This window comes from Homarus americanus, unplaced genomic scaffold, assembly GCF_018991925.1.
Source record: "Homarus americanus isolate GMGI-L3 unplaced genomic scaffold, GMGI_Hamer_2.0 scaffold50564, whole genome shotgun sequence".
NCBI classification, from domain to species: Eukaryota; Metazoa; Arthropoda; class Malacostraca; order Decapoda; family Nephropidae; genus Homarus; species Homarus americanus.
The window spans coordinates 4,484,885-4,546,878 of NW_024715014.1; the positions used below are offsets into that span (position 1 = coordinate 4,484,885).

A 61,994-nucleotide genomic window follows, 5' to 3' on the forward strand; every position below is an offset into this window, starting at 1 on the left:
TAATTCGTAACCCATTCCCCAAATATGTAACTGTATATTTCCAGCCTTCTGGCTGCCAAGCTCTTTCAATAAACCGTTAATTATTATTATTATTATTATTACGTCATCACTACAATATCGTTAAGCAAATCTTATTCAAAGGTTAGGTTAGGTTAGGGCACATTAGGGATGTGACCCCAATTATGTGAGACGCGTATTTGTGTTTGTCGTCCCTCGTGGCTTACTCTAATCTTAGTATCGACGAACATACTTAAATTAGTACTGAGAAAAAGAGAGAACCAAAACATCACTTTAATCAAAACTTGCTGTAACTTATGATTTAAAAAGACCACATTAAAAAAGTATCCAAAAGAGTTATTCTAATCACATTACGGTTGATGGTCCACACCGCAGTCAGATCAACGACACACGAGAATAGACGATCCTTCCTCCTACTGATCCAATTACCTGGAGTTTACATTGAACTGACTCCCCCAAGCTCTCCTCCTCGTCCTCCTGTTTCTTAGCTCTGTCTGAGAACGAGCTTTCCCTGAATCTCTTTAACAACCAGGTAACTCTTGATTTCAGCTGTTCTGGTATAATTCACCTACTGACTAAGCTCCGCCCACCTTTATAAATGTTGACGGGTTGTTCAGTCCCGACGTAGGGTGAGTTGGGGTGGGGTGGGGTGGAGTGGGCTGGGGGGTGAAAGCACGGCAACCGCCAACCAATGAACCTCTATGATTAAAAACACGTTTACAATGGACGTCCACAATAATAATACAAAACAAAACAAAACAATAACTGAATAAAAATATTAAGTAAAATATAATAACGACATCACCAATAATAACCTCAACAATAATTACAACAATAATAATAATAATAATAATAATAATAATAATAATAATAATAATAATAATAATAATGATCTTTGACCAACATCACATATACAGTATACTGTATATTTCTAAGCCAACGGGTAAGCAAGGTCCATCTACCTTCCATCATCACTCAAGGTTTAATTCCTTCGGCCAAAAATAACACGCCCCCCCCCCCCATTATGTATACACTGCTCTGCTGTAAATAGAAACTTTCCAGGAAACCGCAGGCAGGGAAGGTCATCACCGCAGGCGGCCGAGTGAGCGACTCGTGGTGGTGTTGTTCTCTGCAGGTTCTTCCTGAGATTTGATCCAAAGCCGTTTGGTGTAAACAGGTAATGGACGAACGATAGTGAACGTAGTACATATAGGGCGTTCAATCGATTAAGACGCGTTCAGGGGTGTAACTGAAGGGAAGGAACGTAACTTGACCAAAGGAAAACTTACGCTCCTGAACGCACAAATAACTCTACAATGACATCAACCCGCTGACCACGGGATCCAATCAGTGCTCTCGTGACGTAGGTGTTAAATGGACCCCTGATGACGTAAGGCTAGGTGACAGTGGCTCTAGTACACACACACACACACACACACGAAGAAACGGGTGTCGAAGGCTGGCTGAGGGTACCTGTAAGTGTATGCACCTCTCCTTTCCTTCACCCCGGGTACACTCTTAGTCAGGTCTGCCCCAGGGATATAACAGTTAGCATTAACAGTTAGCAGTAACAGTCACCAGTAACAGTCACCAGTAACAGTCAGCAGTAACTGTCAGCAACAACAGTTAGCAGCAACAGTCACCAGTAACAGTCACCAGTAACAGTCAGCAGCAACAGTTAGCAGCAAGAGTCACCAGTAACAGTCAGCGTCAAGAGTGAGCGTCAAAAGTCAGCAGCAAGAGTCACCAGTAACAGTCCGCAGGAACAGTCAGCAGCAACATACGATCCATTACACGGTTTCGCATCTCCACATATAGGGTACTTGATGAGCCCCACCTAACCTAACCTAACCTACCATCCCGGTCTCAATGATGTTCAACAGATTCAGAGAGAACACAATCATCTACGAAGCCTTGATCCTCACACGGTACAGTACAACCCGTGTGACAGAACAGCAAGACAGATTTGACAGGTTTGATGACGGTAATAGCGAGGGAGACAGTTGGACTAAAAGAGACATAACACAGTACATCATTAGAAACAGCTTAATGGTTGATGAAAGTCACTATAGCTCCTTAAATGTAGTATAATTGCCTCATTAATTGGTTCCATATACAAGAGGTGATATATCTTGCCACTGGGACCAACACACATCATTAGGAAGGAGACTGGGGAAGGGGGGGGGGGTGCTCGACCTTCACTAATTGTTTACCTTAACTAAACACACACAATGGTTTTTTTCCTCAGGTACACGTCACACACACACACATATATATATATACACACACACACACACACACATATACACACACACATATACACACACATTGTTTAGTCATATATATTTGTGGCCTGAAAAGTGTACAGCATCGTCCTACAAGATTGGTATTATTTGTCAATTGTGTAACCAACTCGGCGCAGTCACCACAACCCGACCACTGACTGTGCTTGTTGTATTCTAGTGTAGTGAAGAGCGATATTACTGTTGTCAAATGAAACACTGAATTCTATAAAATACCACAAGTTAATTCTACGTCTACATGGATAATAACATAACATTTAAATAACTTAACTAAAAAATAATAATATTTAACATCTCTTGGCAGCGCTCAACCCTCATCCACCACACGTATTTGATATTAATTAAAAAAAAAATACCATCTCTACAGTAAAGTCAAAACTATTAATTCTTATTTTCGCATAAAGTTAAAACATATACACATCAAGTCACCATTACCAGTTAAGACAAGGTATGAGAGGGGAAGTGGTAGCGGCGTCAAGGTGGGCGAGCTATTGATCTGGGCCCACAACCACGGCCTTACCGACTCCCTCCATCATCAATCGCCGCCACCCGACAACTTTTTTCTCAAGTACACAATACACGAAAAATGAAAAGTAACAAATTGACTTCACTGCCAGATGATGGGCACGGCCTTCCTGCCTCAATAACTCGTTGTATAGAATTGTATGCAACACGACAATATTGGAGAGTATGGTATTGCGACGAAACTTACCAGAAAAATGTCCCTGCCTGCTCCCTGCCTCCAACTCAATGTCTCAGCGAGCAGGGTGTAGGCAGGGAGAGGGGGCAGGGAGCAGGCAGGCAGGGAGGGAGGCAGGAACATTTTACTGGAATACCCTACTATAATTCTAACTTACTATCACTTGATATTATTACAGTAATGTCCTCGGCAGAACACAACTCTGATACTGCATCACCTTTATTCCGAAATATAACCCAGGTCAATAACCCCCACGCCGAGGAAACATGATTCAACAGCTTACACAGTCATGCGTCTCTTGTTTATATATTAAAGCTGTTAAAAAATCTGGATATTTGAGTATCATGCAGGAAGTCTTGGCATGTACACACACACACACACACACACACACACACGTACTCTGATTGTCTAGGTAATATTGGAGACTAAATCTGTCCCTTGAGCTAGATAGTTAGATAAGATATTTATTCAGTAAAATAGACGGTACAGGTATACAAAACACCTAGACGGTACAGGTAAACAGTCGACTCATCAAGGATAACCAAGATAATCATTTATTATATATTACCAGACAAGAACATACCTTGAGAATGTCACTGAATAGTATCATGTTTTGGTATCATCTTCACTACAGGCAAGGGCGGGACACAAGGACAAATACCACCATCATGATAGTTTGATATGGTATTATTTATTAAGAGGCAATTATGAGACTTCGTGTGTGTGTGTGTGTATGTGTGTGTGTGATGTCCTAAGTGGAATAATTCACCCCCTTACTCCCACTGTTACCTCCCCCCCTCACCACCCTTACCTCCATCCACCACCTCCACCCCAACAAGACACCACTCAAACAAGGATCACGTATGTTAGGATATAAAACAAAACAAAAAGAAATCTTACCATGATCTGATACAAGATGTCTCAAACAGGTAAAACATCCATCATCGGTCAGAAAAGGCTGTAACTGTAGAGGCTAACTAAAAGGTAATAAAAATACCTGTAAACATGAGATAATTATGTTGTTGTAGATTATAAACTTTTCATTTAATTTCCTTATTGTGTTGTGAAAAGGAGAGAGAGAGAGAGAGAGAGAGAGAGAGAGAGAGAGAGAGAGAGAGAGAGAGAGACATCCTTATTATGTTGAGGGAGACTGAGAGAGAAACATTCCGTATTGTGAGGAAGACTGAGGCATACACAAACCTTCCTCATTCTTTATGTTTCTGAGAGAAGTATTCTATCACCTGAACACCATCAAGAAGTTCAGGGGATCGCTTCACCTATGATAAGCGAGGGGGATATTTTTCACCGCTTTAAAATTGTATAATGAATGTGGATTATATACAACACCACTCATGTCGGGGATGTGGATCAATACGAGACACAGCAGCAGCGGACACCATACCACACTGGCAAGTCTCAAACACTGGATCAATACCTCCACACACACACACCACCTATAACTATACTTGTACGACTCTTAACTCTTTACCTCTCAAGGACGTTTAGGAGAGCCAGCAACTACAGAGAAAAGATAAACCTAATTTTAATCCAATCTAGGTTAGGTTAGGTTATAAAGGTGATAAAAACAAAATAGTGTAGATCAGTGATGTGACAGGAAAATAAAGCCACACGTTGGACAATCTTCATCGACTCCCTTAAGACAGATTAGCTTTATAAATCGTCTTCCAGGCCACGTTTTCTGAGGACCACCGCTGCCAAGAGTTTAACATCAACACTACGACGACAATGATGAACGAGACTGACAAGTAAATGAAAAGACTACACATCTTCAAGACTGTGATGTGTCCTTTCTATTGATTTACCAGAAACAGAGAGATCGAGGTACTGAATGGTAGTGATGAAGAGAAGGAAGGAAGGAGGGAGGCAATGACAAGGAGGGAGGGAAGGAGGGAAGGAAGGAAGGAAGGAAGGAAGGAAGGAAGGAAGGAAGGAAGGAAGGAAGGAAGGAAGGAAGGAAGGAAGGAAGGAAGGAAGGAAGGAAGGAAGGAAGGAAGGAAGGAAAAAGGGAAGGAAGGAAGGAGGAAGGAAAGGAAGGGAGGGAAAAGAAGGAAGAAGGAGGGAAGGAAGGAAGGAAGGAAAAGGAGAGGAAGGAAGGAAGGAAGGAAGGAAGGAAGGAGGGAAGGAAGGAAGGAAGGAAGGAAGGAAGGAGGGAAGGAGGGAAGGAAGGAAGGAAGGAAGGAAGGAAGGAGGAAGGAAAGGAAGGGAAGGAAAGGAAAGGAAGGAAGGAAAGGAAGGAAAGGAATGATTACTAAAGTTATTGGTGGTACAGGGACACAACACCGCTAAAGTAAATTCCTGGAGACAATTTTCCTACAGCACAAAATCCCACAACCACATCAAAACACGGTCTTCTCTTCCCCGCCTAACCTAACCTAATCTTCTCCCGCCACAATATTGAAATTGGAGTAACTTTTTTTTTCATTTCCATTTAAGTACTAAAAAAATATTAAGTTTTGCTCCCGAATCGATGTTCGGACGGACCTACGGGTTGACAAACTGTTATTCTATTGTTCTCGTAGGATTGTTATTCTCTGCGTTATAATTACATTCAGTACAGCTCTCGCTCCTCCCCAGTTACCAGTGTTTACCACGTGAAAAACAGCCAATGTTTGCCACGTGAAGAACACCGAATGTTTACCACGTGAAGAACAGCTAATGTTTACCACGTGAAGGACAGCTAATGTATACCACGTGAAGAACAGCTAATGTTTACCACGTGAAGGACAGAGCCCAGAGCCTGCTGAATGGTCGACACACATAACACTATTACACATCTGTTGACTGAGCATTTCAATGGCCTCTTAGTAGTTGATCTGCCTGATGTCTGCCGCACACTATCGTTACACATTTGTCACCTAACCTAACCAAACCTAACCTCCATTAACATAAATATGCTCATTATCCACTTTTAAAGGCTAATAATAAGGGAGTTAGTTATCCACCTAACCTCCACCATCCCAGTCACCAATACCTTTTTAATCTGCTACAGAAGGAGAAGAATGCCTCCATCTTATGTTCCTCCTTATCGTCTCATTAACGTCTCTCACAACGCTAATTGAAGACTGTTTCCCTGCTTAAAATTCAATCTCTCAACACACACACACACACACCAAAATACAAATGTTCTGGGGGAGGTAGGAATGAAGGTTGAGAATGTCATTGTTGGATCAATAGTGTAATAGGTATGTAGGAACCGCGTCAAAAAACACCTTTAATACACCTTGTACCTGTACCCCATCTATTACCGTATATCACCTGAAGATTACCCCGTCCTGGCGTTTCTCACCTGAAGATTACCCACCCCTGGCTTTTCTCACCTGAAGATTACCCACCCCTGGCTTTTCTCACCTGAAGATTACCCACCCCTGGCTTTTCTCACCTAAAGATTAATTACCCAAACAAAAACAAACTCGCGTGGGCCTTATACATGCAGTAGAAGACGGAGCAAAGATTCCTATTGTAAATAAGTTGGAGATAAAGATGACAACATTCCTATTTTAATTCAATCACCGATGGAAAGTTCAAGCTCACTCTCAAATAACCCTCGAGTGAAGAGATGAAAAGGGACCAAAGTGGAATGAGTGAATGTCTAGTAACGAGATGAGAGTGAATACGAGTGAATAGTCATTGATTTTTTACTGCCATAACTTTACTCTGGCTTCGGTGAATGAGTTACGTGGTCAAGGAAACACGTAAATGAATATTGACTCATAAGAAGTACGTACCTTTTGGGAAATAGGTTAAGGACGCCCATAAAAATCGTGTCATGGTGTCATAGTGCCATCGTGTCATAGTGTCATTATGTCTTAGTGTCATAGTTTCCTTTGTGTCATGGTGTCATAGTGTCTTTGTATTATAGTGTTATAGTGTCATAGTGTTACAGTGTCAGTGTCATGGTGTCTTAATGTTACAGTGTCATAGTGTCATCGTGTCATCGTGCTATAGTGTTATAGTGTCATCGTGCTATAGTGTCATCGTGTTATAGTGTTATAGTGTTATAGTATCATCGTGTCATAGTGTCATCGTGTCATAGTGTCTTAGTGTTACAGTGTCGTGTCATAGTCATCATGCCATAGTGTCATAATGTCATACATAAAACTCTCCCCTAACCTAACCTAACCTAACCTAAAAACACGTTCACTGTTACATTTATTATATTGGCGTTGCACTAAAACAATTAACAAATAATTGTAATCAACAAAAATGCATTGTAATGGAACCCAATCTCACTTGTGTATTATTTCCCTATTGTTTCTCACTCTAGGGGAACCCACAACCAAATTCCCCTATTGTTTCTCACTCTAGGGGAACACACAACCAAATTCCCCTATTGTTTCTCACTCTAGGCGTCTAGGGGAACGCACAACAAAATTCCCCTATTGTTTCTCACTCTAGGGGAACACACAACCAAATTCCCCTATTGTTTCTCACTCTGGGGGAACACACAACCAAATTCCCCTATTGTTTCTCACTCTAGGCGTCTAGGGGAACGCACAACAAAATTCCCCTATTGTTTCTCACTCTAGGGGAACACACAACCAAGTTCCCAATAGAGATCTCTCAAGACTCTTCCTATAATAAAGGAAATGGGTCAAACTCTCCTATTACCTGAGCTTGTAACGTAACCAGCAACCAACCCCCCCCCCCACACACACACATACACACACCATCCTGAACTGTGGGAGTAATCAAGTCCAAAGTGACCTGACTGACTGACACTGGCCAGGTGAGGTTACAAATTAAGTTAACGTGAGGGAGCGGGAGGAGTCGAGATTCATCAGTGTTGGCAGGTAATGAACCACCACATCATGGCCCAGGTGTGTGTGTGTGTGTGTGTAAATGTATTGTGTGTGTGGGGGCGTTATTTTGTAAGTGGGTGTAGTGGGTGTAGTGTGTGTAAAAAGTGTGTGTGTGGGAGGGGGTTGTCACGGTAGGTGGAACCAGCCAAGGAACAGCGTCTACAGTATATCAATATCAACCTGGGTCACCGCGCCAAGGAACATAAGCCTACACTCCTACACTGTTAACTGGCTTAGATCATTGATGGCCTTCCCACACTGTTGCTGTTGTTGTCATATGTGTCATCAGCCTGAATAATGAGCTTAACCTAGCCTAACATGACCTGACCTGACCTAACCTAATCTCAGACGTTCAATAGTTTGCAGGCTTTAAAGAGTGATGCGGTACACAGTGGCGTTCCAGTCAACAAACTACGAGTCGCTTGAACAATACTAATATTGGTTTGGCATTCACAAATTCTCATTATCTATTCCAGAATTTCTTTTTAGGTCAGATGAAACCATTGAAGCTAAATCCTTTACACTCATTCTTGTCTTTGTTTACATTATAAGACTTGTTTTACGTTCTTCGTTTTTTCATATAACAAGTGAAAGTAGTATCTCCTATAAGACCCCACGGTGATGGTGGTATCGTCAATAAAGAATGATGCCTGGCTGTATTGTGCTTGCTAACACTGTCTCACATGAGAGAGCTAGCGGACCAGCTTCGTGCCCAGGAGAGCCGTATTTTTACTGCACTGACTCACCTTTCCACTTGCCTTTTGCAGTTACCTGGCGTCCTATACCATAAAACCCACCAAGCATAACATCTGCTGAATGATGCACCGGGATATTGTTGTTAATTCATCCCATTACATTAATCAACACACCTCCACAGCAGTGAGAGTTATAACGAGGATTTTACACCATGTTAGCATCAGGCAGCCCAAGGTGAGCTCAGCTTGAATACAGGTAGTGCCGATAAGATATGCCATGCTAGTGTCCCATATATCGTTTCTTATATCCTCCCATGAAAGAAAACTGTCCTCGACGTAACACACCTATGATACCAGACATAAATCTGAAGCATTGTTCCTAAGACGAAAACCCTAACACTAACTTATAATAACAATATCCGGGTCGTAAAGGAAAAATACTTATGATCATCTTTGGTGTTAGGAAACGTCCACTATATTGTATGTAACGGGGAGAACCTCTATAAGCCAAGAAATCATTTATAATCAGCAGCTAGAAGAAACTAAACCATCCACTTACCCCTGATCAAGATTCGGACTGCCAACGTATTGTACCTACACATTGACTCAGTTACTTGTTATTTACACTCTACAGGAGCCGTTAAGGTGCCTATCAGGTAAAATACGCGCCCTGTCTACCACGAACCTTTCAGGTAACCCTCAATAATGCACAAATCAATCCAGGTGGGTTTAGGAGGGACACGCCTCCCTAACAAACTTTATTCTTAGTTACATTGACCATCTTAAATATTGACTTTTGACACAATAAAAAATCCCCAATAAACAAATTATTAACGTCTGAACACCCACGAGGCTCAAGAGACTGGTGCCGTATCCCCCGTGAACTCCTTGGAATGACCGCCTCAGTACTTCAATATTTCTGGTAAGTGAAGAGATCCTTATACTAGGAGTATAGGATGACCCTAACACGTACGATGACATGTATAGGGTGTCCCAGAAAAATGTCCCTGCCTCCCCCCCCCCCCCTTCCTCCAACTCACAATGTCTCAGGGAGCAGGCAGGCAGGGAGGGAGGAAGGCTGGGACACATTTCTGAGACACTATATATAATGACATAGAAGTGGAGAAATCTTTACCACTAACGGGTGTAAACAACGATAACATTATGGAAAGAGTGAAGTTTACACTGTTGACTTTTGGAGTAAACTGTATACTCGTGTTATACAAGGGTGGGTAGTTTAGTGGTGTTAATGCGGTTAATGTTAACAAGGAAGTGGAATGATGTCTATATAAGTGAAATAAACTGCGGTTAACAATACCATGATACATAACCAGGGCGAGTGGACAATGTTACAACGAGTGGGGTAAATTTAACATGAAGAGTAGCTAAATTTAACTTCGTGGGGCTGAGTTTTAACAACCAAGATATATAACAGAAGCATCTTTGGTGTTTAATGGAGCAACTACTGTAAGGTCTTTAAGCAGAGTTCATGCCAATTAGATTCTACACCAGACAACAAGTGGTAAAAATTATGAGAAATGATACATACCTAATGATGATGACGCATCCTGGACACTAATGATATAAATTATGTCAATGTTATTCCTACCGGAGAAGCTTTTATTAAATAATGTGTGTGAACATTTGTCAGGAACATACGGATAGCGGTAAGACAATAAACACGCCTCCAACCCTCACAGAACAAGGCGAGATAGTTTTAAATTAGCAAGGTCTTCTGCTGCCGATCCCCATATATCTCAGACTGTACGCAGACAAGTATTTTAAACAATATTACATTTACAGTATAATCACAACAATACTGAAGTGTAATTAATTAAATTTATTTATACTACCAATGAGCGTCTATAAATTACTAATTAATTAATCTCTGTGACCGTCATTCATTGCTGTAAAATGCGTTTACTGTGTCCCCGCAGATCAACACAGCCATCGTCCGCATTGTTGTGTTGCGCTCCCAAGTATACGACAAACCTCACCGTGTCTGACAGTCCAAACAGGTTATTTAGACTAAAAAAAAAAAAAATTCAAGTTGGTGATATTCTATGAACCTGTCTGTGTGATAATAGTACTCTAGGTTTACCAGTAATATCCGATAAACTTGTATACCTGCAGCGTGTAATAAAGCGGAGGACACACACATCCACAACAATGCATTTAATTACTCTGTCGTAACAATGCTTGTGTCCAGTGTCAGGCTCTTCTCCTATCTTAATGAGAAGTAGGAATTCCAACCAGTGAACTTTTACACCTAAAATGTCTTCGTCTTCTCGCTAAAAACACAATAAGTAAAATGAACTCAATAGTTGTAATACGGTTCTTAACCATCACGTCTAGGACAAATTTACGGACACAAGACCCACCAATAATTAGTTGTATCGCGTACATTAAAGGACTCTTAATCTACCAGCAATACCACGGCCCTCGAGAAAAAAGCTGCTGAAAGGCTTTATATGACAAAGACTGATGCAGTGCCGGATTTAGACGTGTGGAGGCCCATGGGCAGCCTCTTTGTGGAGGCCCCCCTCATTATAACTACCCAAGAGGGTGGGGTGGCGAGTGAAGCGAGCCTAAACATCTGGGAGTTCCGGGGGGCGCTGTAAGCCCCCCGGGAAAATTTTGAAATTTTAACACTTCTCTGGAGAATTTTGAAGCCATATGCAGTTATATTGAGAAAATTAGAACATTGGGAAATTTTTAATTAACTGTATATTTATTGATAGTGTACAAATTCCCAACACACACACACACAAAAGTGAGACATGATTGGAGTCATTCATGTGGTTTCAAGTCGACCAGCCCTGATATAGTTACTACCGCACATGTCAAAAAATTTCAAGAGACTTCACAGAAAAGAATTTATTATTATTGCTGAACATAGTTTTACGTGATGGAATAGATAAACATGAATTTTAAAGAATGAAAATAAAAATAATCCAAATGAATAAACAAATAAATTAAATATTGTAATATGTGGAGGCCCCCAGATTGTGGAGGCCCCTGGGCAGCTGCCTACTTTGCCCACTCCTGAATCCGGCCCTGGACTGATGTATGGGTCAGGAGCGTGGACACTTTCAGCAGACACCAGAAAGTGGTTGGAGGAGGCCTTTGTAATGTGGTGTTACAGGCGAATGCTAAGAATAAGCTATAACAGGATAAAAGATGAAAAAATACTAAAATCAGCAAGCACTTCAAGAGAAATACTGGAAATGTACATAAAAATAAAAATGAGATACTTTGGTCATATATAATTAGTAATGAGAGGATAATAACAAATATTAATGGACAAAGTTGAGGGTAGGAGGGCCAGGGGAAGGCAGAGACTGGGATGGATGAATGATATTAAAAACTGGGTCCCCCCTCTGTTGACTCAAAGCACGCCCATAATACACTGTGCTGCTGCTCCCAGATTTGCTCCATTATGCCATCCTGCTCGGCTAATGGGTGTATCCACAGGAACAAGAAAGATTCTATAAGATTCCATCGTAAGTGTTGAAGTTGAAATTAAGTTACAGTATATCAAGCAGAAGTGGATTAAATTAGGAAATGGAAATGGTGGAAATTTACCTGCCTGTTGTTTGTCTGTACACTGACACCGATCGTCGGAAAATGACCGGAGACTGACGGAACAGCTAGTAATTCGACGACACGTGTGATATATCTACTGCTTCCGTATATATGACCTGGCCGCTAGTAACCAGAGTTGGAGGCTGGGAAGCGGCGAAAGGGTTCGTAACAATACAGTATACTGTATATGTCTTTGGGGTTTTTCCCACACTGGATGAATCGATTTTTTTTTAAATTCTGTATGTTGAGTGTCTGAAAGGGAAGGGAAGGGAGGGGGGGGGTCGAGTTGGGTGGTCTACTGCCACGTAGCCAATTACTAGAAGAAAGTTAAGCTTTTACTGACCTATCTTCATCTTTGTATAACATTACAATTTCTTCTGATTATTTCATCACTTTTGGTTGCGTTCCATAGGAGCACCAGGCCATGTAATTGTCTTCAGTGAAGTTAAATATCATGATTTAATATATCGAACCGGTGCTATGAAATAAATCTATGCTCTTGCTTATATTTAATATTTATAACCCAAGTTCAACTGATATCTAATGTTATAAGAAATGCTTTATATTTATAAATTAGCATTAATAAACATGATAACCAGGAAGCGCCGACCCACAGCAACAAGTTTTCACATAAATATCTTGTAATATCAAAATATCTATGATATAAAATGACAATGTGGTTCGAACACCTAGAAGAATGAAAACAACCTTAATATGGCAAATAAAATTGAAAGAGAGGTTCTACCACAGATGGTAATTTATCACTAACTATCAATTCTCAGTCGTTAATTCACAGCGAGAACCTCAGTAGTCACAGGTTGGATTTTGATGGTAATCATTAAAGAAGATATCTTTCGTAATTTCATAAATTACTGTACCCAAATACAGCACTTATGAGAGAACGTCAAACCTTAAATCCTTAATTAAAGAGAAATGTAACTGCATCGGTGTACATAAAAGGTCTTACCTGAATTCCAAGCTGCAGAACCAACGACGTTTGCAACAGACTTTCAACTCACATAAACTTTTGTTTACAATACCAGTTATTATGTGTATAAGCACTAATGTTTCTATTTGATCCTGTTCACGTTCTTAAACACTGTACACTGAACTATAACTTTTGCACTCGGATATAATAGTAGCCACTGATGAAAGACGAACTCCCCGCTCACTGACCCACCACACCTGTCGTCTGCTACCACATCCCTGCCATCTATTGTCACGCTACACAACTATTTCATAAAGCTTCTAAATGTCTAAGACTCAGATATTTGGTTTTAATATTAAGAAATTATTCATATTTTGCACCGTTTATACCCAGGTTCATCCCAGTGACAATTTACTTCATTGAAAATATTGTAAACAACACTGTGTCCGATTTTGTCAACTTTGTCTAGGTTCAGTATAGAAATCTATGTATATTCACGAAATTTTAATAAATACACTCAAATTATAAATATTATATAAAATATTTGCCTTTTAAATAAAATATAGACTGAATTCTGCGTGTTTTTACATACTTTAAAGACCTTTTGGAATTTGTTTTTACTCTGGTGTTCGAACAAGTAGTGTACGCCTCCTTTGGATGCTCTCAACACCACGTCAACTTCTCATGGATTTGTCTTTGAAAATTTCCTCTGCCTTGCGACTGCTTGGTGATAACTCTAAAACTGAATATGCCACTTACCAGGAGGTTCTTCGAAAAGTATCTGAAGACCTTAAAAAGGACTGTAAATCGAGCACTTTAATCCCTGAAATTAATGTCAGAGATGGTGGTGAGCCCTTGGCTGTGTTGTTACTTTACAGAATTTATACTTTCTCTGATGTTCCTTCATTATCGGGTATATATGTTCTTGTTTCGCAACTAGAATAGTAAATACAGTTTCAAACTATCATTTGTTGAACAACCAGAAGCTTGTATCTAGCAAGCGTATCATCTGATCAGTCGTGGTTATGCTTTCAGTATATGTAATGCTCCAGGTTTTAATATTCATCAGCCAAAGGTGGAAAGATACTGTACATGTAAATTACCAATAAGTCTTTGCCCAGAATTTTCCAATTCTAATTTGATAATCCAACTGTTTGTTTATGAAATACTGTACCACAAATTTACACTAACTCCAGTAAGAACCCTCTTATTGTAAATCACTCATAATTCGTATTTGCTGTTACTAAATACATTTAAAAAAATTTATAATACCATACTTGGTAAAATTAAAAAATGAGACATTTTGAAATGTTACATCATATGCTGGTGCTGTACCGTGGACCAAACACCGAAATCTGGTACATAGGTACTGTACTGAACTTAGAAATATTTCAATTAGGGCAGAGATAACTGAAAGGTACCACTGTTGTTATTTTTTTCCCTTGGTGGAAGGTGTCCCTCATATTTCAGAAAATCTCATAATTCGTAAGGGCTAGAGCTCCTGTTATTTCGAGTTATGGGGTTTTTACTGTACACCTGTATGGAAGTCATGAATTGCATTAGAAAAAATATGTATCAATCTATATTTTATAATTAGTTTTCTTTGAAATACAATTTTTTTAAGAAAAACAAATCTTACACTGCACCTTTCCTTCTCTGCTTTTGAAGTTGACAAACAAGCTACATATAACACACTGGTAATTGTTATCTAATATATAATATGTCTTACAGGTGTGGTGACCCACTGCCATGCTGCTCTGGCAACTCTCTTCATTGAGTCTGTACGTGGAGGTCATAATGCATCGGTTGTCACCTCTGCTCTGGAGGATCTCAACTGGCCAGCTGGTAATAGATATGTCGATTTAATTGACACAAACGCTTTTTCAAGTTTGACTTTGTCCTTGAACCTGTATTAAAGCATTAGCATATATAAATACTATATTAGCTCACATATGGAAAGCTGTCCTATAAAGGTAGGTAATGCTATTATGGGATATACTTTTAACAGTTATCCGTCCTGTTCCTAAAGGTAGTTCTTCCATTTTATAACCCAAGAAAACAGGTTCAGTCCAGGAGGTGGACCGATCAGACAGGGTGTAGCAAAAGATATAATACTCAGGGCTTGTAAATCATCATTCTGAGTTGTGGATTAGTATAATAGTATAAGTTAATGCCTGTATTCATTAGGAGATGACAGAGCAGGGGCAGATTCAGTAATTTTTCAAGGGGGGGGGGGGATTCACTGCTGCCATTAGTAATACAGATCACAAGATCCATGACCAAACCTGTAGCAATGTTTTTTTATTATTTGCAAAGTTTTGAAACAAACTGCAGCCCTGTTATTAACGAGAATATATGTTATTAAAGGTAAATAATACACACTCAGATATCAGGAACAAATCTCAGATTCTGTATTATAAAATAAGTGGAGTATAACAGTCTTGATTCTTTGTTGACTATAAACATCACAACATCTCAGTCTCACACATAACAATGCCATTATTCCATCTTGTGCAGTATCTAGCACATATTCAGCTTGTCTCTAACATTTATTCAACAAGTACCTAACATATTCAGCTTGTATTTGGCACATATACAAATTATTTCTTTACATGATATTAAAATAATTTTTCAGATCGTTTAACTGAAACAGTCCAGGAGCTAGAATCAAACCGGCAGTTAATACAGTCAAGACTTGCATCCCTCGGGACGTATCCTCCTCATATAGTTGATGTTGACTGGAAGTTGAATTACCGAGTTAGAGTAAGTTTTAATGTTAATGCTCAAGTTTTCTTCATAAATGTTTAAAACAAATTATAGTATTCATTCTTAGTTTATTATTCTGTTAATTTTTCTTTCCAGAAGGGTAACAACCCACTCCAAGTTTAACATTAAACTGTAGTGCAGTACAGGCATCCCATGGGTTACAGAATTTCTGGCACCTGAAGATTCATCCCACACTACCTGGAGGTATTCCTAAGGCGACAGTGGACCTCAGTAGTCCTGTAAAGATTTTCCCATCCCACCGTATTATCACCTGGTGGTCGTTGTACATTTTTAACTAAAGTATGCAAATACTGTGTGCATTACAGTACTTGACCTGAAAAGTACAAATTCCACAATCATTATTTTCACTAAAGCATACAAATACCAAGAACGTTATTTGGACTAATGTATATACTCACGGCCAATTTTGTGTGACAGCCAAGGCATGAGAAGTTAGTTTGTTTGTTGGTTGAGATAATGAAGAAAAATCTTCAGATTCATCTGAATAAGGTGTAAAGACTGAACAGAAAACGAGCGAATAATCAAACACAAAAAATCGGACATTTTCGAATACTGTACGTAATGTCAAAATATTCCGAACTCAGTTCATCCTTTGTTTTTGTTATTCGAGTGACCCAGAGCCACTGCGATATTGAACTAGTGATGGTTCAGTGTACAGTGTTTCCAAGTTAGCTGTAACTTCCAGCATAACAGCTTTGTGTTCAAGTCATCATCACTACACAAGTCATCACACCTAATCTTGCATCATTTTATTGACAGATGGCGTTATCTCTAGAAGTATTACTCCTGCTACCTCTCATTCAGTTTTATATTTTTAACAATATGAAACTCCCTTTCAGCAAATCAGGTCCACAAACTGATAATTTGTACACCCTTGCATTTTAATAATAAAATGGTCACCAAAAATAATAGTTTCCTTTTGATTGAAATACTGTAACAGAAAAAATATAGGTCACAATGTGTTATGCAACATTCTTATTATGTATTATCTAATTCTGTATCTAGTAGCCAAGAGAAATTAATTCACTGTGACCTACTGTCTGGGTTTTATACTAAAGCAATGGGTTACAACAACCAGACTTCATGGACTTTTCTCCTGCAATAGTACTGGAGATAAACTTGTGTACAGTTGTGCACAGAAATTCATGGTTCACACGAGGTGGAGCGTATGGAGCCCGTCCCACCCTTAGTGGACTGCAAGTTGATGTCTAGGCGACTCAGAGCCTAACTCACTAACTAGCACCGGTGTTGGGGGTTGTCTAGACAGTGACTTGCAGTCAAGTAAGGGTGGGACGGGCTCCATACCCTTCTTCTTGGGTGAACCATGAATTTCTGTGTACAATTGTACATAAGTGTATCTTCATCTTCTTGCCAATATTTCCATAAATAAAACAGTTGCATTTGCTTAAATTGTGTGGCCAATTGTACGTTTACTGACAAATACTTTAATTAATTTTGTGATATTAAAGAAACTTTTTTTACAGAGTAGTGCTGGTGAGGAAGGCGGTGGAGCTATGTACTTGGTGACACTTCACACACAAGAGATGGAGGGAAAGAGAGGGAAGGTCACATTTTCATGTTCTCTAGCTGAACTCACACATCTCGTTACACGCCTCAGGCAAGCCACTCGCTGCATTCAGAAATATGCTAATAACAGCTGATTGAATAGGGCACATAGGTTTTGTAGTTTCAATTTAATTATCAAACTTGCTCAGAATGAACCATTTATGGTGCTAGGGTCTTTTGCCTTGTACTCTTTATTCAGGTTTTCTATTAAGTATTTATGACAGTTCATTAGAAAAAGGTTTTTGTGGGACTGTCTATAGAACATTGATTATTTACACTGTACTGTTATTATTATGCAAGATACAACAGTAAAGTTTGTGAGCTGCAATTATTGATTTTATTGGTCAAACTTAAGTAGCTGCCTTATAACGTTCAGTAAACTGTTGCCATACCTTCTTGAGTGTATAAGATTCCAATTTATTTCATACTCATTTCCTGTACAGTACATTTATGCAGTGCAAGAAGTTAAAGAAAAGCATTCTGCATCCAATTAAACCTACAGATGAATAGTTGTTTAGTGAAAAGTGCTTTGCTTTATTAGCACTTGTGCAAGTTGGGCTTATTTATTTTAGTAAAGGCATATTAAAGTTCTTATCATCAAAAAAGGGATCGGGGCAGGTGAAAGTCATTTATCTATTAAAGCAACTGTTTTGGTATGGATTCTCCACTTACATATAACTTTTGATATTCTTGCTTCACTCTCTTAAGAAATGGATAGCAAAGGGCAGTTAATGTTTTCTTTGTGCTCTTTGTATGCATTAAGGAAAATCATATGTAATGGCAAATTTCACATTAAAAGTAAGCTGTGTTATAAGATATATTTTCACATAACTTACAATATTACCATTGGTCAATTTTCTTGTTGAAAATGTTAAAACAGACAGTGGTTTTGTTGAAGTGTACATTTCAGATCACTTCAACCTGTCAACCAAGGCTACATTAAACAATCATACAACGGCAGCTGTTTGTTGCTTGCTTTGAATTTTTCATCCAAACATGGCTCAGGAACAGTTGATTCCCTGTGTATATATATGAACTTGACAATACTGTAATTATAGGCCTTCACAATTAAAGAACAAATTTACAATCCTCTTAGATAATCTCAAGGAAAATGCAGTAGTAAAGTTACTGGACATGTACAGTTGTGGACAAAAAAAAAGTGTCAGGGAGAGAGTGTAAGCTTTACCTGCCTCATAATTAAACTAAAAACAGAAAAAAAATGTGGTGTGAAAAATAAAATCGCAGAACTTTTAATTGCCACCTCTATGCACCGTGCCAAGTCTCCACCTCCCTCCTTAATTCTTTGTGTCCACAACTATACATCTGGATCATCATATAACACAATGGGTTTTCCAGGGATTATATTCTGACAAAAGTAACTCTGGAATAACACCAATGAAGTGAACATACACATAATCAGTGATGACGTTGCACAGCTTTGACAACAGTTACTTAAATATGTATTCCGGTCTGAGTTGGCGGGGTTTACTGTACTTTGAAGTGGAATTACCACTGTTCCAAACCATTATAATACTGTACTTTATTTAATAATCAGAAGTGTTTTTCACTTTTATGAATGAACTTGGTCTACAAGTAAAAATTGATCCAGGGAAAGAATAAATGTTCAGGTGAACTAGACCCATCATTCCTGAAAAGGGGATGACTCTCGCACTGGAACCTCAAGCTGAGCTAGTATATTACAATCAACAAATTAATAACATTGTTACCAGTGAACATGTTCATATAGTTTGTGAAATTGCTGTTTTACATTTTATAAATGCAAGTAAAAAGATCTTTCCTGTTAGTAGTGCAGTGATTGCACCTCGCAGAAGCCATACTGGTGTCTTGATTTTTTTATGTGGTTTGAGAAGCTTAAATTATCCAAGGTATATGAAATCACACTGGGGTTCACAGTTCCTAGGCCATCTCCCGATAGTGTGACAAAGTAATTGTCATACGAGAGAGTAGTTCAATGTCCTGCTTTATTGTGACTTATCCTTTCATTATTGATGGGTCTTAGCCTTTATATAATTCAATAGTTCCTTTATAACAGTTGTATAAATGAAGTGATTTAGAATACAGTAATTGTAAAGAATTACAAACAGATGTTAAAAGATGTTGAGTGTTTTCACATTTTCTCAAAATATGAAAAAGTTGTTCGATATTTGTATCATTAAAATACAATCTCCACCTTAGCATATAAGAAATAACTTCTAATTAGGATTAGAATATACTGTCAGAAGCTGTAAAAAAAAAAACAATTTTGTTTGTTTGTACTAGTTTGAAGCACTTAACCTTTTCTAGAATTTACATTGTTTAGACTAAAATAATATTGAGAAGGAGCTTTATCATCTATAGAGCAAGGTATAACTGTGTGACTTGGGGTTAAAGAAAAGAACCAATAATTCAGGAGAGGCAGTACAGTATTTGGGTTGTGTGTGAGTGAGAGAATGAAGAGAAGCAAATTATCAAGAGCACAATTTCATTATTTTAACAGAATGAAGGTGGAGAATGATGAAGTACAGTAAGAATGAAGGTGGAGAATGATGAAGTACAGTGAAAATGAAGGTGGAGAATGATGAAGTACAGTGAAAATGAAGGTGGAGAATGATGAAGTACAGTAAGAATGAAGGTGGAGAATGATGAAGTACAGTAAGAATGAAGGTGTAGAATGATGAAGTACAGTGAAAATGAAGGTGGAGAATGATGAAATACAGTGAGAATGAAGGTGGAGAATGATGAAGTACAGTGAAAATGAAGGTGGAGAATGATGAAGTACAGTGAAAATGAAGGTGGAGAATGATGAAGTACAGTAAGAATGAAGGTGGAGAATGATGAAGTACAGTAAGAATGAAGGTGGAGAATGATGAAGTACAGTGAGAATGAAGATAGAGAATAATGAAATACAGTGAGAATGATGGAGTACAGTATGACCATAAAGTAGCAGCAACACAGGAATTGTTAAATATGTACCGTAATTCAAGTGTGAAGCCATGTTTTGTACGGACCACAGCTTGTGAGTGTTAGAGTGTCTTGGTAGATTTAAATACATAAATACAACATTATTTCTGTGCAATGCAATAATGTTTATCACTGTGATAATTGTGATATTTTACAACTTTTCACTGTCATCGAGTCATTCAATCAATTGGAAGTACGGTACTGTAGTGTTTGCTGTAATATTTTTCGGATTATTAGAAATTCTATCTCTTTGCAAGTGCCAAATTTTATCCTAATCATTTATAAATAGGGTAATGTATTTTAATGCCATATCTTTGATCTAACACAAAGCACATATCTTCTTTTTTTACAAGAATCCACAACTGTTATTCCCATTGTAAGAAGTAGTTTATTATAACCAATTGTTGTAGAATGAGATGTCATGTACAGTATAATATTTTTAATTGAAATTTAAGATATTTATTTCATTCCTGTTTATTTTGTTTTGGTGCAGTTGTGTATGTGGGAATGATTTCCTTTAACTCAACATGAGTTGATCATAATGTATTTATATTAATTTTTAAATCTTTATGCATGTTTTCCACTTCAATTAGCCAATGAGTGTGTGACAGATGGAAGCCTGTGTCATATATGGTGGCTATAAAAGCTCCATTGAATACTCATGCTTGTAGCCATGGAAATGATTCTGTATATCACCATTTAGAAGTCTTTGTACTGTTCTAGGAATTTCATATAATGTTGTTTTTGTTGAGTTTTCAAGCCATAGAAGATTTTTGGGCCAGTGTCTTTTTGCTAGACTAAAATCAGTTAAGTTATCTCAAGCAGGCGTACTGACATTTCATTGGGGCATGTGTTATCCTTCAGTAATTTATTAAAACTACAGTAAAATATCTGTTAACTGAAAATCTATTTTATGAAAATTTTTATCATTCTAAATATAAAATTTAAGAATAAACAGTAGAATAATTGTCTTACATTTCATTTTCCATTATATTAATGAGGATAAATTGGACAATCAGGCTCAGCGACTGTGCATGTTGGTGTTAGTGACAAATTTACTTGCTTTCACGTGAGTTTGAGGTATGAGGTAAATGGTGATTATAGAAGATTGATGACACTTTGAAAGCTTATTTCTAGACTAAATAACATTGAGAGAGTTGTAGAATACTGAAGTAAGTTAGTGTACTCTTATAGTATTTACCAGATACTGTACTGCTGAGGGATACACTTTTTTATGATAGCCCACCCAGGCACAGGTCACCAACCCACAATGGAACCTGTGGGGTGAAAAAAAGCAAAACCAAATAAATTAGAGGAAATAAAAGGGTACAGGTAAACCAGGACTACAATGGGGTTACGTTACTGAAAATCCCTCGCAAACTGCAATATCATAAATCGAGTTCACTACAAAGCCACTGTTGGAAAGCTCATAAAATTCTGCTTATAAACATAATAATACCTTGTGTGGTAGGTATTATGCTGGGAACACATGTATTTCTTAGTCCTTTATTCAGAGTGAAAAAAATACAATCATGTTTATTTTTTTGTTCTTATGTTAAAGCCAAAACAATAACGAAGGCAATGATGTACAAGGCAAAAAAAAAATAATAATAATAATTTCTTGAGGTAAATTGGCTACAGAACAGAGATGACCAAACCTCACGTGAATGGTCCCATATGACTTTTGTTGTGGTCATGGAAACTTACTCACTTATTGCATGCGTAAGAGAGTTAATATGCCGTTACCTGAACTGACACACTTATAACTGTGCACCTCAACATAAAACCCCCATGTGCAGAGTTGAGAGACAGATATGATGGAGTATGGTGGCTGGGAGTGAGGGTGGTTCAGATCCTGTATTCCAGTTTGTAAGTAAGCCTGAACAAATGAAAAGCAGGTTGTGCATGTGCTGTATGACTACCATGTCTCATAAGTTTCAAGTTTTTTAGTAACTTGGGGCTTCTTCATATCTCTTTTCATGGGCTACAGTTGTTGCAGGAAAGATGGCTGGTCTTCAGATTAGCCAAAAGTAAAAAAAGTTTCTAAAGGTTCCTAGAGTCATAGCCTTTAATGGGCATGTTTACAACTCGGTCTTGATAGGTATAAGTTATCAAATGACTCCAATGCAAAATAATTACAATGAAGGAAGTGACTAAGTTCCAGACTTGATTATAAACATATCTATCTCAAAGCTCTTGTATACTGTGCTACATAATGTCTGCCAAAGTGGTTATTTACCTTACGTTATAATTAGCAAAAACTTGTACAAAATACATCAATGCAAGTAAGTGGTTGTTGGTTATGATGTGGTTAAAGGTCTATAATTTGTGCCTGACCTTCATGAAAGTATACATGAAAAAGCATCAAGCCAGACCTATCTTTATGCAGTTTAACAAGTAAGATTGGACCCTGCTACTTACTGCCACAGAAAATTGTACATAAACCTTGATAATCCAGTATACTAGGGGCTTTGGCTCTGCCAAAATACTGAAATTGCCAAGTTAACAATTTCAGATTTAAAGTGTGAACGTAGTACTGTATTAAGGCTTGAGCATGCATCTGCAAGATTTTGCATTGTATAGTGGTATTTATTTTCATTTATATATATAATATTTAATTTATTTATTCTTGTAACATATCTCTGGTTGCATAGTGATCAGGTATGTGTGCGGTGTGTTACCGAGTCAAGCTTACTATCAAGCAATGCATAATGGCAACGTAGTGGTGACATGCGAATACATATAAAACTATTTTGCAAACAAAATATAATGTATGCAAAACCAAAATCTAGGCTCCATACACCACCAAATGATAAATACAATAATGACAATATAGCAGTGACACCTATAAGCTGATGCTGCATAATATAGCACTCATCATTATTTCTCATATTTCAATTATGTATATCCACTCATTTACTTCTGTATCTTTATATTCGTTTCATACAGAAACCATTTAAAAGCACTCGTCACTTATGCTTGCTTTAGCACTCATGATTGTAAGAGGTGCCATAGATAAATAATAAAGATGATGATAAAAAATAAAATAAGGGGACAAAGTTTAGCAAGCCAATACAAACTGCATGGTATAAATGGTTGCCTTGGCAGAACTGAGCACTATACAGGCATCCCCGGGGTTACAGAAGAGTTCCATCCTGAAAATTTTTCCGTTGAATGAAATTCTGTAACACGGGACCACTTTTCCCATTGCCTCCCAATATAAAATGAGATGCATTCCGAAGGAAATTTTTGGGCCAAAAAACATAATGAACATATATGAACAAAAATAAAAAGTTTTAAACACATACATTGATTCATTTATCATGTAACATGACAATAAATGCACACAACACTTGAATTTAACTCCAGCTAACACAATTAATGTTTGCCTTTTCTTTTCGACATCAAATTCCAACTCTATAAATTATTCCTGAAAGATTTGAGCGATAATTTGGCATGTCCTATTTTGTTTCAAAATACAGTACAGTATACTAAAATGTTAACTACATGATTTGTTTACAAAATTTTTATGAAAAACTGCTTAGCATTTATCAATTTGTTACCATTTCACAAAATTGTGTTACCGGTACTTACTTTTAACCTCTTCGCCACAACTCTGCTTGTTAGTCACTTGGTCAGTCATTCACGTCCCTGTGACTCATTGTTGGCAAGTACTGTACTGGGCATGCACCGTCTCCTGAATGTATCTGAACCTGCTCCAGTGTTGGTCACGTCTGGTCTTGAAGCAGCTCGCAATCAGTGCCATCACAACACTCTGGCAGGTTGTTCCTCGAGTTCACAACTCTCACTCGAAAAAAGTTTGTCCTCACATTTTTCTGGACTTGTGGTTTCTTCAATCAAGAACTGTAACCCCTTGTGGAGCAGGCATCCAGTAGCTCCAGGTATAGACACTCGACTGAGTAGTGCTCTCCGAGATGTTAATACTGTACACCTCAATTAGGTCACCTCTTGCCTGTCTGTAGTATTAAGCTAGGCAGGCGCTCTAATCTCTCTGGATAACTGAGGTGCCAAAGTGCAGGCACCTGTCCTTTGGACATTTTCAATCAACTGACAGTCCCTAGCATATCTCAGGGACCAGAAGGGGAAGCACATCACTCTTGAAGATCGTTATGAGGGACAGACCATCTAGATATCTGAACGACCTTATAAGATCTACTAGTTAGTTAGTCAATTCACCTTCTCACAATGGCCCCGAGAACTTCAGTTCATTGTCAACACACACACACCCCAGATCGTTTTTGCATTCAGTCTCTATTAATGCAGTTTCTTCGTCCCATTGGGACATGGGATAGGCCTCCTTACCGTAGGTAGGACTACCCCAAAAAACTAAAACTAAAAATAAAGTGAATCTGGTGGTTGCCAGATACCATTTTGACTGAAAGTTTTTGGAAATTGTGACCTCATTCATTTGGGCAATTTGTACATCATATACTATTAGTCACTAGACTAACATCTCTCTTTAATGTCAGTTACTTTCAAATTGCTTACTATATCATTATAAAAAAAAAAGCTTCCCTTTTGTCAAAAAACTCTGGACATCATTCAAAAGTTCCCCATTAACTCCATACATCTTCAACATTTCCTACGTCACTTTTCTATCTACTCTATCATGATTTTCCTAAATTCATAAATATTTCATTAATGTACTTTTATGCAAACTCTTGATCCCCTCACACTGTCTTTCCTGAACCCACAAACACACTCTTTTTTTTGCTACAACACTCTCAGTAACAGCTCGTACTATACTTCTTTTCCTGATATACTTGACAGAATTAACCCTCAAAATATATACAGGTACTGTATTGTTATTGTTTTTATACAGGAAAAAAATTCACACTACAGATTTTGGCAACATTGTAAACTAAAGTTTAAAGTACAATATTTTCCCCTAAATTGTACTTAAGTTGGAATAAAAGTGCACTGTACTTCAAAATATTGTAAATATAATGTTTAAAAAGTAATTTCTCAAGAGACCTATTTAAGTAAAAGCAGAGTACTTAAATAAGAGTTACTTCACGACTCCAAACCTCTGGATGTCAGCAACACCAAAACCTGCCAATTTGCATCAAATCTAAATAAATAAATGCTGAATTAATGGGGGTTCAGTGTAATGATACTTGATTAATACAAATGTCATGAAATTGCTTTGATTTAATACCTTTAATACTGGGCAGGCTAGTTATTTTAATCCACCTAAACCTCACAAACCAACTAAACCTTTGCAAATATATTAATAAATTACCATTTATTAAAACAAAAAAGAAAAATAGTTTGTTTTATACATAAGAAGGCACAAACCATAAAATTACAAATAACACTTAAGTTCCTGATAGTCGAGAGATACATTGGAACTCATCAACAATAGAATCTTATGTCCTATGTACAAAGTATTATGCAGGATCTCTTTCCTAATCACACCAAGTAAATCATCAAATATGACGGCCAATATTCATTTACTTAGTATAATTTTGGAACTGCACAATGTCTTATATGAATCAATGTAGTCTTTAAAAAATCTGCTGAAATAAGGCTAACTTGTACCTTTACAAGACAAATTACCTGTTTTAAGCATTCTATATAAATTCTGTACAGTACTGTACTCAGTTTATCAAAGTTGGAGAGCTGTAGGAGTTAAGTTTAAATATAATATTTTTGGGGGAAACTATATGATCACAGTACTATCCATATGACCAACATTGGTAAGTCTTACATTATATTACTTTTATCTATAAGAAGAGGACAATTGATTTATGAAGTTAACAATTTCCCCCCTTTTTCTTAATTCAGCCTGTGGACTTAACATTAAATGAATAGCAAGACACAAAATTTATTTCCTTTAATAATCAAACTTTTATATTGTGACAGGTACAAATCATTTTCGTATTTTATTTTCTATTTTCTTAAAATTTTCAAGACTTCCAAATACTTGAGTGATGTACAGAACTATAAACTGAGATTACAATAAATTTTAGAACACATCAGAGGATTAGTTCCTCTAAGTCCTTCATTAACTTTTCTTCTGTAGCAATCTTGTCCAGTTGATTTTTCTCTAAGGCTTTTCCATTCTCCTGCTCTCCCTTTAGTTTTGCAATGGCATCAAGTTTCTGAAAAAAGATGAAATAATGTAATAGGCAATTCATGATTTTTCCATGAAAATTATCAAAATGTATGTTTTAAAATGACATATCCAAGCACAAACCTGGACATTCCTGTATACCTGAGCCCTCGTCATACATACTATAACCCCTGCTTGGGCCGTATATTATACTGTACTTTGTGTCTCTCCTGCACTTAATCCAACATCTTAGTTTAAAAAAATATTCTCAGCCATCAATGTAAGACCTAAACTTGGCTTGTGTTACAAAGACTTCAAATTTTTTTTCATTATCACTGCATAGTTTTGTAACACTCAATATTTTCTTTAATTCCATACATACAGAACTAGTCACCACAGGTGGTTGAAGGATTGGCCATGGTTATTAATGTAAATATGTACTGAACTACACTAATTACCACCATTGGCTGTAGCGAATGGTCAGTCAGCTGATCTCTGACATACATAAATAAACATGATGACCAAAGGTGAATATAACTTGTTCAGTAACTGCTGGTGTTTCATTCTCCCACTGATTGGTCTTTTATTATTATTACCTCAAATTGCAGCTTACTAGCCATTCAGGTGGTTAGTCCATTCTTTAATTCCTTATGAACTTTATTTCTCCAGTGTTAGTACAGGAAGAAACCAGAGTACAGTGGTCCCTCGGTTAACGAACGGTTCGGTTAACGCATTGCCTCCCATAAGGATCTTCTATTCGGTTAACGAACAAAACTTCAATTAACGAAATCCTTACAACAAACATGTTTTGTTGTAAGCATCAGCTGATGGGCTAGCCTGCCAATTCAGTACGGTAATCTGTTCTATATTTACATTCATTTCCAGTGGAGTAAATATCAAGAAAGTTGTGCTCTTTAATATTTTTGCATTTTTTTATATTAAAATTATTAGTCATTTTAAAATTTAGTTAACACATTCATAATATATGCAGTACAGGGAACTAGTTTTTTGTGCACCCATCAGCTGCTTGACTCACCCACCAGGCGTCAGTTTGGCTTTGTTTATAATGGAATGAACATCGATTTTGTTGGCGTCTTGAATATTTTTGCATTTTTACATCAAAATTATTGGTCATTCTGAAATTTAGTTAACATATTGATAATATATAGCACAGTGCAGTGTCGATTTAAATAAAATAATCTTGAATTAGTACCAGGGTTGTTATGATTTAAATCAAATGATTTAAATCGATTTAAATCAGATTAAAAAAATCATGATTTAAATCAAAATGATTTTTTTACTAATAACTGTTTTCTCTTTTTATTCTACATGATTGTAAAGTATATGCAATGCAGCAGGCTAATAACATTAAGATGATTAAAATGCTAAGATTAGGATATGTTCCACCTAAAAGACATCAAATTGGAGGGTCTCTTTTGGATCAAGCCTACGATTCAGTGATTAAGAATTATTCAGAAGAACTTAGTGGGAAAACAGTTTGCATGGCCATGGATGGATGGAGTAATGTCCACAATGAGCCTATAGTATGTATAACTTTAACAGCGGACAACCGTATTTATCTTGTTGACTCTATAGACACAGAATCAAGACACACAGCTGAATATTTGTTGAAATTAGCTGAATGTGCTACAAAAAAGTGTGAAGACAAATTTGGATGCACAGTAAGAAGCTGTGTAACAGATAATGCTGCTAATATGGCAAAAATGAAATGTGAATTCGGACAAGATAAATCCATTATAACATATGGTTGCTCTGCACACCTGTTAAATTTGCTTTCACAAGACCTGCAAATCAAGAACATTAAGGAGCACATTACTGAAATCATTAAGTACTTCAGAAATCATCACATCCCAGGATCTTTGTATGGAAGAGCAAGAAGAACAATGCTAGAAATACCATCAGACACACGATGGAACACAGTGACAGATTCTATTGAATCTTATTTAAAGAACTGGGAGACCCTTGTCAAAGTGTGCAAAGAAAATAGTGAAGACATTGATAAGAAAATTGAAAGGAAAGTTAATGATAAGGCATTAAAAAGAACTGCAGAAGACTATTTAGAGAGACTTAAGCCTATTGCTGTGGCATTGGACTGTGTCCAGAGAGAACATACCCTATTAAGTGATGCTGTAGAAATCTGGGTAAGACTGAAAACTGATATTAAGGAGTATTTAACAGATAAGAAGGATATGGATAATTTTGAAAAAAGAATCAAAGTAGCATTGACACCTGCCCATTTTCTAGCTAATGTGATAGATCCAAGGTATCAGGGCAGACATCTGACTCCTGAGCAGCGAGACATTGCAGAACAGTATGTGTGCGAGTCTCTTCCACATTTCCTTTCAACATTAATGTCCTTCCATGGAAGAAGTGCACCATTTAAAGAGGTCTATTTTGGTAAAGATGTTGTAAAATCTCTCTCACCCCTTGCTTGGTGGCAGTATTTTGCCAATGATATGACAGAAAATGTAATGGATGTTCCTAGGCAATTATTTACAGCTGTTGCATCATCAGCAGGGGTTGAGAGAATTTTTTCCACATATGGATTTGTACACTCAAAGGTAAGAAATTGCCTAGGACAGGAAAAGGCATCTGAGCTTGTCACAGTACATAAGCATTTCAATGTTCAACTAAGCTAATTTAAATGTTTTGAACTATTTTTGTTGTTTACAGAATGAGAATATTGTGTTGACTTGAAGTTATTACCGGTAATTCTTAATACACTATAATCCTACAAATGTAAGAAAATATACTTGTTACCATCATTATTTTTTTTTACAAAATGAGAATATTATTCTGTTGACTTGAAGAAGTTAAATTATTAATTTTTGAAACACTGTAATCCTATAAGAGCATTTATGTTAAATTTCGTTATTAAGTTTGGATTTGTGCACTCAAATGTAAGATAAGTTACCAGTTTTCTTTTATTTTACAAAAAGAATATTATTGCGTTAAATTCCATTGGTACATCTACTGCATAAATATCTTAATGCCAATTTTCTGTTTATTATCCTGAATAAGCTTTGGTTGAAAAATACTGTTTTTATGGTTTAAAAATATGATTTCAATGCAATTAGTAAAAAAATAAAAAAATCGATTTATATAAAAAATCCGATTTAAATCAAATAAATCGATTTTTTTTTTTTTAAATCACGATTTTTTCCAACCCTGTCAGAATTACTCCAAGTGAACTTAAAATTTTATTGGTGAAATTACTGCATCAAGCATGGGTACCCTGAAAGGTGATTTCTCCTCCATCCCCACTTCCTTCTCTTCTCCCTTCTCCTCCACCCCAACTTCTAATTCCCATCATCATCATTAACCAGGAACCTTCTACATACACACCTCAAAGTAAGTGTACTTTACTGCAATTTTTTTTTTACTTTGTATGTACTTTTCTGTGAGCCGGAACCAATTACCCAATATCCCATTGAAACAATGGGTTCGGTTAACGAACGACTCTGTGGAACGAATTGTGTTCGTTAACCGAGGGACCACTGTACATGGAGACACACCTGTGATGTTTGGCAGGGCAACACATGTGTGTCTGGGCCAAAGACTTGAACCCATAACACGGTTGCAAGAGAAATGTGCATTACCACTGTACCAACCCCAATATCATAGTATTTTCAATGGGATGAAACACCACAGCTAATTAGTTGTTTCTACAAAAACTGCCACAATTTATAACAATCATATGAAAAAAAAAAAAAAGAGATTTACAGAACAAGATTTATCATGCTTTATAGTGGCAACTGGTGAACTGTAGTGGGGATTGTTCTGTAGAGCATTACTAGTATTGTCTTGACCAAACTGCCCTTAATTTGAATAAAAAGTTTGTGATTATATTTTTTTATAATTTTTTTTTACCCCAAATATGAACTGGTGATCTGGTTCACAGGACTGTAGGAACCACATAAACTAATTTATTTGGCAGCAAAATGGAGAATTGACCTGTTTGTAAGTCACAACACTCAAATCACTAATCAGCTGTGTGGACGCCTTATCGCTTGGAGGGTCACGATGCTTAAGGGCTTCTCAAAAATTCCCTGCAGCTTGTTTGCAAGGTTGTTCCTATAGCTCATGTTCCAAGGCATATGTTCTATAGAGATTCCCCTGGCAATATGTTGAAGCAATATTCTTGCTTTTCTATGGTTAGTCAACAAGTCGCTGTTCTACCTAGAGCCTCATATTAAGGAATACAGGTATGTATAAGGAATGAATAAACACCTCTTTCAGTCTCCTTCACTTCCAAACAAATTTCTACCATCTCTACTGTTGGATGAGAACAATATTCTCAACTGAAATGTTCTTTCAATGTATGTTTTCCTTCCATTCTCATGTTATTCACAACTCTCCTGAGCACACAATAAAACCCATGAAGTACATTTATCTCACCAGTCATCCTTTTCTAACCTTTTTAATGTTTTTAATCTTCTTGTCTTTTTCAGGATTTCCAGTTAGTTCAATGCTTGCAGCAAGTGATTTAGATGGTGCAACTTCTGGAGGAGGAGCTTCTCTCCAGTTATTTCCACCCTTTTCTTCTTTTCCTGATTCCCCCTCTTCACGTTTCTTCTTAGCTGCCTCTCTTTTCTTCTTATTCTTCAAAGCTGACTTTGACAGCTGGGGTGGTGCTACAAATACCAAAAACACGTTGCATTATTGTAAAGATCTATCATATGCTCCTGTAGTTAATAAATTGAATACACAAATACTTCATATGTTAATGACAAAAGCCTGGAGCACAGAGGAAGAAATCTTACTGAAGAAGTTCCAATTTATCAAAACCAAAAGGACTGATATAGTAAACAATTAAGAAATATAACACTACCTTCGTTCTTAAGGGGGTCATCCACTTCACTGAGGAACTTTTTCTCAGTATTTGTAACACCAACAGGACCTTTTGCTCCCCTCTGAGATGGAGGAATGTACCTTTCTTTTGATGCTGTTGAGAAAATAATAATACAGTCTATTGGTTACATGATTTATAATAGGGAATAAATTATCAAATACTGGTAAATAACTGATATTTTGAGAGAGAGAGATCCTATCACCCCCCCTTCCAACCGGTTTGTTACTATGAAAAATATGTGAATTAATTGCAATATGATTTTTTTTCCTACTGTAATAGTCTTTGAATCCCTTGAGTACGATGTAAGCTCCCTTGAGTACGATGACATCCCCCTGAGTACGATGGTGTTGTATTGGGGGGGGGAAGTGATTATACTCATGGAATTGTACTCAAGGGGGGATAAATCATCGTACTCAGGGGGGGAATAAGTCATCGTACTCAAGGCCCATCAAGGAGTAATGTCTCTTGATTTGTAGGTCTTGAGAGAGAGAGAGAGAGAGAGTATATCAATAACAGTTCGTTTACAGTTTATTTAGTGTGTAAGGTGATAAATACAAATACATGTACTCCATTTACACAATCTAATACCAACTCACCAGCAACTATGGAGGATTCTATACCAGTGACAGGCTTAGTAGAAATAACGAAGGGCTTAGCAGCCTCAGGGTCTGGGATCCACTGGGCAGCATACAGCTCATCCATGAAGTTTTCATGTTGCAACACAGCAGTGTAGTGCCACACTTTATATCTGAAAATATATAATGTTACTGAAATAATCCATAATTAAAAGGCTAAAAAGAAAATGGATCAATATCTAATGATCATTAAAGAAAGAAATAGCGCTTTCCCAGGAGTAATGGGGTAAAACTTTTATCTTTTGGTTGCAATACTTTACCACTGTTGAGTTTATTTTTTTTTAAATCAAATGTGGTACTGTACAGTAATACTTGACCTTTGTCAACAGCCTTCAAAAAAAGCTCCACTTCACTGGAGAGCCTCAACTCTACCTCTACTACAGGGCAGATGACATAGCTATGTAAACACAGGCAACTCTCCCGCCATTGTCGTCAGCCCCACTACTCCCATATATACAGAGCAAGCTCATCTTTCTCAATCATCTCACGAATGTTTAAGTTATAAACACACCACCACCACAATATGAAGTAGTCATGTTTTTTAAAGAATAAAGCAAAATCAATAAAAGATTGATGGTGCTTTTCTTACACATCAGTAAGGGTTCCATAAAAGTTTACACTCATCCCTTTTATCAGGATTTTTTGTTCGTCCCTTTAATAATTTTTTATCCTTTTAACCCTTACAATTTCTGCCTCTTTTTGAATGAGTACCGGTAAGAAGAGAAGTAGACCAGCGACACCTTCTGGCCTCACACTCAGAGGAGGACGACTCTGTCTGGAGTGAGGATGAAAGTTGCCAGTTCCTTCACCACCAAAGCATGTAAAGTAGCACCTTTGTATGAAATTTAAACAAAATCTATTTTTTTACCCCAAGTGCCGACAACTAAGGTATTAGGTCAGGCGCATTTTGGGGGAAGGTGAAAACTAAAGAGTTTTTATTGTAAAGTAGTTAGTGATAGGTTCTTCAAGAGCCTAACCCTATCATTTATAGAGGTTTACCTGTACTTAAAAACACTTCCACAACAAACAGAACGCTCTGACAAGCTATTTAAACCAAAACCCAACCAATTTGACCATTATTTTTTATTTGGGCCAAATTTTTAAACTGGATGGCAAAATATTCGGCAAAGGTATACCTTTACATAACTTACTGGGATGCAGAGGAAATGTGTGACATCAGCCCAAGAAAGTGTTAATAAAATACAGAATGAATATATTTTTAGGTTACCATTATCTTAAGACATCTGAAACTATGGTATTCTGAAGTGGATAATACTGAGATTCTATTTTACTTAGTCACAATTAATTGATAACATACCCATTGTTAACTCTTAGTCTTGGGGAGCATGTAGCTGTGAGTAAATATTGCCCACATGGAGACCAACTGAAGTATGTAGAATCGGAACACTCCGTTTCACTAATCTTCTTGCGTTCTGCTATGTCCCACATCTGCCAAGAAATCCTGGGACTGTATTTCTTAAATGAACTAATTAAAAACTAAGATCAATAACCAATTAGTTTATTATACAATTATGAAATTGTTATCGTGAAGAGTAATTACAATTCTCTAGAAAAGATTAACCTTTTTTAAATTACAATAAACTCTTAATCATTACATGAAAAAAAAAATCAGTCCTTCAATTATTAAGAAAAGCTTTAACCTAAAACTGTAATTTCCATTTCACATCTCTCTATATAGAGGAATGAGTGTGTTTTTCTTAAGTGTAAATTGAAATAAGATAGTTTGTGTTGTCTCGATAATAGTTCAATGTTTATATGGATGGAAATGTAATGTTGGTGGGATAATACTCTTTTCTTAACATGTTCACTTAACTATTTCTAATCTATAAGCTATCTTATCTATTTAATATACAGTGGGGTATGCTATAATGAACGGATCCTACTACGAATATTCCTATAATGAACGGTTTTACCTATAAAATTGAGAATGCTATAACGAACGAAACTCCTACAACGAACGCGGATGAATACGGGACTATTTCGCCTGGCGCATGAATATTGTTGTACCGCGACCCACAACAAGAGTGTCAGGCGCCATCTTTGTCTCATTGTGTAGCCAGTGCACCACTGATATTGTTGAAATTTTGTCTTTTGATGTGGAAATTCGCTTTATTTGTATAACTATTTTGTTATACAAGTATACAATTGTAACAATGAGTCGTCCAAAGCGAGTGAGAAAGCTAATAACCCTTGAAACTAAGAAAGAAATTATAAAGAAACGCGAGAATGGAAGAAGCATTGCGAAACTTAGTGATGAATATGGGATGGCTAAATTGACTATATGTACGATTTTGAAGAATAAAGAGGAGTTAAAAACTGTGCAAGTGGCTAAGGGAATCTTTAGACTTAGCAAAGCAAAGTGTAATGTGATTGAAGAGATGGAAAATTTACTCTTAGTGTGGATAAAGGAGAAAGAAATGGCAGGTGGTAACATTAGTGAAGCTATAATTTGTGAGAAGGCCAGACAATTGTTTGAGGACCTTAAAGCCAAGACTCCCAGTGGAAGTGATAGTGATGTGCCAGTGTTTAGGGGTACCTGCATGCTGAATAACACTAAGGTAAGATAAAGTACCATATTTTTTACATTTTCCACAGAATTTTTTCAGTGTTAAGTGGTTGTATTTGGGGGCCTGGAACGGATTAATCCTATAACGAACGAATGCTATAACGAACGAGGTTCTGGAACCAATTACGTTCGTTATAGCATACCCCACTGTATTACAAAGAGTAAATGGAATAAGTTCTCTTAATCATAGTACAGTACTGTATATCTTACCTCAAATCTACCTGCAATGTTACCAAATCCACCCACTAAGACAATATTGCCTACTGGATTGACAAGGATGGTGTTTCTAGCTCCTGAGCCAAACTCAGCGATGGCTTCACATTTATGGTTAAAGAGTGTGGCCTTGGAAGGCATTGTACCATATACTGTGAAGAATTCCTGTCCACTAGGACACCATGCCACGGAGTGAATATTTCCAGGTTTGGCTGAAAAGGAAAATTTTATTTTTTTTGAGAATCTCCAGTTTTCTGTCACCAGGTTTTGAGAGTTTATACTTGTAATACAGAAAAAATATACAATTTAATGGTGAATATAGCAAGAAAAATTAATGATAGCATCACTCATATCTGGGTCAAAATGAGTCTATGGTCAAATTTGGCTGCTTTCCTGTTCAGCCTGTGTTACATGCCTCAGTCACACAAATTTTAGAAATTTCTAAGTCTGTGCTCCCAGAAAAAATCTCAGAATCATCACTGGCACTGACCAGACCATATGGTCAGGGACTGGGCTTCACTCTTCTACAATCCATCTCTGAGTTAAACACTACAGTATTTACCAACATGTTACTTTCCATTCTCTTTATTAATCTTGTATAATCACTCAAAACAGTATGTCATCCTTTTGGTACAACTCTAAATACTTACAAAATGTGATCCTTGTTGAATCTCCTCGAGTGTTGAGGGAGAAAAGCATGTGTTCACCGTAGTATGAGTGCCCTGATTTATCCATCTCAGCAGCAGTTAAAAGCAAACATGCAGTGGATTGCTTGTTCCAGAAGTGCTCTATAGTATCAACCTGAAAGTCAAACAAGAGGCTCAAAACAAGTGAAATAATCTTTGATTTTAGACTTATTACAGAAGACCCCATTGGGAGGACCCTATTGGTGGGGTAAGTAACCAGCAAGTAACGGGCATCTCGTTGGAGAGCACACCTCACTAAACCCAAGAATGAAAAATTAGCCAACCTGTGTTAGTGTAATATGCTCATTGTTGATATGAACAGTTGTGCCTCCCTGCTAATATGGATGTCAAAATACTGTAATTGCTTAGTTAGTCCTGTACTAAGAATTTTGTTTTAATGTACAGTGGGGTATGCAATAACGAACGGATCCTACTACGAATATTCCTATAACGAACGGTTTTACCTATAAAATTGAGAATGCTATAACGAACGAAACTCCTACAACGAATTTTTTTTTTTTTTACTAATTTATTGTTTTTTTATTACAAGTATTAATGATGTTCTTTATTTCAGGGGTTTAGATGCATATTTATGCACTTTTGTAAAAATTTTACAATTTTATATTATATTTTTCAGTATTAAGTCGTATTTGGGGGCCTGGAACGGATTAATCCTATAACGAACGAATGCTATAACGAACAAGGTTCTAGAACCAATTATATTCATTATAGCATACCCCACTGTACAGTATTCACATTTCAAGGCTTTGGGCCTTGAACCAAATTCCACAATTTCTAAGTGATAAAACCATGATGTCAAGACTGCAGACTTTTGCATGCCTTAGTTCTTGACTGATAATGCCTTCTAGGTCTAGGAAAAACTTAAAATTAGGGCAAAATTATCATTGACTGTACTGTATATACAGAACAGTACAGTACTTATTTATTAGGTTGTAACCTCTACTCCTTTACTATCTTATTCCTGTAATATATATGAACAATTCTCTTGAACACTCTTGGGTATTCCTACGCAAAATTGCGTATGATGTAAATTTTCGCTTTAGAGTTTTCACACATAAATTTGCAAATGATGTAAAAAACTAAATTAAAAAAAGTTTTACGTTTGTGTATGAATGCTAAACACGCAAAACACATGTGGCAATGTCAGTGTGATCTGGCATTTCAAAGTCACCACACCAATCTCAATTTTGCGATTCATTTACTCATAACAGTGTTGTGAGAGTTTTGAACTATGCCTCGTGTTGCTGGAGAGAGTGAAGTGGTGGTAAAAAGTAAGAAGTGCAAGAATATTGCACCACATGGCGATAGTGTAGTTCCTCCTGATGCCACTTCCTAGCAAAATATTAATTTTTTCACAACTTTTCTTCTATTACTATTTTTTCAAAAATATATATGCTTTATAATGGAATAAGGTTCATATTGCAATCACATGAAATAACGAAGGTATAAATTGATGTTCGCACATTTTCATTAAGAGTAAACAAAAATATTGCATTTTACTCGTTCTTACGTATTGAAGTAATTATTTTATTGCGATTACTTGTAGAAAATTTATTTACAATGCTAATGCAACAAATCCCAGCTTTTTATCTCAAACAGCAAGCTTGCTATGACTCATTATATACAATTATCTCTCTTGTGGTGCAGTCGAGTGAGGCGAGGCAAGTGAGAAGCCAGACCCCGAGAGTCTACCGAAAGAGTGACTACCCAAGAGTGTTAATACAGAGCTTGCTCAACATTCACTCGACTGACTTTTCAGTGAAATAATAGCTTCACGCACTCAACCACGTATCACCTGACAATCTTCAAAGACAAATTTCAAGACTAAGAACTCACTTATTGATTTAAATTATTTCTTATGTTGTCTACAGCTCCCATGCTATCTTGAATTACTAAAGACCTACAATACAATACACTATATAATAACATATTTTCAATACCTTGAAGAAACTTTTATTAGCCAAGGCATTAGAAGTTTCCTTAAAGTTTGGGTATCGATAAAGGTGGACGTATGCTGGAGCTCCCTTCACACCTGTGAATAAGACAAAAAGAACAAAACACTGACAAAAATTCATCATAAATAAGACATGAATATCTTAATGGATTTTCTGTTTGCCCACAAACCTTTGCCTAAAATAATGTCAATACACATACAGTACTCTTTATGCTACCTAGCAAGTTATTGGAATGTATCCATTTTTTTAATTGAACAATTCTTTCCTAAGCTTTATAAAATAAATGACTTACTTTTGGAGTATAAAATGTAATAATATAATCTGATATTGTACAACTAGCTTCAATGTAATATTAGGTTACAATGATCTAGACTAAAGGTATATGGATTAGGCAGCTGGACATTATGAAAGACACCAAACGAGGGATAGTTTATGATGCTCTTGACTCCAACCAACATACACCATAATAAAAAGTAACAGTAGCAGTGACAGGAAAAAACTTCAAAGTTATTCAGATATAATTTTATCTGCAATATAAACTGTACACCTTTCTTTAATGCTTCATTCTATCTTAGAATCTCTTCCTTGGTGATTCTTCCATATGAGGTGTTTGTCCCCAAGGATCTATACCAGAGCCAATCCTGCCATGTCTATACAAGTTTTAACTCTCTGGTCCAGCATGTTATGAATCTGGCCCCATTAGTTTACAGAGCAGCTGCATTAGCAGTGCCAAGCTTCTTTATATCTCCATCAGTGTTTCTCTGCTATACATTCTTGTCTTTGCTCATATTTTAGCCCGACAATATGTCTTCTAAGAGACCAAGAGGTGGCACCATGGGCACTGCTACTAATTTTCCTCTTAGGACCCATGATTATGTTGAAATTCACCAGTAGAGAGCAGCTGTGACCTATATTATGGTCATTTTTTAACTAGTAATTAGAGAGAGAGGGAGAGAGAGAGAGACTTAAAATATTAACACTTACTAGGCACAAAAAAGGTAACACAATGATTGTTTGTGGATGGAGAGATACTGAAGGACCTCACTTTCTGAAGAATCTTCTTTTCAACAATATTTTGGAGGTCATCTGCTTTATAAAAATGTACTTCATTGGTAACGTTGCGTGCAAATATTGTTTCATCTTTTGTCCACTGTGGTTGCCTGAAAGATAAAAATATAGTTGAAAATTCCCTAAAGCACTAACACCAAACACATGCTTTGCACAAGGGGAAAAAAACCTATTTCTCAATGCTGAAATCTGATGGAAAGTTTGGAACTAAAAAGAGGTCAAAATATCCTTCCATACTACCTGTCATACATACAGTACTGTACCAGTCCCTGTTTGTGGAGACAACTTCTTCCCCCTTTTAAAGGCATTTTCCCACAAACTCCCTTCACCTGTTTTCATTTCCTTATTCTTACTGTCAAAACAGATGTGGTGTTACAGTGATCCTCTTCCCACACACCTATATAGTCACCCCATCACTACACACAATCTCGGTTGTCACTTACAGTCACACTCTCCAGGCATCATGCACATCGCTGCTTCCTAAATGACCATCTCCTCACTCCAATCTTTTAATGTTTTCTTGGTCTTCCCCTTTCCCTCCTACCATCCAACTCTGAATTATAATCTTCAATCTTTCATTTGACCTTTTCTCAAAATGTCCTTATCACATGAGCAAACCCTGATTCACTCTGACTTGAGCTTATTTTCCTCTCATATGTTTTCCTCGTTTGTTTAGGTCTTATTTTATCCAAAGAATGTTACATATGTTACTTTTAATCTGCTCTTTCCTCCTGCATTCCGAATCCAAACTTTTTTTTTTACAATACAGTCACCCCTTGGTTATAGCACACTTGATTATCGCAATTTTCGTTATCACGTCTCTATCAAAATCTGCACATCTACTGTTATAGCGCATTTTTCAAGCTGAGAATTTCATTATTATGCAGTTGCCTCCAGGAAAAATTGGGGTTGGGTCTTGGGTGCCTGGAACCAATTAGAATAAATCCCATAGGTTCTATACTTTCGTTATCGCGTTTTTCGTTATCACGCACTCGGCGCGATCCCAATTAGGCGTGATAACCAAGGGATGACTGTACTGTACTGTAATGGACAATCCTACTGATAGAGTAAGCAATAGGTTTGGGATGTAATCTTTGCAGTCATGGAAATGTGACAGCTCCCTAAGTTACAGAAGCTTGAATTCCAGAAATTTGCATTAACAAAATCCAAAAAATATGGAATGAGTTTTGAGGTGAAGAAAAATCTACATTAACAAAAATAATAAAAACTTCCACAGATTTCTGGAGTTTACATAAATAAGGATAAAAGATAAAATCTTGTCAATCTCCAATATTTCACTAAGAAAAAAAAATTGCTCACTGCACATTGCAAATAAAATTAGATATTTAAACTACAGTACAGTACATCACTACTATCATCAATGTTTTATGGCCATTTTCCAGGCTTATGTGGGTTAGCCTTGATTACCTGAAACCAGCTCTCCATGCTGTGTGGTCTCTTGCAGTCCTCTTGTTAGCATCAGAACCCTAATGTCATTTCTTACAAACTTTCCCCATGCCATTATTGGCCTACCCCTGGCTCTCCTTCCCACCACATTTTGATTCTCTCCCCATGCCCAACCATCTTGGCCTGCTAGCCCCTATGCAAAACAATACCGTTATCTGTAAATTAAATGATATACGGTACAGTATTAAGTGTTAAAACTGACAAGGACGGTACAGGAAGGCTGACAGAGCTAGGTGGCTGGCAGCACTCACTTGCTCACAGCAATGCCAGGTCTTTTTGGACAAATTCTGCTTTATAGTTTGCAATACAGTACCTTGTATAAACATTTACTCTCTTGTTAAACTATGAACCATTTTCTCTCAAAATTCTTTACAAATTAATCATGGAGGACAGAAAAAAAGATGAGAGATATTAATGAGTAAAACTGAGGATTGGAAGGCAAAGGCAAAGAAGAAATTAATATGGAAGAATGAAATTTAAAGCTGGGTCTTCTGAGACACAATATCTGCGAGAAATAATACAAACACCCTGATAATGTCTGGAGCAGAGAGCCATGGTCACCAACCCTCAGACTGACACCTTGTTTAAATTATTGATTTATGCCTTTTACAGTACAGTATATATCAGAGAGGAAGGTGTGGAGATAAGTGAATCATGCAAATGTTGTACCACAATTTGAAGACGTGATCATTTACTAGCAAGAACCTACTAGATGTACAGTGCTTACCAATTTACTTGACTCTGCTGGAAGAAGGCTTTGAGTTGTTTCTTCCCTGATACATCATAAACACTTAAATTTGGTTGCACTTGACTCTGATCCAGTGTTTCTGGAAGAACAAAAATAAAATATATCATCGACAAAATATTCACATAAAGAAAGAAAAGATTCACTTACACAATGCATATACAGTAAATACAAATCATTTACGAACAACTGTAAGTTAATACAAATAAAATGTTTTCATCATTATCAAATATATCAAAGATGTGTATTAATAAATATTCTGAAAAATAAACACTTATACCAGGGGTGTCAAACGTAAGGCCAGTCCCCTCAGCCTCGAAGACAACATGTGATGATGACCAGACTTGGTCTTAATGATGTGGCGGGTGTTGTTCAATTGTTTTGTACTGATAGCGGTATTGTAGATTTTTTTGGGGGGGGGCTATGCACATGGGTGTCTGACTGGCCAGGAACCTGTGCCTGAATTCCATGTTATAATGATCCTGATTTATGATATTTCGACCTGCGATGGAAATTTCAGGAACTGAACCCCATCATAAATAAGAGAAAATATAGTGTTATTATTTGAAAGACTTACTGACATAGGACTCCCAGACACCCAGATAGCTGCCAGAGGGTGAGAAACATATCTCTTGGGCACGTGGATGCTTCAGGGATCCAATTCTCTGCCATGAAGGAGCCTCAGCCACATACACCCTACAACAAAATACATTGTATATATATTCTGTATATACAGTATATCTGTATACTCTATATATACTGTATACAATAAAACCTCGATAAATTGGACTAATGGGGGGGGGGGTTGTTGAAGAAAACATTGTTTATCTTGACTGTTTAAAGAAAATCAGTTGTTATACTTGTACAGTAATGTTATTACTGTGTTTCAAATACTAAGGCCTTTAAGTGCATTTAAAACACTATTACATCAACACTAAAAAAATATGAAACAACTTTCTGGGTTGAGAATCCAACCATAAGTTTGGTCGCCGAAAACTATTTTCACAGACAATTGTTACGTGCTGTAAAGTAACCGCAGAATTTGTCCTATGAATAAAGAGAAAACTGTATACAGTCAACCCTCGCTTTACGCGGTCCCACATTCCGCGTTTACACGGTACCCTGCCGAAACAGGAATGCTCACATTCCGCGGTGCGTGTACCCCTTTACGCGGAGAGCGGCTGGCGAGCCGTGCCATTTTTGGATCCAAACCTCCCGACATCTCTCCCGCCATCCGCCATGTTGTGTAAGCGGCGCGAGCATGGTGCGCACAAGGTCGCCCAGTCATCAAAACATTACCGAGTTCTTCACCCGCCAACCACCACAGCCGGCCCAAGTCAGTGATAGTGATAATTATAGTGAGGATATGGACTTATATGGACTTTGAGGGGTTTGACAAAGAGGCCCTGCAAGCCTCTGTGGTGGATAGTGATACAATTGATACAAGTGATACAGGTGAGGGCCAATAATCTGCCCTCTGCCTCGGAACCAACCGCCCATCCCCGTGTGCCCAGCCATCTTTTCTACTAATGTAAGTGTTAAAAAAACTAATATTATGGATATTTCTATTAATTATTAATTGTGTGTGTGCATACCATCATAAAGTTCAGATAATATTTTTACTACAACATAATTGTGTGTCGTCAAAAAGTGGAGTTTGGGGGTCGGCCCGGTCTCTATTTCAATTAATCCCATATGTTATGTTGTTCACTTTATGCGTTTCTCACTTTCCGCGGTACCCTGTGGGTTGAATTAACCGCGTAAAGTGAGGGTTGACTGTACAGTACAGTACTACGCAAATTGTATATAAACTAAATTATCGCTTTAGGGTTTTTATACTCAACTTTGGCTAGGTTAATATTATGGGTTATGTCCAGTATGACCAATAAGTTTGTAAGGAACATAAAACATGTATGCACATAAAAATAAATTTGAGAAGCATCTACCATTGAAAAAGTATTCTTCTTAAAGAAAATATTTTAACTTACTGGCCATCAGCAATCCATGCAAATCTCTTTCCATTTTCAGAAAAGATAAATGCCTTTACTTTCCCGCTAAACCCTTCAAAGTTTGAAGAATTGCACCCAAAGCTCTGGGCCCCATCAGTAAACCGTATGTCATCAGTGGTATGAACTGCAAAGAAAAAAACCTCATGTAGTCTGCTACACTGTAACACAATCTAGTGGGAAAAATAAAAATAAGTAACCACATGCTCCTGGAGGATTATTTTCTGGATCAGTTTATTTATGGGTCTACTGAAAGTCAATAACACATGCACACAGATGCTATTACACTTACTGGTTTGTGGATAATAAATCCATTATTAAATTGGAGGAGTCATCCTGGTCCCATTATATAATGGGATTCAATGGAAAAAAAATTGATTTAAATTTTTTTTGCTTAACAAAAGGTTGCCCATTCATATAGTGTATCAGGGTTGGCCTGTGTGGGTTAATCACTATCTTGGTCAATGACCCCCTTTTCTGATTACCCAGATGACCGAAACGATAATAATACCAAGTTTTCAGTATACAGTATATTATAGTTTTCAGAGTGGATATTTTGACGTGACCGGCTAAGTTTCTACTCGCGCTATTTTGCTGTGTGCGTTCTGATTGCCGACATACTTTCTGTTTAACATGACGGGGGTCCGCCCCCCAGCTAGGAAGTTAGGTAAGATTAGCCAGTTTTCTTTGGTTGGTTTAGTTAGGTTCTGTTAAATGTTGCTTCTTTTATAATGATAAGAACATCTGTGGAAAACATGGCCCAAATAGAACAACAACTTCTGGTTATGTATTTTTATACCTACACAATGACTGATTCACGGTGAAATAAATACCATATGCTGCCAGAGTCACGGTCAAATAGTCTCCTGTTGTTTACTGGTAATGGACGATTAGCCAAAGAGGGAGCACTCATGGTAAAATAGCATAGAAGGAACTTAGCCGATCACGGTAAAATATCCACTGCTTGTTTAAAAAAAAAACTTATTTCTGACTCTCCAAAGACATTTCGACATAAATCAGGCATGCCAACAAACCAATCTTATTTGTCCTCTGAAAAATGTTATCTCTATTTTTCTTGATTATTCCAAGATATGAAGAGTAATTAGATCATAAAAATGGTGAAATTATTTTGACTAGATCCCCCGACCCACATCCTTTAACTGGCATCCAGCCGTACATGTTACGGCACTGTTGACGAGATGCTGTATATATAATATGTACGTACATATGTTTGCCTTTCCCATCTCCTCAGACCACACTATTAGACGTACTTTATGAGTTAATGTTCGAAGGCAAGTGAAAAAAATTTAAATTTACCTGCAAAATGTGTCATAATGACAATCGGACGGATACCATGCCGCACACAGCACTCCAGTTATCCAGCAGAGACTGGTCCAGCCCCTCACAGCAGCGTGTTCACCAATGGCAACACATCTTTCCTGGCAGTAACAAGGATGACACCTATAAATATTTACTTCTTTTTGCTGTTCAAATTTATTTATACCACAACATTTTCTCCTACAAAAATTTTTCTGACCACCAGTATTTATTAGGTAAATTGACTTTTCAACAAAATACAGCAATATATATATATATATATATATATATATATATATATATATATATATATATATATATATATATATATATATATATATATATATATATATATATATATATATATATATATATATATATATAAAACTTGGTTAATCCCGAGTGTTAGTAAAAATAAAGCATAAAATATATATAATATCCAGCAGAGTCGGACGTCAATACAATAAGCGCCTGTTCATTGTCAACTTTTACTTACTTTTACTTTTATCCTCTTCGCCACTGATCGGCTTGTTAGCCGCTTGGGCGATAGGCCACGTCTCTGTCACGCACTGTTGGCAAATACTGGGCATGCACCGGCTCCTGAATGTACCTGAACCTGCTCCAGTGTTGGTCAAGTCTTGTCTTGAAAGAGCTCACACTCGGTGCCGTCACAACACTTTCTGGTAGATTGTTCCAAGAGTTTACAACCCTCACTCCGAAGAAGTTTGCCCTCACGGTTTTCTGAACTTGCGGCTTCTTCAATCTTGAGCTGTGACCCCTTGTGGGGCGAGCGTCCGCCAGCTCCAAGTAAGGAAACTCAACTGAGTAGTGCCCCCTGAGATGCTTATACACTTCAACTAGGTCCCCCCTTGCCCGTCTGTAGTATAAGCTATGCACGTTCAGGCGCTCCAATCTCTCAGGGTAGCTGAGGTGCCGAAGTGCAGGCACCAGTCTGGTGGCCCTCCTTTGAACATTTTCAACCAACTGACAGTTCGGGAAATGTGTTGCGCTGTTCCTTTGATTGATTGACTGCCCAGTGACCAGAAGATGATCACAGGTAATGAAGAGAACACCAGAGGACTGCTACGGGCCCCGCAGTGACCGTACTACTAGTCTAGTCTACTATTACTTTGTACATGCCAGGCAATGAGAGCGGCACGTTTATCTTTGAAGAGTATGTCGATTTCCTGATTATTTTCATCAAACCATCCTGGTGTTTTCTTTCGTTATGGCCGAGAGTCTTGCTCAGCTTTTTGTGATTTAGGTTGTTTGTTGCTGGGTCATTTATTAGTCCATCGTCGATCTGCTCTTCAAAACCCTGTTCTACCTCTCGATCCTCCAGTCGCTTGGTGTTAAAACCTTTTCTGGAGGCTTTTTGCCTTTTGTTTTGGGGTGACGTGAAGGGAGAGTTTGGCTCTGATGAGCTAATGATCTCTATCACAATGGTCTGAGCCACGAATGGCTCGGGTGATGAGAACATCTCGGCAATCTCTTTCTCTGACAATGATGAAGACAGTGAGATGCCAGTGTTTGGATCGTGGGTGTTGCCAAGAACCTTGAACTTGTCGGCCTGCCTATATAGGGTATTGGTGATAGTGAGGTAGTGTGCAGCACACTTGCTGACGAGGAGTAGGCCGTTGGGATTACACACTCCGTTTCTCCTTATGGTTCCCTGCCATATATCAGCATCTCTGCCAACTCTGGCAGTGAAGTCTCCTAGGAGCACAACCTTATCTTCTCTGAGGGTGGAGGTTAGCACTGTCAAGGTGTTGGGGCGTATGCACTGCTTAAGGAGGCATAACATGAGTAATTCAGTGGGACTGGGAGCGTCATGAGGCGCTCGTTGATCCTAACAGGAATTTCTGTTAGCCTACTGTATGTAGGATGCATCGGTGGATGGCAAAGCCAACTCCAACCACTCAGTCGAGTGTCCTTACTTGTAGCTGGCGGACGCTCGCCCCACAAGGGGTCACAGCTCAAGATTGAAGAAGCCGCAAGTCTAGAAAACTGTGAGGGCAAACTTTTTCGGAGTGAGGGTTGTAAACTCTTGGAACAATCTACCAGAAAGTGTTGTGACGGCACCGAGTGTGAGCTCTTTCTAGGCAAGACTGGAGCGAGTTCAGGTACATTCAGGAGCCGGTTCATGCCCAGTACTTGCCAACAGTGCTTAACAGAGACGTGACCGATCGCCCAAGCGGCTAATGAACCGATCAGTGGTTAAGAGGATAAAGTAGTAAGTAAGAACGAACATTGACCTTCGTCGTCCACACTTGTTATTGATTGTTTACCAAGTGCAAAGGTAAGTGGTGCGATGTATGATGATGTAAACATTATTGTCATATAATCAATTATTCTTTGAAATGAATGGACATATAATACATAAAAAAAAATTCCACGACATAATTTCTTGACTTATCGAAAAACTAACACCTTCTGGCAACTTTCCTCAGTCAGCATTACCAGATATCGCTACAGTACCTTTCTTCAGTCGTCAGTCACTGCTTCCTCGCTAGCACTGCAGGGGGGTAATTCGTTGGTCTATTGTGGTGGTGAGAGTTAACTCCTTTTAACAATGTCAGGTGAGTCTGAGTATTTCGAAATGTTGTTGACGACTTGCACCTTCGAATAATAGTTTCATCGACACACGCTCCTCGTTGACCAGAATAACATAACACATTCCAGAGTCGGATTCTTGGATCTAGCGGAGAGCAGTGTGTGGGTGCGTTGCTTGGGGCGTTGCTTGGGAGTCCAAACATATTCTGTAGAGTGACTTTACAAGGATATAGTCGAGACTCATTTGACGCCTGCTTCTAAGATTTATCAGAAAGAAGCATAAGTTATGTATATAGAAATTTATATCATCGTGATTATAAAGTAATGGAGGGAGATAGGGGTTTTAACTTTATGAGCCCTAGGCCCTTAGCGACTAAGCGGGCATCACCTGGAAGCACTTGTTTGTCGGTGCGTGCTTTCCACTTAACGCGACAACTCGATCATGGATAAACGGATTTCAATAAAACTTGACATGATGATAATTTAACACCGTCTCTGACTGGTATGTGATTATTATTATTATTATTATTATTATTTTTTTTTTTTTGGGGGGGGGGAATTAAGCCAAAAGTTGATACCTAGTTAATAGATATTTGTATGCAGCTGATACTGACACGTAGGACATTAACATACAATAAATACTTACGCAGTAAACACTGACACAGGTTGGTAGGCAGACAGCACTGGGACGGGGCGGCCTAGTGGACATAACTATTGTCTCTTGTTTTAAAAGTTGCAGATTAGCATTCGGGGCAACTCCGGTTGAGAAGGAGCACCTGGCTCACAGTTGAGGAAGTGAAGGACATCTAGTGCTGGTCTTTAAGCCAGTGGCATCCATAGTGAACTTTTGTGACTGAAAGTTTTCGAATTGAATTTTTACACTGTTCATTACCACTCTCTTCTTCAGGCTCATTTCTTGTGCATGTTACTACAATAGTCTTCAGTGGATGTCTTAAAAGAAGGAAAATGTAGAGTTGTGTAACACGAGGGTTAGACCAGTAAGACTTTTTTTCGCAAATTATCCCCGAGTCACATAACAAGGAGCTGAAATACAGCTGACACTGATACACAGCTGGTTCTGGGACAGTGAAAAGTTGACACCTGATACACAGCTGCACTCGCAAGCAGGAGGCATGTTCGACTTCAGGGCAGGGTAAAACTTGACCAACACTGGAGCATGTTCAGGTACATTCAGGAGCCGTTGCATGCCCAGTACTTGTCAACAGACGTGACCGATCGCCAAAGCGGCTAACGAGCCGATGAGTGGTGAAGAGGATAGAAGAAGAAAGATAGGCACAATTTTTTGCAGTGGTTTGCCTCTGTTTACCCAGCAGCAGCAGTGATTGGGTACCTGGGTATGTTCTAAGGTAATGGATAGCCAGTGCAGTAAAAAAAAATTCCGGTCTTCTCGGAGTATTCCTTGAACACCTAGTCATACAGCTTGTTATTTAGCCTGTGGTTGTTGTGTTGGCGACAGCTTCGATCCACACCTTAGAGAAACTCACGCCTAGATGGCCCTCGGGCTGGCCATGAGGGGTACCAGTAACCATTACAGTGTGAGCCTACCAATCATCGCTGGTGTCCTCTACAAACACTGGACAATAGACTTCATAACAAAGTAACAAATAACAGACCAACCGCCCGAACGAATGAACAGTAAGCTGCTAAGTGATGTAATTATAACTTTATTTAAAAATAAAAACACCAGTTCACCGACGCTGGTAATTAGCTGAGGCACAGCTGACATTGGTACTGCACTTAGCTGACAACTGCTACTGTGATACACAGTTCTTATTGGTACACAGTGACAACCTGTACTAACTGTATATAGTTGATAATTACTGTATACATAAAGACACTGGTGGTAAATAACAGTCGATATCTGGCAACATTCCTCAGTCAGCATAAAGTATTGCCAGATGTCGTTACATATTCTGCAGTGACAGTCACTCCCCCACTTCCTGAGGTGGTAGGAAATATTTGGGTGGTCCATTGTGTGAGTGAGTTATTCCTCCTTTGTGACAATGTCAGGTGAGTATTATTAAATGTTAAAAATATAAGGTATACTATATGCAAGACTGAATAAGAGTTTTATCGAAACGTCACACACGTCCTGCATCAAATATAAATATTTGTTGGATCTTGCACAAAACTGCGTTTTATTTAATCTCATTTCCACCACTTTTTCGCTTACAAACCGTTCGAGCGAGCGGTCTGTTATGTGTTAAATCTTTCTTTGTCCAGTTATTCGAGGAGGACCCATTTGACGCCTGCTTCTAATATTTGTTTCAGAAAGAAGCATAAATTATGAATATATAAATTACTACCATCATAATTTAAAGTAGTGGAGGAAGATAGGGACTTCGTGGCGTAGCGGGCGGGACCTGGAAATGCCTGCTTGTTTCTGTGGAACGCACACACAGGCACAGGTCCTAATACTTTTGTCTCTCCTACCCCACACATCATCTTTCAGTGAACAGTGACAACCAGAAATACGATTTTGTATATCATGCAAATCTTTTCACTCCAAATGTTCTATAATTTTATTTCACTCAATTTAAATTGCTTGAATATCAAAGTGGTTATGTTTTTCAGATATTGACTACGATGAGCTGTCAGCTAACCTCGACGGTCTTGTTGTGTTGGACGTGAGGAGCCGTGAAGAGGTAAAGAAAAATGGACAAATCCCCGGCTCTCACTGTCTCCCAGGTGAGTGTCCTGCTGTAGGATCAAAGCTTATACAGAATCTTTGGTTATGTAGCTAATTTATAGAGTGTACCTGAAGAAAATGCAATTTAGGGATATAATGTAGAACAATCATTCAATTTAGTGTTTAGATATACAGTACAAGAGAACTGTTTACAAGTTTCATTCTATTTAACGGGATGAGAACAGTCAGGTCGACATCTACAGTGATGGAGACTTACATAGGAGAGTGCCAGTGTACGGACGGCGACATATTGGATAAAAAATTAACAGGTTTGAAATATACACACATATATGATGATAACCACATAGGAAATAAGAAAACACGAAGTTCCCAAGCGCTATCGTGTACAGACTGTACTCACCCCTGAAGATGTCTTTTTTTATTAGTGACGGAACTAGAGGAAGCCTTAGATCTGGATGAGAAGAGTTTCCAGGAGAAATATGGGTTTTCTAAGCCTTCAAGTGATCAGTCACTTGTGACGCACTGCATGATGGGTGGACGAGCTAAGAGGGCTGGCGACGCTCTCATTGCTAAAGGACTCCAGGCAAGGTACGACTCATATAATATAGATCATTGCTTAATCTGGTTAATGGGTCACTCAAAGGGGAATGGCATTTGTATTTGGGTGAATGAGACTTAGGGGTGAATGCAGCAATAAGGGCGAATGAGTTAACTAAAATGTATTGATTTTTGCCGAGTATAAAACTGGTGGTAACTGGATAAAGCTACTTAACGTAAGTGGCATCTGTGAAGACTGCAGACTGCCAATGATAGGAACGTTAAATTTTATTTATTTTGTAAGAACCGATCATTTCTGATAGTTGCATTATATGGTATTATTTTCACTTCTCAGGTCATCAGTGTTATGTACCCAGTAATACTTTGCGTTGTGAAAACAGCAAAAATATTGAGTGAGAGGTGGCGCCAGGGCTAGTTTTACCGCCTTGTTCTCAAGCAACCTTTCACTGGTGTAAACAAGCTTTACAATGTGTACATGCACCAGTATATAATGATGATTGTCATTATTTGTTTTTTGCTCAGGTGATCAAACTAAGTAAACAGAAAACGGCTAAGAAAATATTTTGTGATTAAATTTTAAGGCAGTATGTGTATGTGTGTGTGTGTGTGTGTAATAAACATTACTTCTAATGTTTTCTTTATGAAAACTATAACAATGAAAGATTTGTTTTGTTCTTTAGAATGCTCTTCATATATTTATTTTTGTTTCTGACAATTGCAATAAACAAAAAGGAACCACTTAAGAAATTAGTTCATATTACCTTTCCAAATGATGTGACGACATGAGTTATATAAACTGTAAGAAAGTGAGATATAAATAAGAGGTCAAATCGGGGTGAATGAAATATGTTGTAATAATGACAAAGGAGGAATGGCACTGAAATAGTTAAAGAAGCACACATATAGATATCCTTCATGAAGTTTAAACGCTAGTCACCATGTACCAACGCATTTCTAAAAACTATGAACTAAATAATATAATTATTTTTCAGTCGGAAATTATTATTTATTTTATTTTTTTCTGGTGGCAGGGTGTATGTTGGGTCTTTCAATGACTGGAATGCAAAGGGAGGCAAAGTGGATCCTGGGTGTCCATTCGAGCCCGCCAGCTAGAGGGCAGCACCGGATGGACCATCGACACCTCGGCGCCTGGACACTACTGCATTGCAAAGTTGAAAACGGGAGAGGAATATATTTGTTGTTTCAATTATTTGGTTAGAGTTTGTTACCTTTTGTTGTGTCGTTAAACACTAGCGGCGAGACTAATAAGGGTTTCCCAAGATAGAGCCTCTATATAAATTTATTGGTTATTATTTCACAACTGTTTTGAGTCATTCAATTTATGTGCAGTTAGAACCTAATATCTTCTACCGCAGATCATGTGAAAATTTGAGCGCAATGTACAATATGGAATAAATTAATTGGAATGTTATTATTGTTTTGAATAGTCCATGTTTACATGTTGTAGTGGATACCTCCCCTACAAACGCTGTTTGTCGCTGAGTAGCCGACCCTGCGAATTCCCTAGTGTATGCCTCGTGTCTAGGTCAACCAGCGCAGCCTTACATGACAGAGGTCAACTATTAAGCCACGCCTACCTCCGCTATATAAGACCTGACCTCGTGGTGACCGCTCTTTTTCTATCTACACCAACCAGCAAGCAACACCTCCTCCTCCTGCCTGGCGGCCCTCGCTCCCGCCGGCGAGCATGGCGACCCACAAGCTGGTCCTCCTCTGAGCATCTTCACCAACCGGCTCTCTCTACATCACACTTGTAACCATGCTGCCTTCCCAGCACCAAGGTGCACTGTACATCCAATACAACAGGTATACAGAGAGCACATTGTGAGTTTCCTTGCTCCATCCCATCCTGAGTGCGAACCGAAACATAACGTACCCCACAAATGGTGACCCCGGAGTGACCACTCACACAGGATGGAGGAGAAACATCTCACAACCCCACAATGTCAGTGGGCGGCGGGACCGAGGCTTCGTTAGACAGTGACCCACCTGACTCCACTCTGCTCTGCCCTACCCAAATAAGTTGCTCATTCACTATCAAGATTAGGAGGTCTATATATTACTCCTGTGATTAGTTTTTACCTACCATCGGTTATTTATATCCAAATTGTTTCTGTATTCAGATCAGATTTTATTTCACACTTCAAATTATCCCTGACATAGATTGCTACTCCGCTTCCTTTCCTAATCTGCCTATCGGCATGGAATAATTTGTAACCAGCAATTTGGTATTCGACAGGTAACTTGAGTGAGTCTAAGTTTATCTATGTTTCGGTGAATGCTATTACTCGTATATCTATTTTTTCGGTACATACCAACGACCTGATTTCATCCATTTTGTTTCTCATACTTCTACTGTTTGCACAGTAGACGTTTTAGTTAGTCATGATCTGAATCCTCTCTCTGTCTCATTTAGGTTTTAACTCCTTGCCTAAATTAATTTTGTCATTCCTAGCACTATTTCTCTGTAACCCTTCACGTCGTTTACCCGCTGCAGTCTCCTCCACCCCAGTGCTCACATGTTCCCCGGCAGTTTAAACATTTCTACATCTTTTGAACTGCCCTCTCGAGAGAGCCAGCCAGGGTTGCCACCCCATCCCTAGACAGATGCACCCCATCCCTAGCATAAAGGTCCCATCTGCCGTAGAAGTTGTCCCAGTTGTCAATGAATGGGACTGATATTGTCTTGCAATATCTGTCAAGACGGCCGTTGACACCAACTGCCCTTGACAACCATTCATTGCCAACTCTCCTTCTAGGCAGGACACCACATATGATAGGGATCCCTCCCTTAGACGTAATACGTTCTATAGCTGTCTTGAACTTATCAAGAAGCTCCTCACTCCTACACAGGTCAATATCATTGCCTCCTGCACTGAGGCAGATAATGGGCTTGTTCCCATTACCAAACAAGATATTGTCCATCCTGTCAACTATATCCCCCACCCCAGCTCCTGGCAAACAAACCCTCATCCTATTTTTACCACAAAAAGCTCTGTCCAAGTTCCATACCTGGGAATCGCCAACAATTAAGGTTTTAGTACCTTCCTTGTCCCTGACTATGCTAACGTCCAATTCGTCTATCAAAGGACTGAAGGAGTTATTACACTTAGCTGTTGTTGTCGTATCCTTGGTGTGTTTTTTCACCCACCAGTTTGGTTGTCCCTCTCTTCACAACATTCCATTCGCCTGAGTTTTCGTCAGACACGGGCTTTCCTTGTCTCGTGCCTTCCTTCATCCTCGCTATCACTTCCTTTAATTTCAAGATTTCTTCCTTGGCTCTCTCTAGCTCGGCCCTCTGAAGGGCACAGCCCTGTTCACAAGTAGCACAAGTCATTACTGACAATTAATCCCCGGGAGCTAAGTCTGCCGTGACCTTTCCTCTAGCAAGGTCAGAACATAACTGAACGGGGTCAGAACACAACACATCAGGTAAGGTAAGGTTAGGATTACGGTAATTTAATCATCAGGTGAAATAAGCGGGGATTCCTAAAATTAATGAGACCCAAAGAAGTAATTTCAGTATAACAGTGATGGATTACAACATCAAGTGAGATAATCTGAAACATATTCACGATTGAGGAAATAATTTGCTACATGTTACGCGAGGTTTCATGTAGTTTATCTCGGTGTTTATTCGCCATTTTTGGAAGAGCCATACTGGAGCCAGTGTGCTTTGTCTTCTCTATGACTTACAGTAGCTGGCGATATTATGCTTAAGCTATCTGCAAGCTCTTGACTAGCATGCACAAGAGAAAGAACTCTTCGTTGACAGTAGATGACGGAGGATAACGCATCACCACAAAGCATAGTTTCTTTCCATACCCGTGGAACAAAGAAAACGGTATTCATTTTTTTTTAAGTTTAACAAATTTATTGGCAGAGCTTGTAGTACAGTTTACCTATTCTGAGTAATTCAGTCAGGTCTTGACACTGAGGGTGGTATCACTTCTCACTGCCACGCAGGACAGAGGTTCATACACAAAAAAATACATCATATTCATTAGCAGTATATATAGGTCAGTGGATCACATACATTGGAGTCATATTCTAATTGAAGACTAATCAGTGTGGGCTAGCAAATTTGGGATAAACAGCAAGAATGTCCTCAAGCACCCCTGATTCAATGAAGTAATTACATAGATCAAGATACAATAAGTCAGGTGGCCTGAAGTCTTTGACAGTGTCACATTCAATAATATAGTGTTCAAGTGTATGCTTTAAAGGTTTATCACAAAGTTTACATGCTGAGTGTTCCGGTATGGGTACAGCGTTACTAACTTGCCAGATGTGTCTGTATCCTAGCCTAATTCTGGCCACGACTACATCACATTGTCTGGTTCTGTCCTTATGCTGGCCATACCGGTACCTCTTGTCACAAAATTTGTCATATTTACTAATGCTACAACTGTCAGGTCTCTGCATTTCTCACTTCTTCTAGATCAGAGTTCATGATTCTGACTTGAATGTTTTTAATTACAGCATTGGACAGGCCAAGGTCACGGTCAACATTTTCTTTCTTACATGCCTCATTGGCCAGTCTATCAGCACGGTCATGATACCTGATTCCAACATGGGATGGAATCCACACAAATTCGATACGAAAGTTGTTCTCATTGGCAGTTATTACATTCCTTTTAATATCACATACAACTTTAGACATAGAGCCTGGCGGGCTGTTCATTGATTTCAAAGCACTTTGAGAGTCACAGAATATCACCCCACCTCCATTTTCTTTGAGGTAGTCTGTGGCTAAGTAGATTCCAGTTAGTTCAGTTTGTGTTGTGCTGGCCCAGTTGTTCAGCCTTTGTTTGTTTGACACTATCATCTATTTTTCTTTATATATTACAATTGCACAGGCTGTTCTACCTGTGTTTGTCTGCACAGAACCATCAGTAAAAGCATAACATTCACTTGATTTAATACTCTCTATGTGTCTATTAATAGTTTCTAGTGTGACACATCTCACCACATCGGTGTTTAACATTTGCTTATTACCAACAGGAGTGTAATTAATAGGAACTGATATATCCAGCCAGGGAGGAGGCATTAATAGGTTCGTCTGGGGTGATTGGGACATTCAGTTTCAAGAGATCTGCAACACTTTTATGAAGCCACGCCCCAAAGAGAGTCTTTTGTGGAAGATTGGCGAGATGGTCGGGATTACTTAGATCAACTCAGTTTGAGTTGTAGTATTCAGTGATTCATCTGCTATAACTAAAACTTTACGTAAATTATTTCTCTGACTTCTGCATCATAATAAACCTACTAATTTTTCTCCTTAGTTTGAAAGTATAACACCATCATATGCAGAGCCGTCCCTAGGGTATGGCAATCCGTGCGACCGCCCCAGGCCCCGCGGCCCTTACCTCACCCAACACCAGAATTAGTGACTGGGTTAATCTGGCCTCACCTTACCACCCAGATTCAGGAGACCACCTGGAGGATTAGTGATCAGCACAGTTAGGCAATGCATGTGGTGACATGAGGTCAGGGTTAAAATTAAGCCACCCCGAAAAAAAAGGAATAATCATCAGACTAGAAAAAATGGCACATTCATTTTTATTTACATGTTTTTGCTAAAATGTTATAACTTAACCTACCCCAACCAAACCTAACTTAACCTAATCTAACCTATGCATGCTGTAGCTCATTAGCTCGTTTGTGGTTCGAAGTGAAATTTGTTATGCCATTTTTCCTATTATGCAAATTAAGCCATTTTTCCGGTGCCATTTTTTTCGAGTACCATTATTTTACTGTCGTACACAGCCCTCTATTATACCGTGGCCAGCGGGAATAGAGACAGATACAGAAAATACATCTCGGGTGCAGAGAAAAGGAAGAGAGAAGAAATCGAAATGTCAATGAAAAGTTCCCTTGAAAAATCTGTGTTTTCAGAAACAGCAGAAACTACGTTTACTGTAGTTCTTCCCTTATATCCCCGTGTATTAAGAGCCACTGTCATTTATTGTTTTCTTTTATTTTGTATCAAACAAGTCATGCAGGTCCTGACATCCTGAGTTTGATTATTACTTAAAAATAATCTTCCATCCGAATTTTGAATATCATGTAAATAAATATCCAACATAATATTCTTATCAGTTAACCAGAACTTCAAAACTCCTTACACTACTACAGAAGAACCACTGGTGCTGTTTACGATCATTATAACTCATCAGATTTGACTGACGACAACTTGGTGTACATGAAAGTAGTCCAAAAACTATATATAACCCGGTGATATAGACTATTCGCTATAAATTAATATCAATATTCATAAAAAGCTAAATAAGTTCGTTTAGTTCATTTGTACTTAAAAAAGGCTGAGCTGCTCTATTTTTAATCACTAATATTGATTTCATATTATCTCAACAATAGATCTATTTTATATTAGTTGTATATTACGTAATTCCTAAAAAATGGTCAGCCATTCAATTTTACATTCCTTTTAGCTGAAAAACAAACAATGCAATAATTCTCTCCATAGAACCAATCACCTGACTTAAAATTTAATTTAATTTTCGTAAACCTGGACTGACTTTCTTCCGTGATCCAGAACCTTTTCACTAAGTTAGGTCATGATCCATCTCCTCGACAAGACGAAGAAACCTCACTCAGCCACTGATTGTGAACCCACCCCCCACCCACACACACTTATTACATACAGTGACGCTGGGGCAGTAGGTCGTTTCAGAAAAGTTTTCATAATATAAAGGAAAATAAGCATGATTTAAACACACAAGCTATTTTCACAGCGGATGCCAGAAGCTGGTCGTAGGGTCTTGTGGTTGACGTTACGTAGTCCAATGCGCTGACGTGTCAAACAGCTATATGACACAGTTTCTCGTTATCTTGACATTTAATTTTGCCACGTATAGTGGCTAGTTTATTATGCACCTCATACTCAGTCTGTAAGCGATAGTACAGAAAGATTACAGAGCAGAGGTCATAAAGGGAGTGTATAACAGACCCCAGTGGTTGGGATAATATGGCATTGAATGTTATAAACCGTTTCATATACATTATTTGTTTAGTTCTGTATACAGAGTTATCAGATGGTGTCATGAGGGACCTTCCGCAGTGTCGTAGTAATTCATCCGCTGGTGGTGTCATGAGGTGCCAATGTGGTGGTGTCCTGGGGACACCATGTGGTTTCGTAGTGCCTCGCTAACTGTCACATGGTGTTATGGGACATACACTACACATGGTACACTATGTAAAACTACACTACACATGATACACTATGTACACTACACATGATACACTATGTACACTACACTACACATGGTGCACTATGTACACTACACATGATACACTATCTAGACTACACTACGCATGGTACACTATGTACACTACACTACACATGGTACACTATGTACACTACACTACACATGGTACACTATGTACACTACACATGATAAACTAAGTACACTACACTACACATGGTACACTATGTACACTACACATGATACACTATCTAGACTACACTACGCATGGTACACTATGTACACTACACTACACATGGTCACTATGTACACTACACTACACTACACATGGTACACTATCTATACTAGACTACACATGGTACACTATGTACACTACAGTACACATGATACATCATCTTCACGACACTACACATGGTACAATATCTACACTAAACTACACATGGTACACTATCTACACTACAATACACATGGTACAATATCTACACTACACTACACATGGTACAATATCTACACTACACTACACATGGTACACTATCTAGACTACACCATAGTACACTATCTACACTATACTACACATGACACACTATCTACACAACACTACACTTGGTACAATATCTACACTAAACTACACATGGTACACAATCTACACTACACTACACATGGTACAATATCTACACTAAACTACACATGGTACACAATCTACACTACACTACACATGGTACACTATCTGCTCTACACTACACATGGTACACTATCTACACTACACTACGCATGATACACTATCTACACTACACTACACATGGTACAATATCTACACTACACAACACATGGTACACTCTCTGCTCTACACTACACATGGTACACTATCTACACTACGCTACGCATGATACACTATCTACACTACACTACACATGACACACTATCTACACTACACTACACATGGTACAGTATCTTCACTACACTACACATGGTACCTTATCTGCTCTACACTACACATGGTATACTATCTACACTACACTACACATGATACAATATCTACACTACACTATGTACACTACAGTACACATGGTACAATCTCTACACTACACATGATAAACTATGCACACTACACTACACATGGTACACTCTGTACACTACACTACAAATGATACACTATCTACACTACACTACACATTGTACAATATCTACACTACACTACACATGGTACACTGTCTAGATTACACCATAGTACACTATCTACACTACACTACACATAGTACACTATCTACACTACACTATACATGATACACTATCTACACTACACTACACATGATACACTATTTACACTACACTACACATGGTACACTATCTAGACTACACCATAGTACACTATCTACACTACTCTAGGTACACTATCTGCACTACACTACCCATGGTATACTATCTACTCTACACTACACATGGTACAGTATCTACACTACACTACATGTGATACACTATCTAGACTACACCATAGTACACTATCTACACTACACTACACATGGTATACTATCTACACTACACTACACATGGTACACTATCTACACTACACTACACATGGTACACTATGTACACTACACTACACATAGTACAATAACTACACTACAAATGGCACACTATCTACACTACACTACACATGGTACAGTATCTAAACTACACTACACATGGTACACTATCTGAACTACATTACGCATGGTACACTATCTATACTACGCTACACATGACACACTATCTACACTACACTAAACATGGTACAATATCTACACTACACTACACATGGTACAATATCTACACTACACTATGTACATTACAGTATACATGGTACACTATCTACACTACAAATGGTACACTATCTGCACTACACTACACATGGTACAGTGTCTACACTACACTACACATGATACACTATCTAGACCACACTACACTACACATGGTACACTATCTACACTACACTAATCATGGTACAATATCTACACTACACATGGTACAATTTCTACACTACCATTACACATGGTACACTATCTAGACTACACCATAGTACGTTATCTACACTACACTACACATGGTACACTATCTACACTACACACAATACATTATACACTGTAATGTATGCACTATACACTGTGTGCACTACACTCAATGAACTCCATAAAGGTACTATAGGTGTATAGGTATCCAACCTAACTAACTTAGTGACCCACCCGTTATAACATGTAGTAGAAGGGCAGAACATAACATTTGTTATGTAGTGTGAAAATCACCATGAATTACAAAGTAGTGATTCCCTCCTTGGTTATCTGTGTGGTGGTCGTTTTCCTTCATCGAGAATAGGAAAAATCGGTTGAAAACGATCTACGTCTCATAAAGGCATAGATACAGAAAACAATTGAGGAGCAGAAAGCGTTGTAAAAAATTCCTCTAGGAGGATGGCTGTTATCGGTCGTGAAACCTCTTCCCACTAATACCCTCCTGAACGATGACCCCCCTATTTCAGAATGGTGGACATTCATCACCCCATTTGCTACCATTAAAAATAAGAAAAAACAAATTGAAAATTATTAAATAATTCTTAGCCTCTTGGAGTCTCAAGCAATCACTTTAAGCCAAGTGATGGTCATAAATATTGGTATTGTTTTGTTACTTTGTTGTATAATAACAATCTTTTGTTTAGCCCGGAGTAAACCAGTCCACCCCGCACCAATGGATGTCCCCGAGGAGAACCACGATGTCCCCGAGGAGAACCACGATGTCCCCGAGGAGAACCACGATGTCCCCGAGGTGAACCACGATGTCCCCGAGGAGAACCACGATGTCCCCGAGGAGAACCACGATGTCCCCGAGGAGAACCACGATGTCCCCGAGCAGAACCACGATGTCCCCGAGGAGAACCACGATGTTCCCGAGGTGAAACATGCTCTCCCCGAGGTGAAACATGCTCTCCCCGAGGTGAAACATGCTCTCCCCGAGGTGAAACATGCTCTCCCCGAGGTGAAACATGCTCCTCCCGAGGTGAAACATGCTCTTCCCGAGGTGAAACATGCTCTTCCCGAGGTGAAACATGCTCTCCCGAGGTGAAACATGCTCTCCCCGAGGTGAAACATGCTCTTCCCGAGGTGAAACATGCTCTTCCAGTTTGAAACTAACTTCCCGAGGTGAATACTCTCCCAGGTGAAGCATATCTCCCCGAGGTGAAACATGCTCTCCCCGAGGTGAAACATATGCTCTCCCCGAGGTGAAACATGCTTTCTCCCCCAGGGTGAAACATGCTCTCTCCGAGGTAAGAAACTTATCTCCCGGTGAAACATGCTCTCCCCGAGGTGAAACATACTCTCCCAAGATGACATGCTCTCCCCGAGGTGAAACATACTCTCACAGGTGGCTGTCTCTCCCAGGAAAAAATGCTCTCCACGAGGTGAGGCATGCTCTCCCAGGTGAAACATGCTCCTCCCGGGTGAAACATGCTTCTCCCAGGGTGGCTGTCTCTCCCCAGGGTGAGGCATGCTCCTCCCAGGGTGGCTTGCCTCCCGAGGTGAAACATGTCTCCCGAGGTGAAACATACTCTCCTGAGGGTGAAACAATGCTCTCCCCGAGGTGAGCTATGCTCTCCCGAGGTGAAACATGCTCCCTCCGGGTGAAACATGCTCTCCCCGAGAAGAAAAATGTCTCCGCAGGGTGAAACATCCTGCTCCCTACAGGTGAAACATGCTCTCCCGAGGTGAAACATGCTCTCCCGAGGTGAAACATGCTACTCTCCCCGAGGGTGAAACAATTTACTCTCCCCGAGAAGAAAAATGCTCTCCCCGAGGTGAAACATTCTCTCCCAGGAAAGAAATCTCCTCCCGGGTGAAACATGCTCTCCTGAGGTGAAACATGCTCTCCGCGAGGTGAAACATACTCCATGAGGTGGCTTCTCTCCCCGAGGTGAAACATGCTCTCCGCGAGGTGAAACATGCTCTCCGCGAGGTGAAACATGCTCTCCCTGAGAAGAAAAATGCTCTCCCCGACGTGAAACATGCTCTCCCCGCGGTGAAACATGCTCTCCACGAGAAGAAAAATGCTCTCCCCGAGGTGAAACATGCTCTCCCCGCGGTGAAACATGTTCTCCGCGAGGCGAAAAATGCCCCCGCTGTTGTAGCCGGGAAGTTGGTTGTCGAACGTGTCAGCAAGCCTGTCAAAAACAAAGTCGTTCGGTCGATATTTGTCTCGAGACTATTTCACGGTAAGTTAATAGGTAAACAGGGTTCGCATATAAAGGAGATCGGAATGCAATTTGGGGTGTTTGTCCGCCTCAATGCCGGTCAAGAGAGGGTCACCGTTTATGGCACGGAGCTGAAGGACGTGCTTGATGCCATCAGTTATATTAGTTATTGTGTTAGAGACTGGAGCAGTACTAAACAGCCCAGGGGGTGTGGTCACAACAGACGATGAGAGAGCGTGTGGGGGGTATGTTTAAAATTTGTATTGTATTTAAAAACTATTATACATATATTATACATTTGACTTTTTAGGACAATATCTAAAAATAATATGTATAGCTACAATGTATGCTTTTTTCTTGCAATGTAAATTTGATTTTTTTTTCTAAATAAAATAATTTAGATTATCCTGTATTTTGATATCAAATTAAAGTGTCTCGATATTGATGAATTTACTGCATGTCAAAGGTGAATTGTGGCCTAAATATAATGCAATTTTTAAGGTTTGTCGTTGTACTGTTGGCTTTTTGGTCATTGTGGAGGTGATTAACTTTACATACAGTACGTGGTAAGGTAAGTGAGTGTATAGAATTCTTCGTGTACCTAAAAATCAAACGACTAGATAAACAGCCTGTGTTTGAAGCTATCTTGCGTATTCGAGTTAATGATGATGTTTGGTAACCTGCTACATCACCTTTGTTTAACCCTGACTTTCATTTATGCGCCTCTATCACATCGC

At 38.4% G+C, this 61,994-nt stretch overlaps 3 protein-coding genes and 1 long non-coding RNA gene across 8 annotated transcripts; 2 read left to right on the forward strand and 2 right to left on the reverse strand.

Annotated features, from left to right (window-relative positions):
* Window positions 1-13,689: 13,689 nt before the first annotated feature.
* LOC121853729 (COMM domain-containing protein 3-like) lies at window positions 13,690-21,331 on the forward strand. Of its 4 annotated transcripts, none has more exons than XR_006086406.1 (5): window positions 13,690-13,896; window positions 14,781-14,894; window positions 15,685-15,812; window positions 15,912-16,019; window positions 17,321-21,331. XR_006086406.1 is itself a non-coding variant. In XM_042348083.1 (4 exons), exons 1-4 carry the CDS (start codon window positions 13,707-13,709, stop codon window positions 15,936-15,938), a joined length of 459 nt encoding a protein of 152 aa, XP_042204017.1. In that variant the 5' UTR covers window positions 13,690-13,706; the 3' UTR covers window positions 15,939-21,331. The 4 variants fall into 4 exon arrangements, 2 of the variants coding, with proteins under 2 accessions (XP_042204017.1, XP_042204009.1); XR_006086402.1 differs by lacking the exon at window positions 15,912-16,019 and having other exon boundaries at window positions 17,321-19,906; window positions 19,939-21,331; XM_042348083.1 differs by having other exon boundaries at window positions 15,912-21,331.
* On the reverse strand, window positions 21,249-24,382 carry LOC121853750. The gene is made up of 2 exons (XR_006086407.1): window positions 23,958-24,382; window positions 21,249-21,640 (listed from the first exon to the last, which is right to left on the reverse strand). It is a non-coding gene; the product is annotated as an uncharacterized LOC121853750 (long non-coding RNA).
* Window positions 24,383-25,520: 1,138 nt separating this feature from the next.
* LOC121853754 (eukaryotic translation initiation factor 2A-like) lies at window positions 25,521-44,134 on the reverse strand. The gene is made up of 13 exons (XM_042348108.1): window positions 44,013-44,134; window positions 42,678-42,822; window positions 41,267-41,385; window positions 40,672-40,771; window positions 38,394-38,569; window positions 37,395-37,486; window positions 35,398-35,548; window positions 34,745-34,959; window positions 33,266-33,396; window positions 31,909-32,060; window positions 31,292-31,405; window positions 30,877-31,094; window positions 25,521-26,488 (listed from the first exon to the last, which is right to left on the reverse strand). Exons 1-13 carry the CDS (start codon window positions 44,026-44,028, stop codon window positions 26,363-26,365), a joined length of 1,755 nt encoding a protein of 584 aa, XP_042204042.1. The 5' UTR covers window positions 44,029-44,134; the 3' UTR covers window positions 25,521-26,362.
* A 2,328-nt stretch (window positions 44,135-46,462) lies between these two features.
* Window positions 46,463-51,226, forward strand: LOC121853760 (rhodanese domain-containing protein CG4456-like). 2 transcript variants are annotated; one of them, XM_042348119.1, is made up of 4 exons: window positions 46,463-46,591; window positions 49,161-49,274; window positions 49,662-49,824; window positions 50,826-51,226. In XM_042348119.1, the coding sequence occupies exons 1-4, from the start codon at window positions 46,585-46,587 to the stop codon at window positions 50,905-50,907; spliced, it is 366 nt and encodes a 121-aa protein (XP_042204053.1). In that variant the 5' UTR covers window positions 46,463-46,584; the 3' UTR covers window positions 50,908-51,226. The 2 variants fall into 2 exon arrangements, with proteins under 2 accessions (XP_042204053.1, XP_042204060.1); XM_042348126.1 differs by lacking the exon at window positions 46,463-46,591 and adding an exon at window positions 48,486-48,596.
* The last annotated feature ends 10,768 nt before the right edge of the window (window positions 51,227-61,994 follow it).

Excerpts from the sequence above, each read along its gene's own strand:
- LOC121853760 (XM_042348119.1), top strand. Across the intron at positions 49,275-49,661 it reads CGGCTCTCACTGTCTCCCAG|TGACGGAACTAGAGGAAGCC; the intron begins GTGAGTGTCCTG and ends TTTTTTTATTAG. Across the intron at positions 49,825-50,825 it reads GCTAAAGGACTCCAGGCAAG|GGTGTATGTTGGGTCTTTCA; the intron begins GTACGACTCATA and ends TTCTGGTGGCAG.
- LOC121853729 (XM_042348075.1), top strand. The coding sequence starts at position 13,707 with ATGCTCTCAACACCACGTCAACTTCTCATGGATTTGTCTTTGAAAATT. Across the intron at positions 14,895-15,684 it reads GGATCTCAACTGGCCAGCTG|ATCGTTTAACTGAAACAGTC; the intron begins GTAATAGATATG and ends ATAATTTTTCAG. Across the intron at positions 15,813-17,320 it reads AGTTGAATTACCGAGTTAGA|AGTAGTGCTGGTGAGGAAGG; the intron begins GTAAGTTTTAAT and ends CTTTTTTTACAG.
- LOC121853754 (XM_042348108.1), bottom strand. Across the intron at positions 34,960-35,397 it reads TTCAACAAGGATCACATTTT|CCAAACCTGGAAATATTCAC; the intron begins GTAAGTATTTAG and ends TTTCCTTTTCAG. Across the intron at positions 33,397-34,744 it reads ACATTGCAGGTAGATTTGAG|ATGTGGGACATAGCAGAACG; the intron begins GTAAGATATACA and ends ATTTCTTGGCAG.